The 72,089-nt window shown below is 36.5% G+C and overlaps 2 protein-coding genes across 2 annotated transcripts; both read left to right on the top strand.

Annotated features, from left to right (window-relative positions):
- The first annotated feature begins 12,472 nt into the window (after positions 1-12,472).
- Positions 12,473-14,633, top strand: LOC121425414 (ileal sodium/bile acid cotransporter-like). Its single transcript, XM_041621459.1, has one exon. It carries the CDS (start codon positions 12,764-12,766, stop codon positions 14,216-14,218), a length of 1,455 nt encoding a protein of 484 aa, XP_041477393.1. The 5' UTR covers positions 12,473-12,763; the 3' UTR covers positions 14,219-14,633.
- A 10,531-nt stretch (positions 14,634-25,164) lies between these two features.
- On the top strand, positions 25,165-61,952 carry LOC121424855 (condensin complex subunit 3-like). Its single transcript, XM_041620680.1, has 22 exons — positions 25,165-25,242; positions 33,904-34,056; positions 34,964-35,167; positions 35,815-36,043; positions 36,936-37,081; positions 38,494-38,578; positions 41,560-41,752; positions 43,134-43,277; positions 44,705-44,833; positions 46,861-47,074; positions 47,917-48,099; positions 48,644-48,751; positions 49,859-49,978; positions 51,119-51,370; positions 51,888-52,069; positions 53,300-53,468; positions 54,731-54,901; positions 55,607-55,780; positions 56,635-56,743; positions 57,669-57,759; positions 60,347-60,472; positions 61,169-61,952. Exons 2-22 carry the CDS (start codon positions 33,949-33,951, stop codon positions 61,227-61,229), a joined length of 3,198 nt encoding a protein of 1,065 aa, XP_041476614.1. The 5' UTR covers positions 25,165-25,242; positions 33,904-33,948; the 3' UTR covers positions 61,230-61,952.
- Positions 61,953-72,089: the final 10,137 nt, after the last annotated feature.

Raw genomic sequence — 72,089 nt, 5'->3', positions numbered from 1 at the left:
TTGGTAGTTTGCCATCCATCACTTGATGGGTGAAAGACACCACCTGCATCATACCAACAATCCTGAAAGGATGATGTTTCCTTCATCATGATGACCTCTCCAACAAGGGCCTGACTGGAACCAATGCCATTGCATGGGATTACATCCCATGACGCCACCCGCTTTTGCATCTGCTCAACTTCTTTTGACGTCACTCTGATCATTTTCATCTTGGCTTCTTGGCTCGCAAGAACATTCACAAACTCATCCACGTTTGTGATGGTTTCCCCGCGCTTAACAGAGATATCAGCAAGCTTCTGTATCGCGCCACCTACACCGTCGCATGGGCCCTTTCTCCAACGAAGCTGGTGTGTTGGAGGTTTCCTTCCCCATCACGATAGTGAACCACCATGGGATGTAGAGTTATTAAGTTCTGGTCATAAAAGACGGCCGATATCTCGTCTTGATAACTGCATTTCCAATATTCGGCATAATCGCACTGCACTGTTGCCTCTTTCAGTGGCTTGAGCTTTTGTTTCAGAACTCGTAACATGGCGTACTGGGTCTCCACTCGACTACAGTGATCCTTGTAATCGTGAAGAGTTTCCATGAATCCCTTGATGAATTGTGACTTTGTCTGGGTACTCTGGATCCTGTTGACCTTTTTTATTTTCTTTTCGTTGAAGTCGATTTCAACTTTGCTCCATTCCTTGAAGGTGATTCTTGATGGAATATCCTCTAGTTTAGATACCACTTCTGTATCAATCATAGCTGAGACTGCTCTCCCAGATTTTGGCAAGACTTTGGCTGTAGCGATTTTCAGTGCCATATTAGCACATGTTTGGCACAGGCACTGCCTTCGGTTGGTCCACTGGACCAGTTTAGTGTCCTTTGGACGGGCTGCGAAGAATGCGGCCTTTGACATCTGAATTTCAACATATTCAGATCTAAACTTCAGGAACAGATTCTGCATAGTATCTGTTAACCCATACTTGGTCTGTCCTTTCACCTGGTCTTTGATCCCTGGCAGTTGGTTACTATTGTCAGGTCGTTTCAGAAAAGCAATCACTAGGTTTCGTCGTGAGTTGGAAATCAGCTTTCTTGTACTGTGGGACTTGAATAGGCTCTTCGTAAACACATATCGACGCGGCGTTTTTGTTGCCTTGGCAACACCAGCAGCGTATATTCCACGCTTTTTACGCGACTTCGGGCTTGCAGAATCTAATAACTTCCTCTTTATTGGAAGACTTGATTTTCTCACAGCATTTGTGGTCGCAATATATGGTACCATCTTTCTTACTGCTGATTGCGTTGGTGTTTTCCAAAATATCTGCTAAAATCTTCTTGGCTTCTGCAACTGGGGTACTGGGTGCATTTTCTTGTGCATAGATCTTTTTCTTCAGTTTTCCCATGTTTCTTTTAAGGCATGCATTTGCCACCTCTGTTTTCTCCAACTTCCGCTTTAAAGCGCGGCACTTGTTGACAACTGCAGGTAGCTTGACGGTGCAACTGTCAAAGAATACAAGAGATATAACAAAATACAACTGATTAGAAATATCAGATTAGAAACGCTTTATAGATTTTATCCTATGATATTAAATATTTTTTTTTTAGTTTAAGGTTATGTTACATAACTGCGTAATAAATAATTAAGAGGTGTACAGAATTAAAGAAGAATCCAAATAATAATTACTATATAGTCATGAATAATTTTTTACCTATAGGATGTAGATGATGTAGATGGTGTTTCGCTAAGCAGGCTTAGAGTGTCATCATCAGTGGTGGGTGTTTCAGTTGGATTGGTATTGTCAGTGGCAGGTGCTGAAGAAAGCCTCTTCCTTCTGATACGAGCCGGTAGCTCTCGGAACTCCTCTGGCAGTGTCCTGACTGTAGATCTGCCACGCCGCGAGGGCACTGATGCTTGGAGTGATGCTTGGAGTGATGCTTCTTTTTTCTTTGCTCGATACCTGGCCATACCTTCTCTCTTTGCTTTCTTGTACGCTTTCCATTTTTCTTTGTTGCATTAGCTCTTGGGAACGTACAGTTTCTGAAAATACAACAAAAGGTTGGTATTTATAATTATAACATTATGTACGATATAGACACTTACGCATTTATGAAAGTAATCCCCAAATGAAATTTCAACTGTAGCCATCGGGGTTTTTGTCTCACCTGCGAAGCAAAGTGAGACTATAGGCGCCGCTTTTCCGACGGCGGCGGCGGCGGCGGCGGCGTCAACATCAAATCTTAACCTGAGGTTAAGTTTTTGAAATGACATCATAACTTAGAAAGTATATGGACCTAGTTCATGAAACTTGGCCATAAGGTTAATCAAGTATTACTGAACATCCTATTAGAGTTTCATGTCACATGACCAAGGTCAAAGGTCATTTAGGGTCAATGAACTTAGACCATGTTGGAGGAATCAACATCGAAATCTTAACCTGTGGTTAAGTTTTTGAAATGTCATCATAACTTAGAAAATATATGGACCTAGTTCATGAAACTTGGACATAAGGTTAATCAAGTATCACTGAACATCCTGCATGAGTTTCACGTCACATGACCAAGGTCAAAGGTCATTTAGGGTCAATGAACTTTGGCCGAATTGGGGATATCTGTTGAATTCCCATCATAACTTTGAAAGTTTATGGATCTGATTCATGAAACTTGGACATAATAGTAATCAAGCATCACTGAAAATTTTGTGCAAGTTTCAGGTCTCATGATTAAGGTCAAAGGTCATTTAGGGTCAATGAACTTTGGCCGAATCAGGGGTATCTGTTGAATTACCATCATAACTTTGATAGTTTATTGGTCTAGTTCATTAAACTTGGACATTAGAGTAATCAAGTATCACTGAACATCCTGTGCACGTTTCAGGTCACATGACCAAGGTCAAAGGTCAATGAACTTTGGCCGAATTGGGTGTATCTGTTGAATTACCATCATAACTTTGAAAGTTTATGGATCTGATTCATGAAACTTGTACATAAGAGTAATCAAGTATCACTGAATATCCTGTTTGAGTTTCAGGTCACATGATCAAGGTCAAAGGTCATGTAAGGTCAATGAACTTTGGCCATGTTGGGGTTTTTTGGTGAATCTCTGTAAGTTTATTGGTCTAGTTCATAAAAAGTGGACATAAGAGTAACCATGTATCACTGAACATCTTGTGCGAGTTAGAGTAGTATTCAAAGTCAGCACTGCTGCTATATTGAACCGCGTGATGCAGGTGAGACGGCCAGAGGCATTCCACTTGTTTATATAAGCTTTTATTATTCAATCATTTTACATGTCAAATATTTTGGTACAATTATCAAAAATAAGCTTTAAAACTTACTGCGATTCTTGCTGCTTCCTTTTCATGCCAAAGTGGATCAGACTCATTTCTCTTCTTTCGAAATTCACGGCTTGTTTGCCTACGCTTCACTTTCTCTTGTTCGGTCAAAACACGTTTCTTGGCCATCGTGATATTCTGAAACATCAGTGGAAAAACATATCTAATCTAATCTGTTTGTTTTAAAATTCCTATAAACACAATTTAAGCGCCAATAACGCAACTTATATTAAGGTAAAATGATTTATATATTCAGATTTTACCAGTGCGATGACAAGTTTACTGCACGATCATATTCATAGCAACAACGCTAACACCAATCCGTATAATAGATACCACATTTTTTCAATTTGACTATCATCAAAGGTCTGAATTTGTATTTTGGTTACCTACGAATACATACTATTACAATGGAAAAAACGGTGAAACACAAATATTCAAAGACACTATAGCGATTAGAATAAGTATAATATGGATATCCAATGACATAACTTAAAACATAGTGTAAGAAGAACACCATCACATTTTAAGTAAAAGAAATTTTCCCAATTATGGAAATCTGAAATTGTCAACAATGTATTTACAATTATCATGAATTAGTTTTCAAGTGTGAAAATGTTGCATATTTAGCTCTAAATATTAACACACTTATGTACTTTCACATATTACATAGCATAATATTTATTTCAACTGAGAAGGTACATTGTCAAAGGATTATAAACAGTGCACATTCCCAAATGTTGCCTACGAATACATGTTGCCTACGAATACATTCCAGTATCAATCACGGGCTCAGTCTAGTGAGTTCAACTGTGGTACGCATTGTGCCCAAAGACAATGCTATATTATAGAAAGAGAATGTCTTCACACAAATAGCCTAAAAATGTCCACTGTTACTAAGAAAATGTGATGAACAGGGCGATCCAACTTTATATACTTTTAATTGAACAGTCAAAGTATTATGTATATTTTAAAACCGTTAATATAAAAGTTAAAACATACTCACATAAATACGAAACCGGCATAAAACTGTTGTATCAACTCCGATGTTCGTACAACGTAGTGCAAACGTTCTGTTCTGCCACGTGGTGAATACAAGTGTCAACAGAGGGCAGCAACTATATTTGTATTCGTAGGTAACACGTTGCATCATAAGAATTACCTACGAATACAGCCTTTATTGCTAAAAATTTCCAAAAATACCTAGTTCTATATCATGAAATTTTCGTAACAGTAACAATAGTCATTTTTCTGTTTAATAATATGAGAATTCTTTACTAATATACTAACCTGTTCACAAAATAGTGTTTTATAAAATTATTCGTAGGTAACATATTTTGTTGACCAAATGGTCATTTTTGGGATTCGACGTGTATATGGAGTTTATCATAGAAAGTGGGAGAATAAATACAATGCATTTTGTATGTGAACATACATGTATTAGGCTATGCGTTAAGCACAAATCCGTCTAAAATTTACTACAACATGACATTTGGAAAAGCTAATAGAAATTGACATTCGTAGGTAACGCCCAATTTTACCACTGGGAAAAAAAATCATAAAAAATTGAGGGATAATCAAATAAAGGTGAGATTTTCAGAACACAATCGTGACATATGTATCAATCTTATGCTCAAAACCACTATTTAATTTCTACCATAATGGAATTTGAAAATTCATTAAGAATTTTTTCCAAAAACGTGCAATTTTGACAGTTTTTCGCTCATAAAAACTTAAAAAATGCACAAAAGTACATTGAATTATATATGGCGCAAAAGGTCTCATCGCCGTCCATCTGGATAACATAAAATCAATGCAAATTACCGTAAGTCTTCGTTCAAAAATGACACCTATGGACATCATTTGTACACTTTTCATTGGAATTGACCATATGCAAGTGTTCTTCTCATGACGAGTGCAATTTGATTAATATTATTTGCACCATTGAAGTATAATCATTTGGAATAAGTTATAAATCATAACTTTACTGTAATTTTAAATGTCATATTTACTGGGGTATTGCATATATATTTTATAGTCTCGCTAAAAAACAAGAGGAGGTAACCTGAGGCATCATATATTATTAATTCTTGGTTTTTCATATGTTCTGATTTCTTTCTTGTTTGATTACAAAGAACATGTTATAATGCCATCCCCACCATTGGCCGGTTCCAAGAAATTACCTAATCAAATTTGTTGTTTTTATGTTATTTACTTAACGGTGATAAACGATATACAAAATTGCATATTTGTTTGGCAATGTATATTTAACTGAAATGCAACTGTAACCAGAACAATGCTACTGTACATGTCTGTAATTTGAACATATTTTAAATATTTTTGTTAGTTTCAAAAATATTTTTTTTAATCTGAATAATGAAGGTTTTTTATATACATCTCAGACTGTATAATTAAGCTGTGGTCTAATTTTAAATATATTTGAATATTCTTTCCTATGTTTTTATACTAACCAGTGATTTTCAATATTTTATGTATACTGCATTGCTTGCATATTGTCGGATTGTTCATTGTTGGAGGAAATTTGACACAACTCTCAAATCACAACTCGGCACACTTGCTTGCAAGTCTTTTATTATTTGTTTTTAAGCAAAGTTTGAGTTATGATGTAGAAATCTAATTCCTATAGGAAAAGGTTGGAAGCAATCCTTTATCATACGCCAGAGTGATAATTTATAACAAAAAAGTTTCACTAAACTAATTCAGGCTTGTTTGATTTTATATTCATTTCATTACCATATTCTTTTCCTGGTGTAGCTAACAGGAAACAAAATGTGGGACCAAACTATGGATGGATGGGCATTTATCAGTAATTTGTCTGATATGTATGTGCTCATTTTCTTGAAAAATTGTTCAGTAGATATCATTATATATATATATATATATATATATATATATATATATATATATATATATACATGTATATATAAATGTGTGAAATTTTACATGTACAACATCTTTTGGCAACTCTTTTATTTAAATTTTTTGTGAAAGAAATGGATGAATAGAACAATGGTAAGCATAGCTTAAATCAAGGTTCCCCAGAGCTATCTACCTTTTGGAAAAATTGGTGATGCCCATAAAATGTCTCTGCCGGGAGGCCCGGGTTTGATTCCCGACAGAGACATTTTTTCGGCATCACCAATTTTTCCAAAGGGTATTTAGCTCTGGGGAACCTTGATTTAAGCTACACCTACCATTGTTCTCTTCATCCATTTCTTTCACAATATATATATAGATATATTATAATTCTGTGTAGGTTTTTTTAATTTCTGCAAACATTTTATTTCTCCTGTTGCCATTACCAAAATTAAAATTTGTTTGTTTTACAACGAATTACTGGTAGTTGTCACAAATAAGCCATGTTGTAATTAGCTTTAGAGCAACTTTTTTTGCAAATACCCTTTTTATCAATTGGATAGGTGCCTATAATTTTTTTTTCAAAGAAGATGTTATCATGAAAGCTTACTTGGTATATCGATCTGCGGTATTCAACTCTACTAAAGGAACCAATGCATAGACCAGGGGCCTGTAACACAAGGCTTAGCATTTTTTTATTGCATTGACTACAATGTACAATCAATCGTGAAAACCAAGCGTACGATTAATCCCTAACCTTTGTGTTACTGGACTTGGATGATGCAACTCGTAGGTTACATTATTTAGAATTAGGAAAGCTTTTATTTCATTGTCCACTTTAAACTTATTAGCTATCATTTGACCCATTTCTGAATGCCAAAAATGACTGGAAGCTTTGTTGTTATTCTTTAAAATGAGATTTCAAGCATATTTCAGAATGGTGTAAATAATCATGCTCATCTCTGTGATTTAACAAGCGCTATTCCATTTAATATCCAATGGTCTTCATCTGCTTATGCCCAAATTGTATGTACCAAATGGTTTACTCTATGGTTTACATTTTGTGTAAATTAAATATTATTATTATTATTTATTATTATTTTATTCGGCAATTAAAAATACATAAATTATAATACCATACAATTCACATAAACAATAGGACATAAGTGACATAGTACAAAGGACCTGGAATTGAGATGAAGGGGCTGCCTGGGTTTGGAAAAGGTTAACTAAATTACCATGACCCACAGGTCTTCCTTCCCACACCCCTTCACCTCAATCCAGGTCAGTTAAGAATATAAAAAAAGAAACATATAAACTGAAACTGGCAACAGTTAATTTGAGGGAAACAAGCGTACCATGGATCAATCAGCAATCATCATTTCAATCGATTCATTGCAATATAAATGATTAAAGAAAAGAAAAGAAAAAAAAATAATAATGCAGTAATTTGACTTGACTATGTACATAAAAAATTATCTATCTATCTATACTGGCTACTAGTGTGAGTTATATCTCTATATCTACCATTTGACATTGTTTATGGTAAGCATTGTATTAAAATATGCAAAATGTTGTTATTGGTATGGGCTTAATCAGTTTGTAACACAAATACAACTTAATTGTTACTTTTTGCTGGATGCCTTACTTGAGATTGGGGAGGGGGGCATTCCATCAACCAATAATCCTTTATTATTATTATTACTTATTTGTACTGCGCTTTTCCCATTAGGCCCAAAGCGCTTACAATGAATAAGATGTACTATTACAAAAACTACTTAATATTACAAAAAATCCTTGATTTTGATTGGCTGAGAAGCAATGCTACTATGGTAATTGTTGGATGAATCAGAGTTTGTCTATAATATAATAATATAGGATTTGTATAGCGCACATATCCACCTTGCTAGGACCTGCTGAAGGGGCTCCTATATTACCCCGGCTAAGCTAGTCTACCGATTCTGGTGCGCACAGCTTTTTGAGGAATTGCTTCCTGTCGGTACCCATTTACCTCACCTGTCACCAGTCTACTGTAATGTTCTGACAAGTCCTTTGATGAAACGCTCCTCTGCTATTTGTTCTGATAAAATATGTGTGGTTTTTTTTTTTTAATTTAAGATGATAATTACAAAGTGTTTTTGGTTTCAGACAGATTTGGAGTTGCAGACGTTTTTTTGTACAATTCATGGTCATCGAGGCACATGTAAATTCAAATAAGCAAGAATTTTAAGGTTTAATTTGAAAAAGATTATCAGATTATTTTAGAGCGACTGATGCCCGTGTTCTTTGGTCGAGTTGAGATTCCGTGGGAAGGCACCTTAGTTAAGAAAAAAAAGATTTTTCCATGTACAATGACCATGCTGCTTGGCCTCTTATGTGCAGGGCTTTTCCCCCTCTTCACATAGGATTAACGAAGAAGAGATGCTTTTGAGATAAGTGTAAAAAGATGCAGCTCTCTTGACTTTTCTCAAGGTGCCAGAGATTAAAAATGCAAAGGTCCTTGGGTCAAGCTGACAGTTTGGAATACTATCAAGGTTGCAAAGGTCAATTATTAAGGGGCTGATTTGAACATTAGAGGCAGAGTGTGACAGGACAGACATCCCTCCCTTATGATTTTTTTTTAAGTTTTGAAAAAAACCCAAATAGAATAGGAGATTAGGGAAGGTAAACGAAGAGGGAAGAAAAAAAGGCATGGGTTGCATAACTATATTTCACCTGTATTAGTTCAATTAAGAAAAAAGGTCATCTTGGTACCCTTTCTATCAAAATACTGTGGTGCCTCACCCCCCCCCATCTGTTGAACATATATGAAATCATATTCAAGGATTCCACGATCTCTAAGGTTTAAAATCATATTCATGTTTTCATTGGAGGTTGGTCATACTGTTTCCAGTATTGATCAATTTGATTTTACAGATGTATTATCAATACATTATTTTTGCTCTGTTGAATACAACATTTTATATTTATTTAAGAGAGGAAATAAAAGAACATGTATTTTCTTAATTTATGATGCAAATATTAAATGTGCAATCAGACGTATATATTGCTTACAAGTATATATTGAAAAGCAGCCCTTTGTGACGGCGTTTTCTTTCTGTGTGTGTTGAATGAATATGAAATAAATCGCGTACTGCCATTTGAGCTAGGAGAAAGAATTTACAAATGATAGGCCAAAGAAAACCTGAAGCATGGTTATTATAATTGAGAGAGAAGGCGCATAAAACCTTGTACAGAAAAAAATGGAAAAAAAATGAAATGAAAGAGAGATAGAAATCTTGCATAAAAGGGAATGAAAGGAGGGGGAGAGAGAGAGAAAAAAAAAGAAGGAAGGAAGGAAGTAATGAAGAAAGAAGGGAGGGAGGGAGGAAAGAAAGAAAGAAATAGATTGTGATGTTGGAAAGAGAAAGAAAAAAGAGGAACAGGGCAGTTACATAATGAGTAAAAATAGTCAGCGGGGGCAAAGTTCCTCAAAAGTCGCTCTCAAGCAATTGTTTTTTGTTACCTGACTTTGTGATAGATTTTGGCATGGCATTCTTAGATTCTTAGATTTTTAATTAATATGTACACAAATCAGGCACTACAGGTAAAGTGGGGAAGTCAAAAGTCTACTAAGTTTTCGGTAAGTAACGGAGTAAAACAAGGAGGAGTATTATTTCCAATTCTGTTTTCTGTTTATGTGAATGATCTTCTTGTAAAACTTGAAGAAGAAGGAATTGGTTGTAGGATTGGTAATTATTTTGCAGGATGTTTGGCATATGCTGATGATAACACTCTTATGTCACCAACAAAGAAAGGTTTACAAACCGTGATAAAAATATGTGAGAACTTTGCCACAGCTTTTGATATTACATTCAATGGATCTAAAAGTCAATTTCTTGTCTTTCCAACTGGTGGCGACAACAGTTCAAATTAATAATATGACTCATTGTGATCTGGTAGCTTTACTGTCTGATTGTCAACCTCTTGAGAATGCTTTCAGAAATAGATTTCAAAAGTTTAATAACATAACTGTGAAAACTGGTTCGGGATTCATAAGAATGGTTCTGAAATATGCCAAAAGGAACCCTTTTTCAACTTTTTGTGATACTTTAAATGAGGTGCAATATTTTCTCAGTGAATGTAATAAGAGTAAGGACTGTGGTGTCCGGGCATGTAAAGAACTAGATGTGAATGTTCTGAAAGAACTTATAGCAGTATAAGAGATCAGGAATATATCTGTAACACATTAACAAGGGAAGAAGTGGATCAGTTGATTGAATTCCTGTGTATTTCTTAGCTTCAATTTAATCTATCTTCTCTCCCTATATTTTATTAATTGTGATTTATTGTGTACAATTTGTTTTGTTTTGTTCTCTCTTTTTTTTTATAGAAGTGCCACATAAATATGTTACATGTATATTTTTTGGCGAATAAAGATGATATATATATCACAACCACGTAAACCTTTTTCTTTCCTTCATTTCACCCCATCTATAGACCCAAGAAATTGTGGAATTAACCATCGAACAAATTAAAAACACTGCAAACAGAATCTACTGAAATATGATCTTTAAAAAAAAGAACAAAAAAGAAACGTCTCTTGAAGTGTGAACTTCTGTCTGGTCTGGTGCATAGTTCAACATGAATCCAGACCCACTCGACGTCATATTGACGAAAACTATACAAGTTCAAATTTGTTCATCACATTTACACAGCACAATTTCCAATTTAATTTCAATATTATTCACAGAGTACCTCCCCTTACATCAAATAATAATGACAACAAGAGGTATTTTCGTCGATGACACTTGTGCATGGGCACGTGTTCCGTACGATACAGGGGATTGTAGTTCTGCATAGATTGCATGAGCTGGAATACTGACTAACATGTTTTTACAAAACTTCAAACTAATATTTTGAACATTAAATTACATTAAACTTTTCATGTTCCTTTGGGAACTAATCACGTATACATGCAATAGAATAGCATACGCACACAAATATCCATCGTAAATTGAGATTACGAAGTTGCTGAATCAGTAGTTTATGAAACATCGGTTGATTCTAGGAAGATAAAAAATGGAGTTGAATAAGAATTATGTACGAAAAACTGAAGAAAAAAAGTTTGTCTATCGTACATCATTTTTGTAATTTATGAAATGAACGCTTTAAAAAAAAAAGGTCAAAGCATTTATCATGGACAAAGTCGATGGGGCCTCTTCTACAGTAAGTCTTGAGCTGATTAGATAAAGTCTTTGGAATATAAAAATGAATCGAAGTTTCACTCAGGAGCATATTCTCAGTTTTATGAAGTATTTATTTAATATCTTTTTTTGAGGGAGGAAGGGGTTCATGGATATCCGATTCATAATTATATATATTCATATATTTCTGCTGGAAATGAATGAATACGGTTTTTAATTCGAATATCTTCTGTTGGTTTGAATTATTTCAAACTCCAAGTATACTTGTCTACTACTTAAATTTTTCTCTTTCTTGTTCAAAATACCCCTGGATTTTTGTCTTAATTATTATAGGCTTACTCGAGAATCTGATTGGCATTTTAACAATGGTGCCGTCAGCAGATAGATCTACCTGGCGTGTCTCAGCAGGGCAAATCCAAGTACTATTGTTGGTCGAAGTTTTCATACGCAATTATATTGTTTGTCCACCACTTTCCCACGCATTGTTACCACCGATGCTTGCAGAATCATGCTGATAGGAACCATAGCTCTATGTTTTGTTACCCCCGCCAATGACAATGGAGGAACACAATACGGCTCATTCTGTTCGCTTATTTACTCTTTATGAAATTTCAATATTTGCCAGTCTATCATTGGGTAAAAAAAGCCATTTCATTCTGCAAGGTCTTGAAATTTTCTCAAATTGTATGTTTATGTTCTTGGTTCAAAATGCTTTACAGACTTGTCAGGATTCGTTGTCAAACTTTCCGACGATTACTGCAGAAGATATGATTTTGGTATTTCTTATTCTTTTCTCGTATTAGGTAAGCTGGAATTTTGTTTGAAATAAATCTTAAATCTTTTCATTACACTTTTGTGTTCCCCTGCAGAAGTAAAACAAAATCTCAATGGAAATTAATATCTATTTTTTCGTTTGTCTATTTTTTTGAGTGAACATAACATCTAATAATTTGTTTCAATATCAGGATAATACAGGTAAATTTCAGAAATCCGTAAGAATTTGGAGTTTTTTTTATAAGCGCACATGACATAAGTTGGTCTTCAACGTGCAGCATCAGCTTGAGCGAATAAATTATATTCGACTTTTGTAAAAATGTTTTCAGCGGCCTCTGTTTACGAAATCCACACTACACTTGATAATGTGTGTTGCGGTGATGATCATATCAAAATCTTATCCAAAATCATATGAGAAATCAAATCTTGACCTTAAACAATTTGCTTTAGGTTATTTTTTCAGACATAAATTGTACAAAGTCATCCCGTAATTGGAGATGAAAATATTGTTGAACTCATGTCATGGAAATTAATTGAATCATATAGAGAATCTACAGTTTTAAACAATCCTAGGTAGTAAACCCGTTTCATTCGTACAGGTGCCATCATGTTTTACAAACCAATCTTTCGGTCATTGCTGGCATTGGCATTTGGAATTCAACATGTTTGCATCGCGAGTAGCGTCAACATCGCCTTCGACAACCACACCGATGTGTACGTAACAGAGGGGGAACAAGTGGGAGTAAATGTGACCCTGGTTGCTTATGATGGTCCAGAGAGTACGGTGACCTTTCAAAGCGCCAACGAAGATGCCTTTGAGATAATTAATGCTTCGTCGTACATAGTTTCCAACGGAACAGTGTTACCTCAGGTCTTTCATGTGACAATCCGAGGAATCAATTACAGAGTCTCGAGTATGGAAATAATGGTGGCAGGACTGGGATCAAGCGAGAAGACACGCGTCGGTGAAATACCCATCAAGATTTTACGACCGATCAATTACTTTTTTCTGAACGTTCTGAACTATATTTTCTTCATCCCAATATCTATCACGTACTTCTTGATGGGTTACACCATAGATATGGCAATGGTTTGGAAGAACTTGAAACGTCCGTTTGCTGTTTGCATCGGGTTCGCCTGCCAGTTTGTCGCCATGCCGGCTTTGGCGTTTGGGATCGGGAAGGTGATGCAGCTAGAGCCACTTACAGCTATTGGTTTGCTTCTGGTTGGATGCTGCCCTGGAGGGAAACTCAGCAATGACCTTTGCGTCCTTGTAGATGCAGACTTCACCTTGAGCGTCACCATGACGACTTGCTCAACGATCCTGGCCCTTGCAACCATGCCACTGAACATATTCATCTACACGCCTCTTATCACCGACTCCTCACTCGAGACACCCTATGACCGAGTGGCTATCCAGTTAGTCGCCATGCTTATTCCCGTCATAGCCGGAATTCTAGCACGATACAGATGGCCACACTATGAGAAGAAGGTTCTAAAGATCTTCAAACCAGTCGTTGCAGTGATCATGATAGTGGTTATATGCGCTTCAATTCCGTTTCAGCTCTACATCTTCTTTTCGCCCTGGCAGGTATACGTTTCTTCCCTGATTCTACCGTGTCTCGGGGCCACCTTGGGTGCCATCTTTGCCAAGCTTGGCCGGCTGAAGAATGACCAAGTAGCGGCGATTGCCTTCGAAACTGGCGTGCAGAACGCGATCATAGCCTACATCATTCTGAGCAACGCTTACCCCCAACCTGAAGCAGATCTCGCCGGACGGGTCACCTTCATCACCATGATGCTACAGTTCTTCCTAGGAATGGCAGTTTTCGGGACCTACACCTTCCTCAAGCGATTCGTCTTTGAGGAAGACGAAGAACCCGTGAAAGACAAAGGGGAATTGGCCAACGATATTTCAAAGGACGGTTCGATCAACACTGGTGTATACCGACCTACTACTTTAGATTCCCCTGTCTCAAAGGAAGATGAGGACGACGAAACACAGGGCCCAGCCAGTCAGTCCTCAGACATTAATTTTGCTTGCGGTGATACTGAACTTTAAATAAACTCTTCAAAATGTATGGACCTATAATTAAGATTTATTATTTATGCACATTTATTTCTGGAGCAGAAGCACATCTAATCTTTTATAAAGGTAGGGTTTATCGTCTCTATTGTTCAATCTTGATTTTCCGTAATTAAGCTCCAATAAATAGTTTTGTTATGATAAATAGAAAGTTCCTACGTCTTTAACGGGAGAAATTGTCTGGAAAAAGATACTTTAAATAATATGCATAATTATTTGTAAGCAAAGATGTGGAGTCCAATTAATACCTCTTGTGCCCCCTTCCCTATGGTTTTGCGCCTGTAGATCTGCTTGAGTCTTGAAAAAATGTCATTTCATTTTGTTTCAAGAGAAATTTGATAAAGGATCTTCCAAATAAAATCATGATAGATGTTCCTCATTTTGTCCAGTTCTTATCTGGTCTAACTTTCCTCCTCATATTTTTAGGGGGGGGATAGTCCCCGTTTATATTCTACCTTTAGATGATTTCTATATCGTATTGATACTGACTTTTAATCTATATGGTTGCATGTCCCGGGGCATTTTCATGGTCAGTTAGATACCATTGCTGGGCTATTAAAATCTATTACGTTAAAATGTAAACCTTTAGAAGGCAGCTCAATCAGAATGGAAATGTTAGCAATCTTTGGTCAAAAACTTTAAAAAGGATAATTTTAAAGATGGTTACGAACGTACGAATCCCTCGTCCATGAACATTTACTAGACTTTTACTGAAATTCTACTGAGTATTAAATTAATCAAAGTTTAAGATAATAGGAATTCCATACACCGACCCTTTTCTTCTCGACAAATAGCAAGGATCTGTTGCCCCATTTTATTAAAAATTGCTGTAATAGTATCTCATGTTGAAATATCACCTTTTAATAGAAGAGCTCTCGAAAAGCAGAATTTTTACTATTGTCGTTGCAATTAACACAACATGAAATGGGGGCCCTGGGCAGAGTTTTCAGAAAGAACTGTTTCATGCAGCTATACCATACTGTGAAGGATGGAAAGAGCGATTCCATACGTGTCGTACGGGACATTTTGTCAACAATTTCTAGTCTCTTATAGCTGATTGCTTGAGCAATAAACAATTCTTTTTAGTCAACAATAATAAAGTTATAGTGGATAGCCATGTGAAGAACTGATTACCAACAAAAAATATTTGATTATGGCGAATTAAGGGACTCAGAAATGTCTCGTACGACACGCAACATTTTCACCCATGGACAGCATATTTTTGTTGGTTGTCATTTTTTGTACGTCTACCCACTAGTACTCTATTATTGACACAAAACAAATTGAAGTTCTTCGTTTGTTTGGAAAATAGGTTGAAAAATGGTGCGAAAAGTAGAATCGCCCTATACATGTATATGCTTCCCAGACAATTAGAATGATAAAAAAATTGTCATCAGATCGAAACCTTGTTAGAAGTTGGTGAAATGCTCCCCATGGTGCAACTTTTGTATTGATCTACCAGGGGAGCGTTTCGTCAACATTTGCGCCCGACGGTTACCATAGTAACATTGCTTCTTATCCAATCAAAATCAGGAAAAATTGTCAGATCTGACAACTTGTCGCAGACGAAAATGTTGATGAAACGCTCCCCGGGACTTGTGGGATAAAATGTCAGACAAGTCCTGTCATAAAGCACTCCCCAGGGGATTGTTTCATGAAAGGGCAAGTCAGACGTTTAGTCATCCGAGTAGACTGTTTTATCCGACAGTTATTATGGTAACAGTGAGCCAATCATTATCAAGGAAAGTTATCAGACTTGACAACTTGTCGGACGAAAATGTTAATGATACGCTCCCAAGAACTTGTGGGATAAAATCACAAAAATGTCTGACAAGTCCTATATCATAAAACGCTCCCAGAGGTTTGTCAAGCATTTCTCCTGGAGAAACTAAAGCCATCATTCATGCACAGTTTTCTTTTTGAAAAGTGAATTGACTTTATATTCAGCAAGTCTGCTAATATTTTAACAGAATAAAAAACGTATAAAGGGATAATATGTGCATAGATCGAGGCAGTAGCTATATGTGCACAATTTTGCATCTATCTTGTATAGTGTCTGTCACGGTGCTATATTCCTGCTGTATGAAAATGTTTTCAAAAGTTCTTACATGCTTTGATTGCTATATAGCGTGAGCAGGATTCTTTTTAAGGGGGTGGTTCAAGCTGAATGAAAATTTGACAAGCTAAAAAAAAGAAAGAAAGAAAAGGGTTTTCACCAAAAACATGAGGTAAATTTATATTCCAAAAATATGACAAGTAAAAACAAAATAATAAAAAAAGTTTAAAACAAATTTTAGGGAGGATTTAAACCCCTGCAATCACCTTGCGTACAAAAGGATTATTAAAAATGGGGGAGGGGGTAGAACCCCTAGCTGTACCCCCCCCCCGCGCGTACGCTACTTGCTGGCTGTGTATATACTAGTTGGGAACTGGCTACGGCTAATGTTCAGCTGAGCCCATTTATTTTCTCAGCAATTTATTGTAGTGTATGATGGGGTGTGTAAAAACTGAATACTTCCAAATTGTGCTTTAATTACAACATTTAATTGCTCACCACTAAATATAGCTCTTATGTCTTCATACAATTGGAAATCTATTCAGCTCTGTTTAGCATATATGCCATAAATGTTACTCTATATAGTTGCAAAACAGTTCCAAAGTGTTTAAATCTTAAATAACAAAGATTAATTTTCAACATTCAGTCTCCAATAAATTAAGCTTGGATGTTTGAACTAACCAACAACGCATACATTCGTAATTCCGAAGGTTCGGTTATTCCGAAAGTTCGTATTTCCGAAGGTTCGTAATTCCGAAGGTTCGTCAATCCGAAAACGAAATAAGGTTCGTAATTCCGAAGGTTCGTCAATCCGAAAGTGAAATAAGGTTCATAATTCCGAAGGTTCGTTAATCCGAAAACAAAATGAGGTTCGTAATTCCGAAGGTTCGTCAATCCGAAAACGAAATAAGGTTCGTAATTCCGAAAACGAAATAAGGTTCGTTAATCCGAAAACGAAATAAGGTTCGTTAATCCGAAAACAAAATAAGGTTCGTTAATCCGAAAAATGAAAACCGGGAAAGCAGAGGCAGAGGCAAGGGAGGGGGGCGGGAGACACTGTTGCCGTTCAATTATCATATGAGGATGGGAAGGCAAGGGCGGCCGAACGAACGAAATGGGCACTTTGGTGCAGTGGCGTAGACAGGTCCTTAGACCTGGGGGGGATGATCCCTAGCTGGGTCATACTTTATATATATATATATATATATATATATATATATATATATATATATATATATATATATATATATATGAAATTTTTCAATATTCCAGCCTGAAAACTTAACTTAACTTGTATACTTTAAAAAGAGTATTTTATTTCGAAAAAATCATGAAAAACGGCATATTTATTTTTGAAAAAGGAACTTTCCCATTTTGGAAAATATTAATTCCCCTGTTTTTAATTCCATTTTTGATGCCCCCTGCCTCCCTCCCGGTGGATCCAACTTTCGTCAAATAGAGGGGGGGGGCAATTTTTTTTAAGCCATATTTTCCTTGATCGGCAGTTTAAAGTTGATTTTTGTTTGTTTCTTTGAAAGGGTAGTCCTAACAGTCAATAATTAGCTTTATCCTTATAAAATAAAGTAAATATGTAATAACATGATAAACCCTTTTTAAATAATGCGAGCGCGAGCTATATATTTTTGTTAATATGATGGGCAATATGTTTGTGATCTTCAAAGCGAGATGCCTATGTAACTAAAATTAGACAATAACTGCTAGCAAGAAGCGCGAAGAGAATTTTTAAATATATAAGCTCTGACCTGATCTAAAGGGGACATTTTAAGAACTTTTTGCAGTTAGCCATGAAGACGATGCGTGTTTTAGCCAATGGCGGCGGAACGTTTTTTTTTGGGGGGGGGGGCAAAGCAAAAAAAGGGGCCGATAGGGGCAATTTGGTGCAAACGGATATTTTCACCATTAGATTATCAGCTGTGTAAAGAGGTTGTGTGTTTTGTAGTAACTAATTTGAGCACAATTTTTTAAGTGATCACTAAAGTTATATATTTACGTTTCATTTCTGCGAGCGTAGAGAGCAAGCGGTTTGGGGGAAAAAGTCAAATCTGAAGATGTAAAATTCACCTTTTTGGTCAATACTGTTAAAAGGGCATCCTTGTGAGATGTTGCGAGCGAATCACGTGCTCAAACTTTTGGAAATTTCATGTGGGCCTAGAATGATAATATTGATATAGATATCATTTACCCAGGGAAGCCACTTCAGTTCTGAAAACTATTCTCCCAGCTATTATTATTTTTTTTACAAGAATGCTTAGAATGTCCAGTTTTCAGGTTGGAAAATCGGAAAAATTTGGCTCACGTTTCTCGCTCGCATCAAGTATTGTTTATTGAGGAACTCATTCTATTCCTGGGTTACAAAAAAGAAGTATGAAATGTCAGGCGCGCCGGAAGACTTTCAGTTTTGGGGGGGGGGGCAAAATCCCGAAGGGGGCACAATATTTTGACAGCGTGAGATACCGAAGCGATCGAGCGGGAGAGGCTATGGGACCCCCCCCCCCGGTAAGGATTTTGTGTAAAATGGAGTATAAAAGTTGCGTTTCTAAGTGCATTCAAAAATAAATTTCTTGAGAATTAAACAGTCTTGGAGTTCTTTTTGCTCCTTCTGTTTCCTCCCTTTTGACCCAGCCTGGTGTTTCTTCATGACCAGGGTCGCAGTTCCAGCAAATTACGAGCCTTATTGCAAACGAAATTGTTTCAAACCAGTGTAATATAGGCCTTATAAAGACTTTAAGATGACAAACATGACCGTACGCAGCCGGGGGCCGCCGATCGAGAGTGCACGAAATCCTTCAATTTCATTCTAGAAATGCAAAAGCTCCCCCATCACAAATCTCCTCGCTCTTACGTTTCTTCGAAAATTTAGGTCTTGCAGCCCCACCCACTCCCGGGTTGTTTTTTTTTTATTTTTTCAAATGTCCATGAATAACAAAAGCTGGGATGAACCAGAGAACATAGCTGCCATCTCAATCTGATTAGTAACAGGTAATGGGAAGAAGTTTTGGAATCTAAAATACATACGTGCTATATATGAGCTGAAATAGTATCAGACAAAACGCCTTCCAATCATGCCAATGAAAAGGAATAGAGGAAATACGGGGCTGTGAAAATATCTTAAGATTTTTTTTATAGTAGAGCACTACTGTAACGCTTATTTTTTTCTTTTATATTCTTTACATTTTTATTCATATCTCGGATAATATCTTCCGGTCAAGAAGACACTTTCACAGATGATTTAATTTTTTTCATATCTAAACATTATCTCTAAGTTGCTTTCGGGTGGGATTTACCATTTTTACAAATTATAAATTATAATCCTCTACACATGATTATTCTGATATAATTTTCTGATAACATGTCTATATTAAGTTGAAATGACCTTGGTATTTTCTTTAGGGAACTGAATTGTTATTATTATTTGTTTGGCGTCACCTGTGCCTGGGAGGCGAAAAGCGAACTGAATCACATGATCCACAGGTCTCTCCTCCCGATATAACTGATTGGGGGGGGGGGGATGCAGGTCGACCTCGACACCGGGGTTTCCCCCTACTCTTATACGAATAGTGCAGTGGGTTCTTAACGTGCAAAGGTGGTGACTCTCCTCTACACGGGGCCTCCATTTAACGTCCTATCCGAGGGACGGAGTGTTTTCCATTGTAGCATAGCCTGCATCTATGAAACATGGGAGAGACGTTAATACACACAACGCACTGACTTCAGTCATCCGCCCAGGGTGGACTCGAACCTACGATCTTTGGTTCGACTTCGACGGGCAGACGCGTTACCGACTCTGAGCCAACACCGCTCTCTTGTTATCACTGTATTAAATCAATTTATATTTAGTTGAAAATGAAATAATTGAAACAAGTTTCTCGAGATGTTATGGTTTCTGGGCTTGACAGCTATGACATAGAATCCATATCTTGCTCGAGTAACTAGTGTTCACGCGCGTTAGTTATATCGGGTCCGGTCTGAGCGTTTCTGGGCGACCGCGCGTTTGTTAGATGACACAGCCAGCATCATAGAATTATAAACCTAATCATTGGTGGACCACTATCAATTTGCCATTCGCTTTTATTTTGAAATGTATTCATGAAAAGGTTAAACGTTATCACACTGTAATGAGATGGAAAAGGGGCTTATCAAAGCTATGTTTCACAGAGGAACTGTTCGTCAAAAGACGCGAGGCTTACTATGATAATGTATTTGCCCCGTCAGGGGAATTTTTTTTTCATTTTTGACAATGGAAATGACAATTTTCAGGCAGAAACGTGCCTTCATTTACTTTTGTCCTTGAATAATTTATCATTTTTCATCTTTCAGGGGGGCACGTTGGGGGGCAAAATCTCGTTTTGCCCCCCCCCCAAATTTTATTTGGGGGGCAAGTGCCCCCCCTCCCCCCCCCCCCCGCTTCCGGCGCCCTTGTGAAATGTCCAGTTTTCAGGTTGGAATATCGCAAATTTAAGCTTGCGGTTCGCGCTCTCATTATTTAGTTCGTGAGATATATATTCTATTCATGAGTCACTAAATGCAGTCCTTAAAAGATTACTTTCTGAAGCCTGTTGCGTAAAACTTTTTACCTGAGAAAACTCTGGTAAAAACTGAAAACTAAGGTTAGTCTGATTTCCGCCAATGACTTTAGTGCAGGGCAAAAACTCCTGTAAAAACAACCTGAGTTTTCTCAGGTAAAACGTTTCATGCAACGGGCCCCAGGTCAGTATATAAACAAATTACAGCTCGCCCTCGCATTAATTCTTTAGAAAGATACACATCTTTCTCACGATTACAAAAAATGCTCCGAATGCTCACTTCACGTCTTGTTACATGAAATGTCTACTAGTTTCAGCTTGCGATTCGCGCTTTCAACCTTTCACAAGGATCATTATTTTTATTTCTATTACCAGCAGAAGCTGTTATTTAAAATGACATCCCCTCCAATACAAATCCTATTATCTAGAGGTTGCTCGCACGCTTCCAACACACTTGATCTCCTGCATCTTTAATTAAATCATTTGCTTATAGGCAGCAATTACTCAGATAAAATCGAAATTAGCCTATGCTTGATCAGGGCGCCATTCTTAATGAAATACATGCTTTGGCCCCAACACACACATGTATCATCGATCGTTATTACTATCATTGCATAATATCGTGTAATCTTGTAATGACAACATCGTTTTTGTTACCATAATGAATTATTTTCATTTTCGGAAATACGAACCTTATTTAATTTTCGGATTAACGAACCTTATTTCGTTTTCGGATTAACGAACCTTATTTCGTTTTCGGATTAACGAACCTTCGGAATTACGAACCTTATTTCGTTTTCGGATTAACGAACCTTCGGAATTACGAACCTTATTTTGTTTTCGGATTAACGAACCTTCGGAATTACGAACCTTATTTTGTTTTCGGATTAACGAACCTTCGGAATTACGAACCTTCGGAAATACGAACCTTCGGAAATACGAACCTTCGGAATAACCGAACCTTCGGAATTACGAAGCTTCGGAATTACGAATGTATGCGGCAGTAAATAATGGGTGTTATAAATAAATGGGGATTGTATTATAGTGATACTGTGTCTCCACAGGTTGTTTGTACACTACATACAACTATGCGAAATGAGAACGTGAAGTATGTTCAAACCAGAACATTCAGTTCATAACTTGGCCATCATAGAATATAATGAATTATGATGTATAAGCCTTTATTTTGCACCTAGTTGCAAATTGAGATTGGTCATGCATGAATGATTAAAGGACAAGTCCACCCCAATAAAAAGTTGATTTGAATAAAAAGAGGAAAAATCAACCAAGCATGACACTGAAAAGTTCATCAAAATCGGATGTAAAATAAGAAAGTTATGACATTTAAAGTTTTGCTTAAAGGACTAGTCCACCCCAACAAAAACTTGATTTGAATAAAAACAGAAAAATTCAACAAGCATAACACTGAAAATTTCATCAAAATTGGATGTAAAATAAGAAAGTTATGACATTTTAAAGTTTTGCTTCATTTCACAAAACAGTTATATCCACATCTTGGTCGGTATGCAAATGAGGGAGTGATGACATCACTCACTATTTCTTTTGTATTTTATTATATGAAATATGGAATATTTTGACTTTCTCGTCATTGTCATGTGATATGAAGCTTCATTCCTCCGTGAACAAGTGGAATTCCATTATTTTAACATTTTGTGCTTTAGGCAAGGATGTCCTAATCATCAAATTAGTAAAAATTGAAATATTGTATAATTCAAACAATAAAAAAACAAAAGAAATAGTGAGTGAGTGACATCAATGACTCTCTCATTTGGATGTAACTGGCTCGTTCATATAACTATTTTGTTGAAAATAAGCAAAATTTTGAAATGTCATAACTTTCTTATTTTTCATTGTGCTTGTCTGATTTTTCTCAATTGATTCAAATCAACATTTTTCTGAGGTGGATTTGACCTTTAAAAATTTCACAAAACGGTTATATGCACATCCTGGTGGGTATGCAAATGGAGACTGATGACATCATTCACTTATTATTTCTTTTGTATCTTATTATATGAAATAGGGAATATTCTATTTTCTCCTCATTGTCAAGTGAAACAATGATTAATTCCTCCCTGAACATTTGGAATGATCACTGTTCAATACTATATGATTCAGTCAAGTTGGTTATTGTAAAATCGATAAAAATGAAATATTTTGTAATTCAAACAGTAAAAAACAAAAGAAATAGTGAGGGATATCATTGACTGTCTCATTTGATTTGTGCATATCAATGTTTTTGGTGAAAAATAAGCAAAAGTTTACAGTGTCATAACTTTCTTATTTTACATCAAATATTGATGAAGTTTTCAGCGTTTTACTAGTTTGATTTTTCTCTTTCAAATCAACATCTTTAAGGGGTGGACTTGACCTTTAGGAATCATAATTATATTCAGACCTTGCTGTGATCAGTGAAGCAATAACATGTCATGTTTTGATGATCACAACTCATTTCCTATTGATAATATGCTTTCATTTGATATTCAATTCAAATATGCTTCAGTCAATATTATGCATTTTGCAAATGATTTTAAATGTATAGATATCTGCCTGATGTTGCCTCGGGTACAACTAGATATTTCATTTACCGTCAAAATGAATGAAACGGAAGAAAAGGATCAGAACTTAATATTAAATTTATGCATATCATTTAAACTCTCAGAATTATTTAAATAAGAAATAAGCTATGATCAATGATGCATTGCAAGTTACGTTTCAATGGTCCCAGAAATGTATGAAAATATGCATTATAATCATTCATGCATGACTGAATATACTAGGTGAAAAGGCGTGAAAACAAAGCTCAAACGTCAAGTCCACCACAGGAAAATGTTGATTTGAATAAATAGAGAAAAATCAAACCAGCACAACGCTAAAAATTTCATCGAAATTCTTTTGTAAAATAAGAAAGTTGACATTTTAAAGTTTCACTTATTTAAAAAGAAACAGTGATATGCACAACTAGGTGACATACAAATGAGACAGTCAATGATGTCTCTCACTCACTATATCTTTTTTTATTGTTTGAATTATATTTCATTTTTTACAAATTTGACGATATGGACCAACTGACTGAACCATATAGTATTAATGCAAATTCCATATGTTCAGGGAGGAATTATTGTTGTTTCACTTGAAAATGAGAAAATTAGAAAAAATATCATAATACAAAAGAAATAGTGAGTGGATGATGTCATTAGTCTTCTCATCTTCATGCCGACCAGGCTGTCAATATAAAGGTTTTGTGAAAATTGAGCGAAATTTTGGCATGTCATAACTTTCTTATTTTACATCCGATCTTGATGAAATTTTCATTGTTATGTTTGTTGGATATTTCTCTTTTTATTCAAATCAACTTTTTGTTGGGGGGACTTGTCCTTTTAGGATATACTTTTCTCATTCATGTCATATATAGTTCATTACAGTTATGAAAGATAATTAACTGGGTTATGAGTTTTTGTCTTCCAGCATAAAAAAAAGACATAACATATAGGACCTACCAATAATATGTGTTACTCTTGATATTTAACTGACTGGAAATTATGAAAAAAAAATCTTTAAAAGAAGCAAAAAGCAAAAAAATTATCTGCAGGGGTATATGTGTGTGTATGGCCGATATCTAATTTTAGAGTGTGTACCTGAGCAGATCGAGGAACACCTTTTGGCTCATATATACCCATATTTTTGATTGGCTGATTATATTTTTCAAGTTGTTTGATGGATTGGATCAATAGTAACTTTTTAATTGTAAAACGGGGCTCTGAGGGGATCTAGTGGTGGCTATTTTGAATATGAAAATACAGCAATGTTCCTATAAATGACATAATAAATGACGATCTCATTAATCAAGATTTGTATACAGTACTTCGTTCATAGATTACAATATCTTGCAGTTTACTGGTCATTTTTTTGAAAATCAGTTTTCCCTATTCATATTGTACATTATAGAGTATACAGGGTCATTTGGTGGCCATTTTGAATATCCAGAAAATTAATATCATTTGTAAAAAAAAATCAGAGTATTTCACTCCTGCCACACAATTTCATGCATTTTATAGCCGATGTGCGGACAGTTTTATGATTTTGATATTTTGGCGTCCATACTGGATTTTACCAATTTGCTGAAAATGCTCAAGGTTACAAGAGTGACATCATTCAGATTCGTAATCAGCACCCTCGAATTGACAAGAAACCATTAAAAAAATATTGTATATAACAAAAATGAAAAAACAAGGTTATGACTCATAATTCCGGACTACCCGGTTTGCTGCCCTCAACGTTTTACTGCGATATCGCGGGTACTTTTGAAAATTAGAGCTGATCCTGAGGCTGAGCTGTTGACTTTCGTGTGTCTGAGCAGAGGAAAACACAAAAATTTTCAGGTATAGAATGTTTAGATTTATCCTTATGTCATTTACTTCATTCCGTGTATTAAGACAATGGTAATTTGTACGTATAATTGAAAAACAAATTGATTTTTACAGCGGTGCTGCACTGGTGGTAAAGTGTCCTGCTTGCCAGACAGCTACCGGTACTGCTAACGTTAGCTGCTGCGTAACCCAAGGAGCGCCAGCCCGCTTCGCGGGCCGGCGCCCAGGCCAGGTCCAGGAGCTCACCGTGTATTTACCATACAGGATTAGGGTAGATAATGGTCAAAATATCTCGCAAAATAAATTGGGAAAACAGAAATTATGCAGGCCAAATCGTGGTTTTGGGAACCACTCGTAGATTTGTGTACGCGCACACGGCACAGCGGCGCACTTGTGTACAAAGTGAATGTCGGTGGAAATAGGGAACCGTGCATGTGACTGAATAAAGCGCTGCTGTACGAAGTGAATGGTGGTTCCCTATATCACGATAATGCCATTATGCATTTACCACGATTATAATTATGGCAGTGTATACAGCCACACGCGTGTGTCTTTACCATCCAGCCACACGCGTGTGGTTATATCCAGAACACCTATCTGTGGATACCGCCACACGCCGCCAGTTATAACAGTAAAACACGTATGTAGGTCTGACCGTCTATATCACGATCAAAATAACTTCATTTCTTCATAAATTCTTACATTCTAAACCCCTTTGATTTCTTTAAATCGTTTCAATTCATTCTCACCGTCTTCTTTCCTTGCTTTTCTTGTCTTGTTACAAAAGGCCGCCTGTTAAATAGCAAATTTCCACACTTTTTCTACTTGTGTCGATTCTCTACTGACTCTAGGCTATGTGCGCGTACGTGCGTACGTACGAAACCCAAACTGTATTTCGCTGCGCTAACGCTGTATGGGTCTGCCACCGCGAAGGAAGCCAGAATTGACACAAGTAGAAAAAGAGAATTTGCTGTTAAACAGACGACCGTTTGTAACAAGACAAGAAAAGCAAGGAGAGAAGACGGTGAGAATGGAATTGAAACGATCTAAGGATATCAAAGGGGTTTAAAATGTAAGAATTTAATGAAGAAATGAGGTTATTTTTAAGCTTTTTCGATATACCGGTATTAGTAATACCGTTCGGTATGAAAGTCATACCGGTATGGATACCGCCGTTGATATTTCAATACCGAAATACCGTCATACCAAAAGTTGAAAATATCATACCGGTATTTTCTTCTGTATTGTCGTTTATGGGTATTTTTACAGTAAAATTAAGTCAAAACAATAAGTTCTTTGGCTCTCTCAACGTATTTAATGAAATCAGAATCCAATAATCTAACCTCGCTGGCCGCTGCATAGGGCCTCGGCCCCACCGCTACTGATACTGGGGTGCATGTCGGCTCAGCTCCATGCACTCGTGTACACAGCTACAGTAAACAACGAAGTCGACCGAGAGCATTTCATGAAGAGTTTTTTTCAGTGGTTTCAACAACAGATTGCTTTCCGCCAATCACATGCGAGGGTTTGCTAGCTTGTAACATCCCTCTACACAAACAAAATCACTGACAAAACTCTTTTTGAAACACTCCCTAGCCTGCCTTTTGACCACGTGGTGTATTGTGGGCTTCGACAAACTATCAACATTGGCTTGGGGCGTTGACAGACAAACCACAGGGATTAACAATTGTTTTTTTCTTTATGCAAGTTTTTTTTTTCTCGGACTGCTCTTAACTTGTATCAATGGGAATGACCACTGAGTTTTTTTTGTTTTTTTTTTGGGGGGGGGATGCTGTGCATTGACAAACCACAGGGATTAACACTTTTTTTCTTTATGCAATGTTTTTTTCTGGACTGCTCTTGACTTGTTTCAATTATGACAAGTTTACTTTTATACTATAAGCCTGCTACAAAAATCGTCTGACCCCCCCCAAAAAAAAATAGATACATAAAGAAAAAAATAATACATTAATGAATAAATAAATTAAATATGAAAATAAAAAAAGACAGAAAATGTTGATAACATTAACAGGAAAAAAATGTTACGCCATCCCTCTGTTTATTTTGATCTGTGAAGTGATCGTAAATGGAAGAAAGTGGCTGAGAATATTTGTGTGATTTGTGATGGGTGTTGTATCCGTTTTGTGCATGTGCGGTCATGAATAAAATAAAAATAAACTATTGGATTGATTGTATGATGGTCTCGTGGCGTGATAAGATGTTGATCAACTAAAATTTGGTATGTGTGAAAGATGAAATTGACAAAAAAAGAGGGGAAGATTGAGATTCAGAGAAGAGGAGGATGTTGATTGTTCGTGGTAAGAGAGGGGTGGTGACGGGGAGAGAATGGGCCGATGGGAAAGAGAGAGTGAAGAATTAAGGGGCTGGGGAGATGAAGAAAAACAAAAGCAAGAAAAAATGAGTGAGGAAGAGGCAGCTGGGGGATAAGAAGTTTAGGGGGGGGGGTTACTTTTAGACAACGTGGAGATTCACAAGAGGGGGGGGGGGTTCAACACAATGGACATTTATAAGAAAAGTTATGTACGAGACGTCAAAATTTGAGGTCAACAAACTTTGAACCTTCGACGAACACGTGTTGATGTGAGTGGTAAACAAAAGGGGCGAATCTGAATGTGAATGAGTGGGGCCAGATCGGTGAAGGGAAAATCACGCATATATCCTTGACAGTTTTAGCAGGGAATTTTGGTGCTTGGAAGTTAGGGCATGTACACACGTTTAGCAAAGTCAGTAGCAGTGAGTTTGTGCGGTGTAGCATTTGGCAACTTGACTTATTGATTTCGTACCATGTGCTTGCTGAGATAATTTGCACCCATGCACAGGTAATTCATAGCTCTCGTTGGGGAGAGAGCATGATCGTATAACTTTTGGTAAAGAAAGAGAAAGTTTTTGTCAATGAGAACGGACCATGCTGAGCATTCCTCAGCTGACCACAAGCATCCCCTCTTTATCCGAGGCCATATCAGGGCTAAATAAACATTGGACACTGTTTGCACAATAAATTGGGAATTTACTCGGTATTAGTCGGTATACCGGTATTGAAGCTATTAGTAATACCGGTATTGAAAATATCAATACCGAAAAAGCGTAGTTATTTTTATCGTGATATAGACGGTCAGACCTACATACCGTACGTGTTTTACTGTTATTACTGGCGGCGTGTGGCGGTATCCACAGATAGGTGTTCTGGATATAACCACACGCGTGTGGCTGGATGGTAAAGACACACGCGTGTGGCTGTATACACTGCCTATAATTATATGGATGAAAGGGCCAAATCGTGGTATTGGGAACCACTCGTAGATTTGTGTACGCGCACTTGTGAGTTGTGTACAAAGTCAAAGACAGTGAATGGAGGTGGAAATTGGGAACCGTGTGTGTGACTGAATAAAGCGCTGCTTTATTAAGTGAACGGTGGTTCCCAATATCACGATAATGCCGATGAAAGTCTAACTAGTGCCTTAGTCATTAGTGGCAGTGCCGTGGCAGAATCCTGACATCGAATCGAGGCACAGACCAGACTGGAACCTCAAATTAGTCAAAAAACAAAACTTTCTGTTGCAATACCTCTCCTAATTCTTTCAAAATTCATCATAACAATACATCTGTACATGGCCGATCGAGACTGGGGTAGAAGGAGAGAACTTTTTGTTTTTTGAGGTTCCAGTCCCTGCATCATAAGGTACATTGTGACTGTAATACCTTGGCTTGGGTGACCCAAAGGCCTGTTGCCAGTAGAGGCGCACGGCCAATATTGGAGACTGTCTCCCATGAGAGAGATTATCTCCAATATCACAGACTTTCATAAAGAATTTTGGTATCCAATTTCAGAGACTGTCTCTAGTTTTGGAGACCAATTTTCTTTGTTTACATTTGCTGAAAAAGGATTACCTTGGCGGCAAATAAAAATGTGATAAGCAGATTCCTCATGTCGTGAAATATTACACCTTTTCACCGTCTACTTTAAAAATTCACCGTCTACTTCTGTTTTTATAAGGATTTTTGTTGTCATCCACACACAGAACAAATGGGCTTCTGACCTCGGTGGGACCAAAGTTTGGGTGGAAAAAATCATACTTTTGTTGGTGTTGTTTCTTTTGATCTTTTGCAAAGCAAGTCTCCAATATGGGAGATTGTCTCCCCTATTGGAGAGAGTCTCCCATATTGGCCGTGCGCCTCTACTGGTTGCACGACGAGATGAGCGATACGTAGGAACGTCCTAGGACCATTCTTCCGAGATAGGAAGATTGGCGACAAATCAGCGTTTTCCGTTTCACGAAGGCAATCTTGTCTTCCAAGTCCGCGACATCGTTTGATATCGATAGTATTGGAAAAATATTTAGTCTTCATCGTCACCTGAAACTTTTGTTTTGTTATGACGACTTTTCATAAAATAATTTATTTCAATAAAAGGAGATCAAATTGTCTTTTATTAATTACTGATTGTAGAATTGATGTAAGGAGCTTACTTAATTAGGTAAAAAAGAAAAAAACTTTAAAGATTCACAACGTAACTGAATAAAATCGAAATTTTCATTATTTCCCTTGTTTAGAACACGGTGTCCTTTTAGAGACAACTTTCATTGATATTTCAACGAAAGAGACCCTTGTCCGATATAAAAATTGATTTAACTAAGTAATTTCGACATTTTATTAGTTCAATATTCTGTATTTTTATAGAATACTTGTATACAATGATAATTTTGAAAATTTTGCGATAATATGTTATTTGTAGAGGTAAAAATAGGGTTTGAATGGAGTAAACAAAATTGACAGTGTCTGATTGTATGAGACTAAAAAAGAAAATATGAGAGGCTGCGTATGAAAAATCTAATTTATTTATTTTATTTGTCAGATAACGCACTAACACAATAACGCAAGAAATACAAATGTGAGTGTTTAGAGTATAAACCATAGAGATATATACTTAATAATGCATGACGAGTAACCAAAGACAAGGAAAATATAAGCATTGCTGCAAACATGTCCAAATGAGTGCTTTGCAATAATAATTAAAACAGAAAAGGTTGTGCAATCCGCAATGGAAAAAATACTATCAACAGAAATAATGCTAAAAATTACAACGATCATAAACGTTGGTCATATTTGAAGTTGATCACTTAATTTATGGAAGTTTATATAATATAAGGTTTAAGAATATAAAAAATATATGTTCAACATTTTAAACTTAAGAGACTACCGTGATTGCTTTAACATGACATATGAGCTGAAAGGGGCCTACTCTACGATTTATAATGCGCCTCTTCATATGGACTTTCCATAATCTTTTCTCACTGATGAAGTTATCTTCATTTGACATGATTGTGATGGATTCGTAAGCTATAGGCCTTATCTGTATCTTAAATTCAATTAGCTATTTTGTTACTGCAGATTTTTGTTTTGTTCTAGCCGTTTCACTCATCTCAAGTTTTACCAAATCCAAAATTTAATTTTCATTGATTAAAATTAATCTTATCATAAAATAATAATCATAATGAAAATGAAATAAAAATAAATAAATTATTTAGCATGTTTTAACAGTTTATCATTTTAGATTTTCTTTTTTTTTCTTTTTTTTTTTGCTGAGCGTTATAAATACGTTTTTTTTACCTTACATAATTTCTTTTCAAGAATTTGTTTTCATGTTGTTTAATTATCTATAATGAGAAAGCATGAGGGGTCAGAGAGATATTGCCGCTCATTTCTATAGTTCAAGTTTATTTCTTTTTAATGGAAAAGGGGTGGGGATAGAGGGAGAATAAAAGAAAACATACTTAACAAAATATTTGGGCCTACATTACCCCCAGAGAAGTTAAAATGATATCTGTTTTTGGTCATCTTGTCGACCTGAAATTGATGACAACTAGCCCCCATATAAAAAATAACTTGGGACCATCCCAGATAAAATACATCATCAATCCCCCCCAAAAATATGTTTGAAGGTGATATGTCAGTGTGGCTTGCCGTAAACGCATTTTCTCTCAGTGCCGACGGGGGCGGGCGGTGTGCAAAGAAGATCATGCCTACGTAGGACATGTCTGGAGGTGTCTTTCCAAGGACCATTCTTCGTATCGCCCAAATCGGCTTTGTGAAACAGTTGAGCGATATCTCGTTCTTTAGTAGAACGGTTCTACGAAAGACCATTTCATGCAACAGGCCCCAGCTCTACCATTACTACCATACCACTACCAGTAACAGGTCTGTCATCAAATCACTCTTGACAACAAATTGATATAATCTGTCGAGATTTGCTGAACCATCAAATCATGCAGGTATGAGATAAAAATCGTTTCTCTTGCCAGTCTTGGGACTCATTTGGGCAGCCACTTAGGTGATCAAAATATGAGCCATGCGAGCAATTGCTTTGGGTGGTGATGGAAATTTCATTGATTTCTTTTTTTTTTTCAATCAGCGACTTGACAAATAAAAAAAAATGATACAAATTCTAATGACTTTCAAAGCCTTTGATGGATTGTCCTCAAACTTTCATCAATACTTATCATTATTTTTCTGCTATCTGTACAATAATTTTTTTGTCAGGGTGAATTCATGCTTTAATGTTTGGTCCGTAAGTTTCAGTAAGTTAATTTTCAGTTGGGAAAATTTGGAAATATACAAAATCACTTATTTATTTATTTTTAGATTATTGAGACTTCAAAAATGTGTTGACCATTTTCATCATTTTACGATTCAAATTCCATTTAGAAAGATGTTGCAAAGTCTTAATTTCTGTTCTGTACAATGTCAATGCAGGATCTAGGGGCGGGAGTAATTGGCATGACATATTGATTAGAAATTTATACCTAAAATATTATTTTGCGGTCTCATGCCGGCCCTCCCCCCCCCCCCCCCCCCCCCCGCCCCTACATGTAGAACATCAGTTAATAGAAGAAACTGTACACACATGAAAAACAATACAAGAAATTATAGTCTGTATTAGATGAAAGAATGAAATATAAACATTGAAAACCAGCAATTACCCGTCACACAAATAACGTTAAATGTAGATCTCGCTTTTATCTCGCTTTTCTCCTTTCACAAAATCATGCACACACGTATGGCAAGCTGTTTATCATTCACATTTTCTAATATCAAGATATATTGATAAAAAGAATTAATTTCTTGAAACAGGAATTCATTTCTTGATATCAAGAAATCAATTCTTGATATAAAAAAATGGTTTTACATGTATGTGGTTAATAAATGGAAATTCTTGATATCAAGATATATATCCATGTTTTTTGGGCAAGAGTTCAAATAGGCTGATAAATCGGCTGTTTCAGAGGAGTTTTTCAACATTTTCTGAATTTTGGTCCTCCCCCTCCACCAACGCCTTAACTACAGCATCTATGGAGTAAAGGGTGCGCTGGCGCACCCTTCTAGATAAGCTACTTCTAAATTTGCTTTTTTATGTGGAAAAAAAGAAGAAATAATAATAAATTTATCTTTGATACAATCAGCTTACCACCTTTCCGAAAAATATGCTGGAAAAAAGCGAATTACATTGACGAACGGGAGCGTTTCATGAAAGGACTTGTCGGACGTTTTATCCGACAAGTCCCATTTTATCTGACAGTTACTATAGTAACTGCCTCTCAGCCAATCAGAATCAAGGAAAGATGTCAGATCTCACAACTTGTCAAACGAAAATGTTGATGAAACGGTCCCCAGATCAGGATCAGCCAGGTTCTTCAATAGCCGTCAGCTATAACTGAACATAGGACGCGATACTGGATTGGTATGCTCAGCTGTAGCTGTGCATGTGCTGACAGCGATCAAAGAAGAACCTGGGAGATCCTGACCTGTCTGTCATTAAAATTTGCTATTTTCCAGTTCCAGTATATTTTTTCAGAAAGGTGGTAAGCTGAATGTATTTTTGTATCAAAACCACTTTCAGAGATTTTCATGAAAGCGGTTGTATTCATTTTCTGCTCCCCCCCCATAAAAAGGGGAGGAATTTTTAAAGACTAGTTATATACATACATGTAGACTAATGTAGACTCTAAATACAGGTTACAACATACATTGTTGGTCAGTTTGCCCTCCTTTAGAGGGGAAGTTCACCCTGACAAAGTTTATCGTAAAAATAGCAGAAAAAATAATGAAAAATATTGCCAAAGGTTTGAGAAAAATTCATCAAATAATTAAAAAGTTATTAGAATTTCAATGATTTGATTTGTGACGTCATATGCTAGCAGCATTCCTACATAGTGAATGTTAAAAAATCAATGAAATGCCATTTTCTCAGAAAATTGAAAATGGTTTTCACTGTACCTTTTGTATATCAATAGACAAATCATTTCACATCCGATAATGAATAGAAAACAAAATTAATTCATCAGGAACCATACAAAATTTGAAATTCATGCATTTTATATTACATAACAAATGGTGCAGCTGCTCGTTTATGATGTCACAAATTCAAAACTTTGAACTCTAATAACTTTCTTAATCTTCAATGGATTTTCCTCAAACCTTCACCAATAATTTTTACTATATTTTCTGCTATTTTACAACTTTTTACAAGTTTTCTTCATGGTGAACTTCCCCTTTAAGAGATTGTTGTGTTAATTTCAATTTCATCCCCTTGTTGATGTTTACATAACATCCCAAATAAATTGCAAGTACATCTATGTGTTGTTAATTTCTTTCCAGACCATTTCTATGTTGAAAGTAAAGTATAAGTAAAGTAAAAGCAGGATGGCTCCAAAGCGGCAATACACCATGAAGGAGGTCTTTGAAGAGTGTCAACAAGGTCTTCATACACACAGCAAGTTGACGACAGCACTGCTAAAGAATTATCAGCAGGTAAAATATTTGAAAATATATCTTTTGAAAAAAAATGTTCAAGTAAGTAATTGTTTCCAAGCAAAGCCAAACATGTCCCCATCAACATCTACTGGTTGGTTCAGTTGACAATTCACAAAATACACACAAACTTAAACCCCATTCCACAGAGAGCAAGACCTGAAAAACTGCTGTAAGACTATGAAACTTGCTTGATCTTTCAAAGATCTTTCCATGAATTTTCTAATATCTCTGAGGTCTTTCACAAATCCTGATGGATCTTTCAGTGGTCTTTGTGGTTCTCATGATTCCCAAAACTTTTTAAATTTTAAACGGTTCAAAACAGTCTTTCAGGAGAATGGTCTTTTAGTGGTCTTTCAGCGGTCTTCCAATGAAGGTCTTATTAGTCTTTCGACAGTCTCTCTCAAGATTTTTGCGGAGATCAATTTAAGACTCCTGAGAGATCATTCAAAGGTCAGGTAATGTCCATGGAAAGAATTCTGAAAGATCACTTATTGCATAAAAGATCTCTGAGAGACAATTGAAAGATATCTATAGGACTAGTCTAAGTCCAGTACAAGAAGTATCAATTAGTCTTTCAGAGTTCCCTGAGGGGTCTTTCTGAGCCATGTCACAGAGATGAGAAATTTCAGTGATATTGGAGACTGCTGTATTTGTAAGACCTTGCCAATTTTTTGTCTTTCAAAGGTCCTTCAAAGGTCTCCCCGCTGTGGAATGGGGGCCTTACATGTATGCATTGAGTGAGGCCATGAGCTACAATATTTGAAACCATGTTTCTTATTCTCAAATACATCCCATTTTTATTTCAGCTGCTTCAAAGTTGACGTATGATAAGCTTACTTTCAAGTAAATTCGTTCTAAAATGAATTGAAATGATTTATCAGTTTATTTGTCGTTTTCTTTTCAGGCCGAGGATAAAGCAGCATTCAATGATGAATTTGCTGGATACCTGAAGTATTCGATGATCATCTTCAAGCGGGAACCTGCGGTTGAACGGACCCTGGACTTTGCTGCAAAGTTTGCTGCGTCATTTGGCGTTGAAGAAGGAAAGGAGAATCAATCAGAGGACGAAGCAACTTTTCTCACGTTCCTTTTTGATTTTCTCTTGAAGGTAATACTTGCCCACCCAAGTGACTCACCTTAAAAACTTGAAACCCACAATATGTGGCAGGAATTTTTCTCTGTAATAAGCCACTAGGTCATGAATATCTGTTATTTGATCAATCAAGCGATGGTAATAAATTCTTTCTCCTTTTCATGGTAAACCTGAATCGTTAGAATCACCCAAAAAATGTAGAGTGCAAAGTGCAAAATTGGGAAATGAAAGAGAAACCTGTCCTGATACCAGAGCTTATTTTGTTTCTAGGTTCCATATCTGTCAGAAATAGTCTATTTTGGTTTCTGTAAGGAGTAAAGTTGTGCTGATTCTCATACACATTGGTAATATTTGATCTGATGTATTCAAAATTACTACTCTTTGATTTGAATGTGATATTTCGTATTTCAGGATTTTGAAAATTTTAATGGTGCAAGGCCACTTTTTCCATTAGTGCACTTTTCTACGTAAAAGCACAAATATGTATGAAACTTAAAAAAAACAATATCCATGCCCAATGAGAGGGACATCTGGGGCAAACAATCACCCAAAGCCATGGCCTTTGGTGGCTTTAGATTAATATGAGCCCTGCTTTATCTGAAGACACATTGTCATTGCAGATGTAATAACACCAAATCATGTATGTTTTCATCCCGGCATAGTCTCACAATGGGCGTGACCGTGCAGTGCGTTTCCGTGCTTGCCAGATGATCAACAAACTCCTGTCCAACCTAGGGGAGGAGGCCCAGATCGATGACGACCTCTACGACCGCATCTATCGCTGCATGCTGGCCAGGGTCCAAGACAAGTTTCCTGCCGTGCGAGTCCAGGCGGTCATGGCACTTGCTCGTCTCCAGGATCCTTCTGATCCTGACTGCCCAGTGATTAAAGGTTAGTTTTCTTCAATTTTTCAATCCAATCATCCCTAACAAAAAATATTGACCTTTTCACATGACCTGCGTGGGGTCTCACAACATGAGCTTGCTGACTCAGTCGAGTGTCCCAGTACAGCACCTACGACATGCACGGTCGCCAGTGTGGACATCATTATTGTGCCCTGAATGAATTACATTGTTGAAATTCATTGAATATTTTACAATAAATTTCACTTATCTTGTTTTTTGTTGTCAAATGACGGACTATAACCATGTTTTTTTTAATACTGAATGTCTCGAATCAGTAATCAACAACATGCGATCAGTGTAAAAAGAAGTATTCAGTTGCCTAAAGTCAGTACTTTGATTGAATGCATCATCTGTTTGAGTTCTGCTCCTAGGCCTACCTAGAACCTCTGTCAGCAGAATTTTGAGGGCAGCATGGCATACGATTGCTAGCGCCTAGGCTTGTATACATGCCATGCTCAGACCTCTTGGCTACACAGCAGCCAGCAAGTATTATGAGTGGGGCTCTCTACAAACCATGTTACACCTCCTTTAAATATGCCCTATTTACCACGGAGCAGTAAGATCCAGGCCAGGTCAATACAATGGCCTAGGCTCAGGCCAAATGTTTGCTATTCACTTTGAGATGATATTCAGAAGAACCGAACCTCGTAACTATTGCTTCATGTGTTGGTTGAATTTCTGAAGCATCGTACATTCTGCCAAATGAATGGACACAAATATGCCATGAGAATATGAAAGAATAACCGAAATAGTATTAGTTATGATTGACAAGAATAGATAAATTCATAAAGACCATTAATGGCCACATTAATATTATCAGAGGCATTATCACGCAACGTTGATTTGCCCCTTCTCCTTGGTTACTCACTGCGCTATAGCATACCTTTATCTGATGGAGAAGGATGTGAACTTTGAGGTGAGGAGAACAGTCCTGTCCTGTATCGCTCCTGCATCCCAGACCCTTCCAGCCATCCTGGAGCGAACCAGGGACATCAAAGATACTGTCCGTAAGATGGCTTATCAGGTAATTACAGGGAATTATTTTTCTTACCAAATATTATTGACATTTTTGGTTTTAAGAGAAAATTTAATTTCTGTATAATCTTAAGTAAAAAATCTGCTACACAACAGACTTTTTGTCTTTTAAAAAATCTGGAGCAAATTGTGATGCGATACCTAAGCCCTGTTCTGTAAAAAGTTATTTCTATGGTAACTTTGCATTCCAATCGTAACTATCATTGTAACTTGACCCAACAGCCAATCAAAATCAATAATGAATGAAAGTTACTATTAGATGGCAAAGTTCCTATACTATTAACAGTATCTTTTATGCAACTTTTCCCTCAAAAAGTCATTCCCTGGGTAAATGCATTGTTCAATGTTAATAGTTGTAGTCTGGTTTTAGAAAACGTTAGGCTATTATTGCAGACTGGTTTGACTTAAACTATATTCTGTGTATAATTGCAAATAAAGCTTAGCAAGCCCAAAATATCAAACATTAAAGGACAAGTCCACCCCAACAAAAACTTGATTTCAATGAACAGAGATAAATTCAACAAGCACAACACTGAAAATTTCATCAAAATCGGATGTAAAATAAGAAAGTTATGACATTTTAAGTTTCACTCATTTTTAACAAAATAGTTATATGCACATCTTAGTCGGTATGCAAATTAGGAACTGATGACATCACTCACTATTTCTTTTGTATTTTATTATATGAAATATATCTATTTTCTCGTCATTGTCATGTGAAATGAAGTTTCATTCCTCCCTGAACACGTGGAATTCCATTATTTTAACATTTTTTGCTTCAGGCAAGGAGGTCCTAATCGTCTAATTTGTAGAATTGTATTGTATAATTCAAACAATAAAAAAACAAAAAGAAATAGTGTGTGACATCATCGACTCTCTCTTTTGGATGTAACTGGCTTGTTCACATAACTATTTTGTTGAAAATAAGCGAAACTTTGAAATGTCATACCTTTCTTATCTTACATCCGATTTTGATGAAATTTTCAGCATTGTGCTTGTCTGATTTTTCTCAATTGATTCAAATCAACATTTTTCTGAGGTGGACTTGACCTTAAAATTTTTTTTTTACTATCTCCATTATATGTTTACTTATGTTTATTGGTTTTTTTTTACTTTAATGTTGACAAAAAAATCCTCAATCCTGGGCAGGTTTGAATGTGGTATGTGGTAATTCCATAAAATATATATGTCTGACCTCAGACTATATACGTGTATGTTTGTGAAACCTTCTTGAACTCTGTCTCTCTTTTCTGCACGTAGTTTATGATTTGAAAAGTTGTTATTCCTTCAAATCATCAAGAATGGAAAAACAGGGGGGGGGGCATAGACATTTAAAAATGTTGATAGTTTATGGAATTGCCCATTGATAGTTGAATCTGTTTGACTCTGTATTTTGTTTAGGTTCTATCAGAGAAGGTTCATGTCAGATCCCTCACCATTTCACAGAGGATCAAAGTCTTACAGTCTGGACTCAATGATCACTCAGGTATGAAAGTGTTTTGAGTAATAACATGTTGTGATTAAAGACAAATTCCAGTTGTGGGACGATCTCAAAATGACTTTTTACAGAATTTAATGTAATGACCACCCCAGTGTATGTTTGTATGAATAAAAATATGTGCCAAAGGATTCTGGAAGAAATTGTGTAATTGCTGAGAAATAAGCAAAATAAGCGCGGATTCTGTCGGGTCTTTTATTCCAACAATTGTAATCTACTGTCCCACATGTGCCTATATGTGTTGGCGATCTTTAGTGTGATCGTTTTTGTCTCACCTGCGAAGCAAGTGAGACTATAGGCGCCGCTTTTCCGACGGCGACGGCGGCGGCGGCGGCGGCGTCAACATCAAATCTTAACCTGAGGTTAAGTTTTTGAAATGACATCATAACTTAGAAAGTATATGGACCTAGTTAATAAAACTTGGCCATAAGGTTAATCAAGTATTACTGAACATCCTATTAGAGTTTCATGTCACATGACCAAGGTCAAAGGTCATTTAGGGTCAATGAACTTAGACCATGTTGGAGGAATCAACATCGCAATCTTAACCTGAGGTTAAGTTTTTGAAATGTCATCATAACTTAGAAAATATATGGACCTAGTTCATGAAACTTGGACATAAGGTTAATCAAGTATCACTGAACATCCTGCATGAGTTTCACGTCACATGACCAAGGTCAAAGGTCATTTAGGGTCAATGAACTTTGGACGAATTGGGGATATCTGTTGAATTCCCATCATAACTTTGAAAGTTTATGGATCTGATTCATGAAACTTGGACATAATAGTAATCAAGCATCACTGAACATTTTGTGCAAGTTTCAGGTCACATGATCAAGGTCAAAGGTCATTTAGGGTCAATGAACTTTGGCCGAATTGGGGATATCTGTTGAATTCCCATCATAACTTTGAAAGTTTATGGATCTGATTCATGAAACTTGGACATAATAGTAATCAAGCATCACTGAACATTTTGTGCAAGTTTCAGGTCTCATGATTAAGGTCAAAGGTCATTTAGGGTCAATGAACTTTGGCCGAATCGGGGATATCTGTTGAATTACCATCATAACTTTGAAAGTTTATTGGTCTAGTTCGTTAAACTTAGACATTAGAGTAATCAAGTATCACTGAACATCCTGTGCGTGTTTCAGGTCACATGTCCAAGGTCAAAGGTCAATGAACTTTAGCCGAATTGGGTGTATCTGTTGAATTACCATCATAACTTTGAAAGTTTATGGATCTGATTCATGAAACTTGTACATAAGAGTAATCAAGTATCACTGAACATCCTGTTCCAGTTTCAGGTCACATGATCAAGGTCAAAGGTCATGTAAGGTCAATGAACTTTGGCCATGTTGGGGTTTTTTGTTGAATAACCATCATATCTCTGTAAGTTTATTGGTCTAGTTCATAAAAAGAGGACATAAGAGTAACCATGTATCACTGAACATCTTGTGCGAGTCAGAGTAGTATGCAAAGTCAGCACTGCTGCTATATTGAACCGCGTGATGCAGGTGAGACGGCCAGAGGCATTCCACTTGTTTAGCTTAGATATTATGATTTCACAAAGTTCAGTTTATGTAACTGTACCAGATCTAGATCCATGATGATATAGTAATACTTAACCTTGGTTTTACAGACTTTCCCATGAAATCAGTATTTTACTGCATCTACTGTTATTTAGCTTTAAAGATGAAGGAAAGTAAACCTGTTAGTAGTTAACACTGATTACATGAGGAAGTCTGTAAAAACCAAGAGTAATTGTCACTATATCATCATGATCTAGACCTTTAGGGTGTTTCGCAAAGAGTTTAGTATGACTTAGAGTCGCACTTAAATGCCTAGATGCGTGCAGTAAAAATCAGATCATGCTGAAAGGGCGCGCACTACTGGGTATTGATCAATACATTTCATTTACGCGTCAGCATTTAAGTGCGACTCTAAGTCATGCTTAAATCTTTGTGAAACACCTTCTGGTACATTTACAGAGACTTATTTTTTTGAGAAATCATGAAATCTATGGTGAAAAAGATCATACTGGAGATCGCCAACACAAATAAGCGCATGAGGGAAAGTGTATTTTCAATTCGCGCAAAATGACCCGACAAATTGCTAAAATGTCTTGCACAATTTCTTGTCAAATTCTTTGGCACATCTTTTTTATTTATACATACATGTACATTTACATACATCTGGGTTGTCATTTTATTAGATTCTGTAAAAACATTGGTACCATAATTGGCATTATGAACCCCATCTTTCCTTTGGCAAGGTGTTAACCCTAATTCTCAAAATGTTTTTTAGATATTCATCGTTCTCTTGAAAATTCAGTGTGCTGCTCTTTGTTTATAATAAAGGACATTCGGGAAGTTTTTTGTAGAAAAACATTATGACATTGATGGATTTTTATACAGCTGAGGTTCATTGGATCAATGGTAACTCGTGGGAAGGGGGCCCAGGTCTGCGGCAAGCTATTGGAGACTACTGGCTTTCAAGTGTGTTTAGACAGATGGGTCTTGGAAACCCTCAACTAGACTAGGGTTGGCCAGATTGGGAAATAGCGATGGTGAATACCGGCAAACTCCGGTAAATACTGCCTTTGCTGGTCTTTGAGGAAAATGGAAAATAGTTGGAAATGCAGGGAAATACAACAAAATATACTTCTGGAATATTTTCAGGTATTGCCCAGTTGTTTCTCATGCATATTCTAGCATTTCCCTGTGCATGTGCCTCCCTGTACGTTTGAAACATTTCCCAGTATTTCCAACCTGATCGAGAAATACAGAAATTTCCCCAGGAATTGAACTGGTTCATGCATGCAATAATGGAATCCATTAGGACTTGCATGACCACAAACAAAATCTTTTGTTTATACATGTAGTTAATTGATTAAAAGCCCTCATAAGAAGTGGATATTGCAGAATATTGTTTTAAACTTCATCGTCAACCATGTTATCTTTGTAACCTAGACATTGTCAAGGACATCTGCTCTGGTAAGATGCTTCAGAGCTGGCTGAGAGCCTTTGATGGTAATGCCATTGATCTTCTCAAGCGCTTGGATGTTGAGAACTCCTGCACCACCGCAGAGCTCGCCCTGAAGACCATTTTCGAGAAGGTTCCCATCTCAGGATTGGTGGAGGACTTTGATCTACTGAATGAAGAGTAAGTCATACCAGGGGAGCGTTTCATGAATGGACTTGTCGGACGTTTTATCCGACAAGTCCCATTTAATCCAACAGTTACCATAGGAACAGTGCCTCTCAGCCAATCAAAATCATGGAAAGATGTTAGATCTGACAACTTGTCTGATGAAAATATTGATGAAATGCTCCCCAGGAATCCTTCTTAAAGAGTTGCTATCCAACCAACCGCAACTATGGAAGGCCAGCAACACCCACATATTTGTTCAAAATATTTTCTACATACATATATGTTTACTCATACATTCATCGTTGTCTTGACATCTTAGTGTCCCTCCACTTTGTTACAAAAGGACATTGTGCGAATTTCTGGAAGGAAAAGTTATGACATTTCTGGATTGCCATATGATTCAGGGTGATTGGATCAATCAGAACCCATGGACCCAGATTAGGTCACCAGGATATGCTTGTTATTTATTTATTTATATCCTTTCATAAACAAGGTTACAATTGCAACATTACATTAAAGGGTTGTTTGTATCATCTTTAATCCATTACCTCATTTATGATGATGCAGTAGTATACAGCCTTTATAATCTGATCGATTCCACATGCTACTATGACTTGAAACCATTCGATTTATTAAAATTATGATCGTGAGGATGTGAGTCCGAATCCCTCTTTCTTGTGCTTCAACTTCAACAAAAAATGGCGCAATAGTAATTTCTGTTGACTATACTGCTTTACCACATGTATGGCAAAAGGAAGCAAGTTCCAAAAGTATCATTTGTTGTAAATGAGCAATATGTGCTCGTCATTTACATAGGCGTCAGTGCAATTTACCCGCATATTTCCTTCAATATCTTTCCATAGAATGATCATTTCTTCCCAAAATCTTGCCTGAAAGTGCAACATAAAAAGGGTGTTTCAGAAACGACAATAAAACAAATTTGACTGATGTGTCACTTGCTTCCTTTAGCCAAAATTGGGCAGGATACAGCCAGCCAATTTGACTGAACTTGATGAAAATGTCTCTTATGTAATTGTTCTTACCAGCTTAAGTAGCGTTATGCATCAGAAAGCTGTCCTGCTGAGTGAGGTTCTGCAGGAGTTATTGTAACAGAAACAGAAGTCACACTTCTCTGTGAAATACCCCCTGGTGGTTATTTCATAAAGCTGTTCATAAGTTAAGAGTGAATTTAAGAATTACTGGTAAATTTTCTTACATGCTAAATAATCACCAGTGAACATTTAATGGTGAATATAATTTACCACAAGAAAGAATCACCAGTCATTCTTAAAGTCGCTGTTAACTTACAAACAGCTTTATGAAACCTCCCCCAGAACAATATTTGATACACCCCCTTCTTCATGTATCTCCTCATCTTGTATCTTTTACACAGTCTTATAATACCAGTTGAGGAGCTGTCTTGTGAGGGTGTCTTATACTGGCGCTGTCTTGTTGAACATGTTCGATCCAAGGGAGACGATGTTCTGATGGACAAGCTCCTCCCAACCGCCTCGGCTTTCTGCGACTATGTCCTCAAGTAAGATATTAAACTTAGGATTGATCTGAAGCCCGTCTCACAGTGTGCGATCCGATGCAACGCGATTTTTTAAAGAAATTGCATTTTGCATTAAATATGAAGTTCCAAGAAGTATATTTATTTCATTTAAAGTTTGGCATATTGTTAGGAAAACTGAAATCATATTTTTACTTTGCGGCAAGCCCTATGGTCGGAGTAAAGTCCAAATCTGCTTCAAGACGCAGCTGATGATGACGTCATTACGATTTGGAAATTTTGAATTTGTTTTTATTCATTCAGGGAGGCTCTATTAAACTGGACTGAATTTCCATTTTCAGTAGTCCTGCCACTGTTCTGAACTCTGATCCATGATATTTTATAATTTGGAATATCCATATCAAATGTTATCACAATTAATTTGAAATTCAGATCGCATATGATGAGACAGACTTTAGGTGGGTGTTTCATGAAAGTGATTGGTTAACATTTGTTTGACTTTTAAAAAATCTGAGCTAGAAGGTCACACTTGTCACCTGTGTCTGTGATATGTTACAAAAATGAAGCCCAGAAAGAATTGCATTCGAAAATAATTATTTAGTGCTTCAAAAATTGAAATATAAAGTGACCGGAAACACCATCTTAATTTCATCTCATAGACTTATGTGTACTATTTAGGTGTCTATAAGACGCCTATTTACAAAATTGGGGTTTGCCTTGTAGTTTTCGCTTTTCATTCTCAGTAATGGTTATTTTCAGGGTTTATGAGTTCTAATACATGCACTTGTACACATGTTTCTTCTTGGTTTGAGAATTTTTTTAATCGGCTGCTCACAAAGTTAAACAATACCTTTAAGCCGCTTGAATGCTAAGAGCGACTTTGTAAATAACGGGGACCCGTTACACAGACCCGTTACACAAAGCTTAGCAATCATCGTTTTTACGATTGATTGCATTGACTGCAATGTACAATTCAAGCTTATGATTAATCGTAAACCTTTGTGATTGCTTGACCCTGCTGACCCTTTCTTCGGAGCTAAATCAACAGCAATGAAATTTTGGTGTATGACATTTACTACAAAAAAGGTGTCGCCAGTCATTCACAAAGTCGTGCATGACTTACAAACAGCTCTATGAACCAGATCCCTGGGCATTTTCATAGGAATAAAATGATCAACTCATCATATATATTATAGGAACTTTGAAATAAGAATAATCATGTTGATATTTCTGAATACTCAGTCTTTGATTAAATTGCTCTAAAAATCAATTTCTTTAAAAATGCCTTCCAGTAGTCTCCTCTCCTCTCATTGTCCAGATCGTGTTTCTTTTATTCTTTGTCTTGTACCTGCTCCCTGTAATCTTATTTCCTTTCCTCAGCGCCTTGAACACATAATCAATGTGGATTTGGCTCTTTAGAAATACTCTATCATTATTATTATCAATGTTAGAAACTGTAATGAGATAGAGACCAACGTCCATAACATGACGGCCGTGGAGAATTCTTTGAGCAAGGAGTTTGTAGCCGAGCATCTCCTCAAGATGACCGCCAGCCTGGACCAGTCAGATGAAGTTGGACGGTAAGCCATTCCCTCTTTCTTACTGATATTTTTTGAGCCTACATGTATGCTTTATAAATTACAAAGGTTATGCAATAAATACAGACCTGCCAATGCCCAAATTGTATGTTTTAGGCGTATTTAGTACGTTTTTGCAACCAAAATACGGCAGTATGTTTTTCTTTAAAAAATATGTCTTATGAAAAAAAAAAAATTTTTTTTACAAATTTTTTTTACAAATTCATAATTTATTGAGAAAAATCATCTCTATATGTCTCTATTTCATAAAACGTACACAAATATGATTATTAGATCAATGTAATTTCAGGTAATTTTTTTTTCAATCATTTTGCTAAAACCAGGATGAGATATACACATGTTTTAATGTTTTTTTTTTTAATCTGCAAGAGCATTGCGCATTTTAGCTTGAATGCAGCTTGAGCCCCACGATGAGCGAGTGCGCCAAGCATTTTATTATGAAATACACTTTTTTGGGGAAAAATACATTTTTTTAATCACTGAATACAGTTTTTCATTCCTAGAGGTTGGCAGGTCTGTAAATATGCAGTTCATTGCAAGCATCGATATCAATAGGTGGATAGAGCTTCCAACCGTTCTTTTGAGACCCACTGAAAACAAAAAAGGTACACCAAAAGGTCAAGCGCGCACTAAGTTCCATACTTTTCTATCACATGTACATGTACACACGGGGAGTATTTACGCATTGGTATGGGCCCATATACTGTTTATTGCGTCATGGAGTACATGTACTTTTCCTTCGGCCTCAAAAGTCATGCGTGCAAGCGTGCATACAAGCTCCATCCAGCTATGAATATTGATGATTGCGAGAGACATAATTTAGATGATACACAACGGTGTGGGCACCAAGGAGAATTGCTCTTTCCAATACTTGTAGAAAATTTTTAATGCCCAAGGCTATAGCTGATTTTTGTGTGTGTGTCTTTTTTTAATGTGTTTTGAATATATGTGGATGAAATGTATGATACCCTCACTGATGTCTATTATCTCAGTGAACTCCTTAAGTTAAAATCACCCACCCAGTCATACAGGCTTCCTAGTTCCCATGACACAATGCTCCTCAGTCTCCCACCAGGTAAAACAAAGATTACAATAGGTGACCGCGCCTTTATCATTGCTGCACCCAAACTCTGGAATAGTCTCCCTTCCTCAATAAGAAATGCATCCTCTGTCAACTTATTTAAAACTAAACTGAAATCCCACCTCTTTCAAGAGAGTTTTTAATAAATAAGTCACTTTTTTTGTTATGTATTTTATAGAAATAATTGGTCATTACTTATTTTTCTTTGATTAATTTAGCAAAATTAATTTTACTTCTAAAATTTTTAAAATTTTTGCATATTCTGTTAATAATTGTTTTTCTGCTTTTCTGTTATGTATTGTAATGCGCAGTTGAGTATATCCAAATAGAAATTGCGCAATATGAATTTGCAATTATTATCATTTTTTAATAATATTTACCATATTAACAGCTTCTCTGCTAAAGCCAGGTTTATCGTGCTGCATTACTTTAGAGCGCTCAGATACTTTTGATAAAGGGGAAGTTCACCCTGACGAAATGTTTATTGTAAAATAACAGGAAAAATAACAAAATGTATTGGTGGAGGTTAGAATGTAGTCCTTTAAAGATTTAAAAAGTTATAAGGATTTAAGTTTTTGATTTGTGACATCATATTAAGGGTTCATGGTGACTGAAATTGCTGTCAAATTATCAAACCTGATACCAAGCGGGTAATTTACTGATATCTAAAATCAATTCTAAAATGAGGTAAAGTCTATTTTATGAGATCTGAGGCCCTGTAACACAAGGCTTAGCAATCATAGAACATTTTTTTAGAATTGATTACATTGATAACAATGTATGATTAATCATAAAAATCAAATGTATGATTGATTGTTGACCTTTGCTTTACCTGACCCGGTTGGCCCACTGGTGTTTGAAATCGATTTGGGTTTTCAGTGAATCATCTCCAGGCTAAATTAATGCCCACTTTTTTTTAACTTTGCAGGAAGAAGCTTGACGGCCTTGTCCAAGACCTCCTGATCGCCCCTCACGTGCCCCCGTCCCTCGTAGCTATCCTCGTAACCCGTCTTAAAGATTTCCATAGCGAAGATGAGGAACGGATTGAGTTGATGGCTCAGATTATATCAGACATCAGGGAACCGATTACTACCGTGGAGAAGCCTGTAGCACCCGAGTTGATTCGTCAGAGGGAACTCAAGGTTAGCCTTTACTTATGGAATGACCGCGCCACTCGCTGACTTTATTTATGTTAACAAAATGTTGCTTCTCGGGCATCAGTTTATGTTTACATGCATTTATTCAAACAATTTTAGTCCATTTTTCTAGTCAAGAAATGGAATGCATTACCTCTGGAGCATACGGTTAATTAAACTACTAATAAAAGATAGAAATTTGTTATTATATTTGATGATACTGGTAATACTTTGTTAATGAAATAGCCATTGATAAATACAAGTAAGAAACAGATTTATTGAAATTTGGATTTGCACAATCGATACAAACATCACCTGTTGAATTTGATTCCATGTTTCAATGATTTGTTTTCATATCAAATACCATTATGAGATGGGTGTTAGGTACATGCAGGTTAGAGTGAATTATTTATAAGCAAATGATCAGACAAATTTCTTGTCTTGATCTAACAATGACGGAGGTATAATCTGGACTATATGCATGAGAATTCATCTAGATTTACATGAAGATGTTTTCTTTTGCACCCCAATAGCAACTTACATCTCATGAATGTCAGTAGTCTTTTGTCATTCTGGTGAAGAATTGATGTTACGGCACAGTCACATCCTTCCGTGCAAGTTTTGGGGGTGAGTTGCGGATGTTTGGCTGCAATTCACCCGCAACAAAGTTTTGAGTATGTTCAAAACTTTGTTGTGTGTGCTCTTGCAGGCAACTGCACTGTATAAAATGTGGGCAACCTGCGGGTAGCAAAAAAGTCATCTGTAAGTCCTACGCAAGGCTTGCACGGAACGATCATCTTTCCAATGTGACAGGCCCTTTGATTTAAACTGTATGTTCACCCGCTCAGCTTGCTAGCGTTCGGCTGGACCTTACCCAGGCCAGGGACGCTCTTGAAGATTCCGTAGCCAACCAGGACTTTGGCCAGGCTGCTGAGATGAAGAAGAGGGTCGAGGAACTGGAATGCACCAAGAACTCCCTTCTTGAGGAATCCCTGGTTATGAACACCACACAAGAGATTCGCACAGAGAAGGTGAGCAAACTTGAAGAGTGATTGTCGTCTTGTATTCACGGAGAATTCAACACCAAGCAGATATAAATAACAATTGATAGAACCACGGTAGAACAAGATTTAAGACGAGCAGACCGAGTTTGCTTATCCCTAAAGATGTCTCTTTAACTAGTATTTCCATTGATTTTCACAAAGTCTGGGCTCAGCATATAAGAATCCATTCCCCCCAAAAGTTGATGTCCAACTGACATTAGGACAGTGTTGTATGCACAGCCAGAAAGCCAAGGTCAGTGCCAGTGTCAAGGACAATGCCAAGGACTTCAAGACTTCCAAGCCCAGTTGTTAAACGCAAAAGGCAAGGACTCTTTCTAGTTTCTCGGCCTATCGGAAATTATTCAACTGTTTACAGTAAGTGTAATAGCCTAAAAAACTCTGCTTATTATTAGCTATGGGTTTCCCATTGATACATAAATCATAAAGTGATGCAAATGTGAAATTGTGTTTTCATTTATAATTTTTACTTTTCAAAGTAAGAAATTTTCCTGATTTGTACCCTGTGATATAGAGTGATCCAGAAACATTGTTAAAGTGCCTGACGATTGCAGCAGAGCTCATGCAGCATGTATCGATGAAGGAGCTTAACCCGACACTGCAGACTCTCTTCACTGTTCTGGTAAGTAGACAAATAATTAGTGTTGGTGGGGGTGATGGGCCGTTTGGATGTATGTATGTAGGTTTCTTAAAGCAAACTGAGAGAGAAAATATTGTCTACATTCAAATTGCGGTCGGAGGAAGTGATAGTTTGTCAACTGACTTTCATCGAAGACAATTCACGGTGCAATAATCCAGATAGTGATCCCTTTCTATAGATAAGATCCGTTATTTTGAGAGAGAGGAAAGAAAAGCAGAACACGCCCTTGTTTTTGATGGGCAAATCTACAATTGTAATAGGTGCTTAGGAGAAAAACATGAATTCCTTATTATTCAGTATGACAAATTGGAGAGTTGTCCCAAACTTTTGCCACAATCTACCTTCTTAGTTGTCACTTTTGAGGTGGACATACCGGTAGTTGTTGTGATTTATTGTTTGTTTTTTATTTACCATAATTTCTTAATTCTGGTCCAATTTAGGTCAGACTCATTTATTTTCTTGATTTTCTCCTTTTATAATTTTTTTTCATCAGGATTAGATTCCCCTTTGATCATTCAAAGTGATTGTAATCTGGCAGATTAGTCGCTACCATTTTGGTTTTAAGCCTGTTTTAAACCCATTCAGTCTATAAAAGTTTTGTAATATGTTTTGAAAAGAAAGTGTAAAATCAGGCTACAAAACACTTCCACACATGCCTTCATGAAGTAATGAGCAAACTGACGATGTTATATTCCCATATTATATTCTTTTGTATCTTATCATGTTGTCCACGAATAATAAAAAAAAATGAATCGAAAACTGATATAATGCATAATATAATCATATTTGCAACCTGTTTTGTTACATGGGAGTTACAATATTGTATAAACATATACATGACGATATCAACTAATTATGATTTTATGTAATAAAAGGAAAGCAGGGACATGACATTGTCAGCCCACCTAGTGAATATTCATTTTCACAAAATGTTACTTAAATATGAATAAATTCGTTATTTCAGATTTTGATGAAATTTTCAGTATTTTGTTCGATGAATCTTGCTCAGTATATTTAGGTTTAATTATTTTCAGCCCGGAGTATCCGTCTAATGTCATTATTCATTCCTGTTTGTGTGATTGTTACTAGGTTCTCCCCGGTATAACCAACGAGGATGCATCTGTCCGTAACATGGCTGTGAAGTGTCTTGGTCTAGGTGCCCAGATCAGCAGGGTTTTCGCTATGCAGCAACTCCTGCTCCTCATGCAGGTAGGGAACCATTCAAACCAGCTTAATCAGAGTCCAGTTTCACAAAGACTTGTTATGATAACAAATACATCATTTCTATAAACAGTTCACTATCAGCCAATCAGATTGAAGGATTTCAGTAGCTTTTAACTGTTATTGCATATTTGTTATTATAACAAGTTATGTGAAATGGGCCCCTGGTCTGACAGATTGCTTTGATGTGGGCAAATATTCAATTCATTGAAGATTAAGTTGTGTAAGTTTACCTGTATAGACTACATGATTGATCCCGGAAGCCAAGATAAGTGGAATTGAAAAAACAAACAAACCTTCATTTGATTTTAAAATAACCAGCTTCAAACATTTTTAAAATGTGTGAGTTGGATGGCCAGATGCACCCCCCCTCCTGGCATCATAGAATGCTTAATTGTAGATGAGAGTGTCACAGAACCATATCCTAAAAGCCACTATTCATTCAAAAATATCTTAATGAATATACCATTCACTCCACTGGTTCTATATGAATATGATCTGAATATGATCATATGCCACAAACCCCATCACTTAGCTTCATGTTACAGGGGCCCAGGTGATTGCTCTCCAAACAATCTTTGACACTAACCCCTACATCTTTCACTTCTAATCTTCAAGATATTCCAAGAAGATTGGGGGACAGTCCAGGTGACTGCTCTCGAACAGTTTTTTTTTACTATAACCCTTAGGCCCGTATTCTGAAGTAGGGCAAACTTAGACCATGGTCTAACTGCTAAAATTATGGGAACCCAAAAGTGTCAAAATTTTTATTAAGTTGCATGTTTCTTATGTTTACTGTGCTCTTTCCTGATTTATCGATTGTGAAGACAATCATCTATTTATACTTCCTAAACAATTATGAATGATTTGATAGCCAAATGAGCTGAAATGTGATATCTCTGCTGTAGTGATTTATGTAACAATTGGCTATTCTTACTTAAACCACAACTTTAAACTTGAGTTTAAGTTTAACCCAACTTCAGAATATATGGGCCTATATAAAGTTTTCTTTTATTTTGTTTGATCTTCCAGATATCCCTGGTACATGTAGATTAGGAATCTGTCCAGATGAGAGTTTTCCAAGTAAGCTTTGACTATGACCTCTGTCTTTGTTTCTTAAACTTCAAGATATCCCAGGTAGATCAGGAAACAGTCCAGGTAACGGCTCTCCAAGCGATCTTTGACATCGCCCAGACGTACGGCCTTGACATCTTCACATTGCCAGAGACCAGCTCCGAGAAACCTGAGGAAGGGAAGGACGATGAAGAGGAAAAAGAGGAGGAGGAAGAAGGGGAAGGTACAACTAAAGACAAGGAGCAGTCTGCCCAGAGTGCAGCGAACAGCGCCCTCTCCATTCTTACCAAGTTATTGGATTCGGAGGTATGAATCTCGACAATTTCCCACAGGAAGCTTTTCGTCAGCATCAATTTTGAAGCATTTTTCTGTGTTTTTTTTTCTCACATTGTTTCCAAACTTCTACTTGTGTACTTCAGCAATGTAGAAACATGTATGTAGAAAGATCCAAGCATATTTTGATGGTTTCGTCAAGAATTGATTATCATGAGAGTGAATTGTTTTCAGCTTGTAGTAGATGTACGTTCCCTGCTTCCTGGGAGAAATACATGTACAAGACAATGCATTTTCATGTGGAAAGTGGTCACAGAAACATTGTTTATGAAGACATAAAAGTCTTTACAACAAGTAGGTACATAATGAAAAGTGTCATACGCAAGTGGATGTGATTTTTCCAAGACAAATATTCTATTTATTTATGTTTTTTTATAACATTAAACTCTCCCCGTATATTTTTTTCCCTTGGACACTACATGAATGAGGGGTATGACTCTCATGCATGGACCTGTACATTATTCTTTACCTTCACGTTGTTTCAAAACAGAGCAATGAGCTGCGCACCGTGTCTGCCGAAGGCCTGGCTAAGCTCCTTCTCTCTGGACGCATCACCAGCCCCAAGCTGCTCTCCCGTCTCCTGCTGCTGTGGTACAACCCGACCACCGAGGAAGATCAGCATCTCAGGTCCTGCCTGGGTGCTTTCTTCCCAATATACTCGTTTGCAGGAAGGTAAGAGTAGTAATCGCAATAAGGATACACAAATCTTGTTTAGCGCCTGTCACATGATATAACATCTCTTTATGCTTCCAAAGGATGTGAAGATTATTACCCCAGTAAACAAAGAATAAGAAAGTTTGATTGAGGATTATTCCTTCAGGAATGAGGCAGAGCTGCCAACCAGTATGTTTTTGGTGTATGTTTTGCAACCAAATACGACAGTTTTTTCTTTCTTTAAAAAATACAATTTTGTAAAACTACAAAAAAATATGTCTCTATTTCATAAAACTTACACAAATATGGTTATTGGATAAATATGATTTCAGGAAACTTTTTTTTCAATTATTTTGTTAAAACCAGGCTGAGATATACACATGTTTCAATGTTTTGTTTTTTTATCTGCAAGAGCAGTGCACATTTTAGCTTGCGTGCATCTTGAGCGCTGCAATGAGCGTGTGCGCCACACATTTTATTAAGAAATACAGGGGTTTTTTTTTTGGAAAAATACATTTTTTTTTAATCACAGAATACAATTTTTCATTCCCAGAGGTTGGCAGGTCTGATGAGGAGTAATGGATGAGTACATCACTTAGTAGGAGAGGCATGTCTATAGGCATTTTTCCTTGCACACTAATTTGCTGAGAAGTAGGAATAATAACAAATAAAGGAGAAATAGGAACTTTAACTAAGATGGGGATTGATTTGGGATTTGATGATTTAGGTCAAATGAGTGATAAAAATAGGAGTTTGGTCAAATGCAAATTTTAACTTTTGAGTGCAGCAAATGCTAGCAGTAGGATCTTGTTTGGTGGGGAGGAGGGGGGGGTAGGATTCTTTATCATTCGTATGAATTTGTTGGAAAGTAAGAATAAAAAGAAAAATATTCTTTGAAATTAAATTGAAGTTAAATTGAAGTTAAAATGTCTGATGTTCTAATGTTAATAGGGAATTATGCTCCTTCTCTCTTAAAAACATTTAGTTGATTATCTTGGTTTCTTCATATCATGGTCCACCGGGAGTGTTGGAGGAAGCTTTCCTGCTGACCCTAAAGACACTCTTTAATGACTTAATTATCTCCCCTCTTTCTTCTTTATTAGTTGATTATCTTGTTTTTCTTCATATTAGGGTCCACCATGAGTGTTGCGCAGAGGCTTTCCTGCTGACCCTAAAGACACTCTTCAATGCCCCAACTATCTCCCTTTCTTTCTTATCAGTTGATTATCTTGTTTTTCTCCATCTCAGGGTTCACCAGGAGTGTTGGGAGGAGGCTTTCCTGCTAACCTTGAAGACCCTCTTCAATGCTCCAACCACCTCACCCCTGGCAGAGATCAATCCCAGCAATGTAGCGGAGTTCATGGTTCACCTCACAGATCACACTATGCTCAACGATAAACAGGCCTCAGATATACAGGTAAACATAATATTGATAATGATATATAGCATTCATGAGGCACTGATTATGAAAATGATAATAAAGATGATGATTGTGCTGATGGTGATGATGTTGATGATGATGATAATATTAATAATAATGAAGAATAATGGAAGAGCCATGGTGTAGTGGTTCTGAGTCTCGCCTTGTAAACAGAGGGTCGTGTGTTCGAATCCCACTGCTGTCTAGCGTCCTTTGGCAAGGCAGTAACCCACACTTCGCCACTCTTGACCCGGGTGCTAAATGGGTACCCGGTAGGATGCGAAAGATATTGTATGTTTGATTTTGCCAGCGCCATAATGAGGCTGCGATGAATGCAAGGAATGCCCCCCAGGGAGTGGAAATTGTGCACTTTTTGTGCGGGATTGAAATGAATCCAATGACCGGGGTAATAATATGCTGTAACGCACTTTGAGTCATTCTAGGAAAAGCGCTGTATAAAAATTGGCTATTGTTATTAATGAAGAAGAAGAAAAAGGAGGAGGAGGGGAAAAAGAAGTGTAGTAGAAGTATTTGTATAGTCAACATATCTACCTTGTTAGGTGCTCAAGGCACTCCTTTAATACCCTGACTAAGCTAGGAATTACTTCCTGCCTGTAACCATTCATGTCACATGGGTTGAGTGCTGATTAATTTCTTCCTGAAAGAAATTACGCCTCTGGCAGTCTGGCTGGGATTTGAATCCACAATCCTCTGTTTTAAAATCTAAACAGACAGACCCATCTTTCATAAAAAGTTGTTAGGATAACAAGTCTTGCTGGAATGTTAACTTCCATGAAAACAGTGTAAATTCTGCTATTTGATTGAAAGATCCATGGAAAGATAATGTTCTTAGTTTGCAACTTTTTATGAAATACACCTTTCTATTTTTGGCTTAATCATGCTTTGTAGCGTTTGGCACATATGGGGCTTTAATATTTTCTAGCTTCTTATCTGGACCAGGAAGTAAATCTTACTGTGATCCCTGTAGATCTTCTAATAATGATAATGACAATGTGTGACATTCATATCAGGCGTTATCATGCTATCACCCCGACTTGTCAATTGCTGGAGTATTTAAGGAATTCCTTCCTCCTAGGTACCCACCCATTTACTAACCTTGGTTGAGAGTAGCAACTAGATAAACGCCTTTCCAAATGATGCAAGTGTCATGATGGGATCTGAACCCTGGATCTTGTGATTCAAAGTCGAGACTTTTCCAGTGAGCCATGACGCCTCCACCTCTCTTTTTATTTATTCAGGAGACAACTGTCCATGACAATCTAGCCTTGAAGCTGTGTAATGCCATCCTGAAGGACCCTTCTGCCCCAGGTACCCGGGTCTTGGCTAAGACACTCACCATGCTGACTATCAACGTGCATAACAAGGTTCACCTTGCAGACATCAAGGTCCTAGCTGATATGCTTCTAGACGTAAGTAGATGGATCTTTCATAACAATACCTCTTGACTTAGATTGATAGGCAGTTCCGTGAAATAACATTTTACAGTGTTACATGTACTTCACTACATGAAGAGCTCAAGTCAGTATGATTTAAAACCATTGTCTTTCAAGTCAACTAAAAAAAGTACCAATCACTTCAAGAAGGTTTTTTTTTAATTAATCATAGGTTAAGTTGGCACATGAAATGAACTTGGCAGGGGTGAAGAAGGGGCATTTACTAGAATGGTAGATTGATCTGTTTGAATAAAAAATTGGGTTTGTATTGAGTTTCAAATGAGGTTTGTATCTTAGCTCCAAAGGGGTGCTTTTCAGAAAGAGAAGATGACACTTACAAGGAAGATGTGGAAGGTGTAGGTCTTTAAAAAAGTACAAATTGGCACTTATTAACGTTTTATGAAAGGGAGTGTTTACTGTAAGCAGAAAGTACATTGTTGAAAACTGGGGCTTCCCAGAATTTGACTTGGCACTCTGTGATTGAGAAAGGGCTGTTGCAAGCACTTCAGGGTTAAAAAATAATCTGATGGTGTTAATGAATTTAATTACTGTAATCATTTTCAATAATTAAGATGATACAAATTTATCAGATGTTTGGTTTTATTCTGGAATGAGTTGAATAGTGAATATGTTATCTTGAATAAATGTGTCGGAACAAAAAAAAAACCCTCTTGTTTACAGCATGTTGATGAGAAAGTTGCCCTGAGGCAAGTGGAGAAGTTCTCTGACAGCATCGACAGCTTGTTAGGTGTGGAGAATGTGGATGAGGGAGAAAAGACAGAGGATAGAACAGCTGCTGAGGGGGCAGACATGTTGGATAAGGAAAATGAGGCTGGAGAGAAGGCTGATGGAAAGGTAGGTACTTGCATAGATTACACAAGTTTGTATAAGGTTTGGGTGGGTGTCATGAAGACAATGTCGGAAGAGACACTGACTGCAATTTCTAGAATAGAGCACTGGTGTGAATTCAAGCAGCAAACCTATTATTCAGGTGGGGAGGGGGGGTGGGATGAGCCATTGATCCACCCCCCCCCCTTGAATTGAACAGTATGAAGCCATGTATTTACTCCCATGGTGTAGAAATCATTCAATATGATTTTAGAGACTCTCTTTAGATAATGTGAAGTTTGCACCAGTGTCACATTTCTAAAATAAAGCTTTTTTTTAGCTGCACTAAATTTTGAAAATAATATTTTGATAAAATTTTTTGACACACTTGCTGATGATAAATACATGTACACATTGCAATTATAATTAAGGAGTGGTGGATGACAGGAATGTGGTCATGGCCGGTGTTAAGGCCACATTTTGCCGGCCTTTTGTGAGAAGTACCTTTTGGCCTTTTGTTGGAAGTACCGACCCTGGCCCGGTCTTAGAAAGAGTTGCGATTGATCCAATCAGTCGTAACTCTATGGAAATCCATTAGTGCCATAATTTTTTGCTACAGGAAATGTGCAAAATGTCCTGTGTAAACAAAAGAGAACACACCAAATTGTCAAGAAATCAATGAATTTATGGATATAAACATTCATATCTAGAATTTTGAACAAACATGCATTTTATATGTTGACTCTGCTGGCTTTCCATAGTTGTAAGGCGGGCCCCTGGATTGCATCCCTTGTAGATGATCAGTCTTACTTGATTAATTGACATCTGTCATCTTCTACATCCTACATTGGTTTGTTGATTATTTATATCCTTTTCTCCAGATGAACGAGACGGCTCGTAGTGTTGCCGCAGCTCAAGAGCTCTCTGAGGATTGCAAGAAGGAGCTCGCTGCACAAGAACTGACGGGCAAGAAGAAGACCAGGGCTAGAGGTTAGTTGGGATATAAATTACCATTGTTGAAGGGGATGGGCAAAGTGTCCATGGTGAGCTGGATGAACGGGCCATCTTTCCCCAACTTCACTTTGGAAAGATAGCATTTACATCCATCTCACAGAAATCAGGATGTGATGAGTTGCTTTATATTCCACATCTGAAACCATGTAACTGTATACCTATATTGAACTGGAATTTTAACAAAATCTCACTGTCAGGTAAAATTATATGGAATAGTACATCACATATGAACAAAACATTTGGTAGACGCTGATCAGGCTCAGCCCCAAATAATGTCATTATCCTAGTTATAATCATTTTAAATAAATCGCAATATTGTACATGAAATTCAGTATGAATTCTACTTATTACTGGTACAGATGATTGCGGTCATTTTTAGTGAACATATTTACACTATTTACAGGAAAAAAATATCTTAACTATTCACAAAAATCTTCATACAGAAATTATTTTGTTTTCAGGCAGTATATACCATACCAAATTAATTCTAATCTTCCAGTAGCTTAAAAAAGAAGAGAGTTTTGTTATAAGGAATAAAAATTTAAACATGTTAATCACTTGAAGACCTAGATAAAGATATTAGTTGTTATCTGTTGTAGAGGTGTTGTGGCCCAGTAGATAAGTCTTCGGACTTTGAACCACAAGGTCCTGGGTTCAAGTCCACAGCAGCACTAGCGTCCTTTGGCAAGGCGTTTATCTACATTTGCCACTCTCGACCCAGGTGTAGTAAATGGGTACCAGGTAGGAAGGAATTCCTGGAATGCTCAATGCGCCCGATCAGATTAGCCATGCTTAAGCAGGCGTAATGGTATGCCGCGCTTGGAAACATTTGTAATAAGCACTGTATAAATGTTGCATATTATTATTATTATCTTGCCAATGTTTTCTGACATATTTTCAGGCAAATCAACCAAGACCCCTGCTGCTAAGAAGCCACTCAAGACTCCCAGTACTAGAGGCAGGAAGAAGGTAGTCAAAGAAGAAATCACGAGGTAATGACCTAGATTTCTGGAATATCACAAGCAGACATTTTTTTTTTCATGCTGATGGCTAACAAAGAGAAACTTTATCAAATTTTATAGAATTTTACCAAAACTAGCATTAAACAATCACTCCTCAAACGAGAAGTTCACCCTGACAAAAAGTTTGCTGTAAAAATAGCAGAAAAAATTACAATATTGCTTGAGGTTTGAGAAAAATCCATCAAAGAGTTAAAAAGTTATTAGAATTGCAATCATTTGACTTGTGATGTCATATACGAACAGCATTTTTACATAGCGAATGGTAAAAACTCAATGAAATGTCATTCTACACCCGATCATGAATAGAAAACAGAGTCATCAGGAACCATTGAAAAAATGAAATTCATGTATTTATATTACATAAATAACATCACAAATCCAAAACTTAAAGTTCTAATACCGTAATAGACAGGAATAACCGTCGTTTCTGGGGATTTATTCAACAATTTCTGACATTTTACTGTAATCCCCATTCACCGACGGTAAAGTGTCCGTGTGGGCTCGAATTTGTTATAACACCCGCACTTTTGTCAATCCAGAGTCCAAACTTGGGTGTAATATTACACATCGAAGTTACACTCTAAGGATATATAAACTACAAACTAAAAATGTTTAATTATTCAATTTTAAAATACTTTGAACGATATAGATGAAAATGCATGAAAATTATACTTTACTGATGTTTAGTTGAGAAGAACACAGCAAAAACGATCAAAATGGCAGCCAGACTATGAAATATTTACAAACGAACGGAGAGGGCGTCAACAATTTTACGAATGTGATATCGATATTGCATTCCACCAGCACACCTACAAGGAAATATACGAATACAATAATACGATACGCTACACTACACGAAGACAAACGATACTAGTTATAATCGCGATGTATCGAGACATTAATTAAGTTAATAACGATAATGACATCATTGAAGATGGCAACTTGCAAGAAAAACCGTCAGGTCAGGAGAAAATGTCTTAGATGACAGATTTCTCAATCATCCAGTGGATATTTTTTCAATAACTCCGGTCCAAGGTATGCAATTACTTAAGTTATTTATATTTCCCTGATATGGAAACCATGAAACTGTAAATTTCGCTAAAAAAACAGTTTTAAATCGCGATCTATAAAACGCTAGTTCACTATACGTTGTCTGTAGCCACGGGCCCCTAAGCTCTTCAGTCTATGTATGGTGAGTGGAGCCAACGTAGTTCAGTGGAACAACCAAAATACAGAGACTGAAGCTTTTGGTCTAATACCGTAATAACGGACTATACCGCACCTGTGGATCAACCGCACCCCCAACTTTGGACTAAAAAAAAAATAGATAACCTCACATTTACATGCATATTTGAGGCACAAAGAAACAAAAACTATTAAAGTTAAAGATTTCAAAGTATCCAAAGAGATTACCGGTAGAAATCTGCTGTTCATGATCAATTCATCTACAAATGTAAGCAAGAAAGAAAGGTCCCGACAATATTGGCCACATACATAATCACTCACCTCACAGTCATAGTGTACATACACACAGCACTGCCGTTCTTGTGCATTGCAAACTACGATACGGTACCAGTACATCTTATCAAATTATGATCTGTGTCTTTCCTGGCGTAGGAGGAAGAAACATTCACATTTCTTGCATCACAATCTCACAATCACTTCAGAATTTGTCTAGCATTCGATGTCTTAGCATGAATTTTGGATACGGGATTACATGAAGGTTCAAGAAACAAAGAAATTAGCATTTTTTCCAGTTGTATTTACGGCTTTGTGCTGTCTCTCGTGCGCGGTGTACATGGTATCTTATGAAAAGAAAACGGGAAAGAAAAAATAAGCTAGTGCGAAACAGGACTTTGGAGGGGAGGGGTTAAAATGAATAGTGACAGCTTAAGCCGCACTTCGGTATAACCACAATACAACGCAAGCTCTCGGCTAGCTCTCTCAACTCTCGCTCAGCTGTGACAAAATATTACCGAGTATGCTTGGCGTCTCTTTGAACTTAGCCAGGGAACTTCACTGCTTTGAATCGAGAATAAAGTCGAAATTATTGTCATGAAAGTGGGTACGTTTGTTATGGACAATATTTGATTAAGATGGTAATAATCGCTTCCCATTACCCGTGGCTCATACCCCTCTAAACGACATTGCCCTGGGCGGCTACGCCCGGCCACTCGATGTGTTGTGAACTGGCAGACATCTCACATGTTCGGGAAGGGTTACGACACGTTGGCTAAGACCCGTCACCGTGGATAAACCGCACCCCCGACTTTTGCTTCTATCCTGCCGAGAAAAAAGTGCGGTTAACAGACCGTTAATTACGGTAACTTTCTTTATCTTTAACAGATTTTCCTCAAACCTTCACCAATATAATTTTTTTTTGCAGTAAAATAAAACCCCTTTTCTTTGGGGTTCACTTCCCCTTCAAAACAAATCTTCAAATTCTAATACATTTCGGCAGTGCAGAGTAGTAGTCTTCCAACCTTATGACACTGATTGAAATTAAGTCTTTAGTGGTTAATATTTGTTCAATGTTTTTCTGCATGTTTTACTCTAGTGACCATGAGAATGAAAGTGACTTGACAAGGTCAAAGGTGAATGGTCGTGTCAGGAATATGTCTAAGCTTGCTGAATTAGTAATGTCTAGTGATGACAGCGATGCCGAGTTCCAAGGAAGAACGAGGTGGGTATCGGGACTTTTGTTTCCTTATTATTATTTGGTTACATTTATTATAATCCATGGGATATTTGACCTTTCATAAGTTTATTTTCATTTTTTTTTATACTTTCTAAATTTTCATTATTTTTTTTAGGGGAGCATTATGTTTCCCCTGAAAAGGTTTAAGTAAAAAATCATACCATTTTAATTTTCTGTAGTTCTATTATCTTTATTCATGTCTTGAAATACTCTAGTATTAAGTAAATAATCTAGAATAAAACTGCCACCACCCCCCCTGGCTTGCAATCCTATTGGTGTTAATCCTTGCTGTACTTGATTATTTTTGCACCATGAAAATAAGGGGGGGGGGTCTGGTAGCCTTTTTTTAGTCAATTTCTGGAGAAAAGAATATGATGTCAACTGACCTTACTTTCAATCATTTTTCTCCATTTTGTTTTTATTTAAGTAAAAATAAATTTGGTAAAAATTTACCATAGGAATGTTGTCCATATTGTGAGCAGAAGACAATTGTGCTCCAACCCCCGATCTCTGGATGAAAATAGATCTCAGAGCTGTTTCATATTATACCTGTTGAAAAAAAAGAATATTGACCAACCTAACTACCTAATGACCCTAATTTGTTTTCCTCCATACAGCAAACAGACAAGTTTGTTTTAGGAATAACTTAATCTAATTTCCCTTCTTTATTGTAACTTGCAGACATTCCAAGAGAGACCAGGTTCTAAAGGTTCTCAACTTTGCTGATGATGACAGCTGTTAGACCACCATCGCTCTCAACATTTATCATGAGGGCAATTTGATATTTGTAATTATCCTATTTGTTATCGTACAAAAAAATCCTCGAGAGACATTTGTATAAAATATTTTTTCATGCGCAGTCGGTATTGCATTCATAATTCAATCTCTTGGGTTAATTGATATTGAAAACGCTTTGATATTACCCCTTTCATATTGAGTAAAGTCATTCGCATGACTCTAGGATACTCTTGAGTGTGAAAGGGCATCTACGGCCGTTCTATGCTGCTTTTGAGGCAAAAGCCTTTATATTCCATCGACTTTGTACAGAAAATATTGCAAATCTTTGTTGCTTGATATCTAAACAAGGCATAACAGATAAGATGCAGCATTGTGGTAGAAAATGAACTTTGAGATTGTAAGAAAAGTGATCATGATCCTCATTACATTTATTACGTTTGAAGTGAGTGTACAGGTGTGGATACTGTGACATACACGCTTTTTATGTAATCATTGTATTGGTACATCTAAGTGGTGTATTTATGTATTAATGTAACAGAAATGTACTGCAAGAATGTTCATGATGAAATGTATGTCAAGTGAATTTCAACCATCTATTTTGATGCAAATTATTGATCTTACTTTGGTATTTGATACAGATAATCGGTCTTAAAGTTGCTGCTAATGGTTGTCTATACAGTCCTGTCTGTAATTTATATTGATTCAATTCATTTCTTCTGCTTTCCACCTGTTGAAAAAAAATATTTATAATAGGGCCCTCAGCTATTTTCTTTGGTATTCTTCATATTTGCTAATTTACCTGAATTTATTTGTTTATTTATTTTATTTGGTTCATTTCCTAATATGCCATTCACTTCTTCATATATTGTTCACTTTTATTAGATTTATTCATCCATCCATCTACAATTCATTTATTCATCATTGCACTCATACAACCATTCACTAATTCATCCATTCATTCTTTCTTTCTTTCATCCATTCTTCATTCATTCATCCATTATTCATTCTTCTTTTCATTCATCATTTCATAAATTCATTCATCCATCCACTTATTTATTCATCCTTTCATACATTCCATCAATCATTGATATCAATATTTCCATTCATACATCTATCCATCCCTTCCTTTATTCTTCCATTCATTCATTTCAATTCAATTACTAAGGAGGGGGTACCAATGAATTGTCTGTTGATGATGCTTATGAAGCACAGAATGTGATTGCATATTTTGATGACAAATGACGTCGCATCTTAAATTTAGGAAAAGTCACTTAATTTTATGACAAGATTACTATTTTAGACTGCATAAGTCAAAAATGCTGTCAGTCTCCGGCTTTTGTCTGATATTAGGTCCATTCCGTGCTTTTAGTGCTTTGTATTGTACGGCATATATATATTCTGGCTTCTTATCAGGCCAAGTGAGTAGATGTGCCTAGTATCCTTATAAATCATTTTACGGCTATTTATATGACCATTTTCCCCTTGTTGCAAGACAGGAACAAATGTATAAAGAGTGCCCTTGGTGTGAAAATCTGAAGTGGATAAAATACCAGTGACTGTAAGTGAGTTGTAATGTAAATAATATAACAGTAAAACTACTTCCAACAGAAGGCCAATTTCAAGTTTCCTTCTTTTCTCAAACTGTACTCCAACCTCTAATATCAGTTGGGTGTTTCATGAAGCTGTTCGTAAGTTAAGAGCGACTTTAAGAACGACTGGTGATATTTTCTTGTGGTAAATGGTATATTCATCGATGATGGTTAGCGTGTATGAAAGGATCACTAGTCATTCTTCAAGTGGCTCGTAACTTACGAACAGCTTAATGAAACAGCCCCCAGGGATGTAGTTGAAATGGAACTTCCGAGAATACCTACTCCCAATATAGACTTTGAATCTGTGACTTGGGCTGAGGCCAAGGCCGGCAAAATTTAACTCGAGCCCGGCCTTGACTTCATCCTTACATGTTGTTCGGGAACAATTGATGAAAAGGGTGAGTGAACTGTAAAGAGATGAAATGGAAAAGAAGAAAAGTGTGTGAACAAAAGTGAATGTACAGAATTACATCTTGTATATGAGGAAGTTATTGATATGGTTTGTTTGAAATCAGGAAAAGTAAAACGGATTTAACGGTAAATTTTTCAAGAAAACTGACAAGGAGAAATCAAGCTTACGGCTGTTTGTAGAATGAGATCACTAGACAATATTGTGCTCTAAATTAATTGATTGATTAATTAATTAATTAGGCATTGATATTGATACAGCATCTGATATAAAGAACTGTGGAAAGTTCGGGCTTTGAAGAAAATATTTGCAAATGACAGAGGCGTGGTTTGAAATGGATGGCCCACGTGTTGAAGAGAGATTTTTATTTTCATTTTTTTTTTAATCTAGTAAAAAAAATGCCAAATTGATGGATGGCCCATATTCAGTTTTGTCAACATGACACTACTGTTCTTCCATGGGGTCCATGTACAATAAAAAGTAAACGTTTATGAAATGGAGCATATATAAAGTAAATCAAACAAGATGGTATAATTTAGCCTGTTCCTAAAAAGGAATTCAATAACTTGGCAAGTATTTCCACGAAATATGAGGCTGCTATCATGATATAGAAATAAGAGAAGATGATAAACGTGTGAAAAGAGAATGTGGCATTTTCCTGGATGGCATGAGAAGAAAGGGAAGACGAAAGATTAAAGGTCAAGTCCACCTCAGAAAAATGTTGATTTGAATCAATAGAGAAACATCAGACAAGCACAATGCTGAAAATTTCATCAAAATCGGATGTAAAATAAGAAAGTTATGACATTTCAAAGTTTCGCTTATTTTTAACAAAATAGTTATATGAACGAGCCAGTTCGAAATGAGAAAGCCGATGACGTCACTATTTCTTTTGTCTTTTATTGTTTGAATTATACAATATTTCAATTTTTACGAGTACGACGATTAGGACCTCCTAGCCTGAAGCACAAAATGTTAAACTAATGGAATTCCACGTGTTCAGGGAGGAATGAAACTTCATTTCACATAACAATGACGAGAAAATAAAATATTTCAGATTTCATATAATAAAATACAAAAGAAATAATGAGGGAGTGATGTTATCAGTTCCTCATTTGCATACCGACCGAGATGTGCATATAACTGTTTTGTAAAATGAAGCGAGACTTTAAAATGCCATAACTTTCTTATTTTTACATCCGATTGATTTTGATGACATTTTCACTGTTATGCTTGTTGAATTTTCTCTTTTTATTCAAATCAACTTTTTGTCGGGGTGAACTTGTCCTTTAAATGGGAAGATGGCGAAGAGGGGAAGCAGTAAGTAATGTTGGTCTGGACGAGGATGGTTATCAAGAAAGAATTGGAAGGAAATAGTGTTGTCCTGGCAACACTTGACTGACTGAATCAGATGATGATCATAGGCAGAGGTGACACCAGGATATTTAGATGCGGAAAGGCAAGATGACCTAAAAATGACGTAGTATTTATACTCTCTTCATCTTTCTTTCCTTTTTTCTCACTCTTTTTTTTTCTTTTTCTCCCTTTGGTTTTCACTACTTGAATAATTACTACTTGGCCCTCTCCTGCGGCGACAACCCTGATAAAAGTGTATTATTGTGTGTCCTGTTGAAAGAAAATGTATCAGTAGATATTTGATGAAATTGACTTTTAAGGTGTTTTTTTTTTTACTTGAGCATAAATGAAGAACTTACATCACGATGAAATTTGAAAATACACCTATTATGCGACCAGTATGAAATTCCTATAATTTTCGCAGCTTTAAAAGATCACAATTTCTTGTTTTTATGATTTTTTAAAATCTTTCTTGCGCATTTTCGATACAAAGTTAGTTTTTCTAGATGACTTTCTTCGACAATTAAACTACCCAACCATTAAGTTAACAATTTTTTTGTCTTGTTTTTGTTAGAAAATGGTACGGGGCAGATGCCCCGACCCCACCGAAATTTAATGACTATTTTTCTTTTAAATATCTAAGGGGGGTGGGTGTCTTGAAAGTGCGTGAGGAAATATTTTTGTGCGAGTATGTGTGTGTGTGTGTTTTATTTATTGTTTGTTAATTTGCATTTTTTGTGGGGTTCCGAAAATTTTGCCCCTTCGTACAACGTTTCGAGATACGCCACTGCTGGGAGATGTAATATCATGGTTCAGAAACTCATCATCGACGATAACATTTAGAGGGAGATCGTCTCTCATCCATCCGTTCGTCAATTAGGAAAATCGGGAGAGAACGCTCTCTTTAAAGGACGGACGGGGTATCTTTTTTTCTTTACTGCACTCATCATGATGCAAACAGAATTTTAACGGGTAAGGGCTGTTGGAAATTTATCAAGTTTTAATCAGCACTGATTAGATTATGAACATTGATGTAGTTTTACATATTATTCGAGACAATCGATTGAGTCGCCCCTCCTTGTTTCCTAATGCACCTCGATCCTCCCACTCTCTTCGATTGAAAGGGCTCCCATATTTCTCCTTATAAAACAACATCAAGCGTGCGCATCATCTCGGTTTTCAATCACTCCCTCGTTTGGAACTTCTTTTTCCTATTCATCTGGAAGTAATTGAGCAATGATCAGTAACCATGTGACTCGTAACATGAGAAAACACATGAAAACCTGGAATCGATTCATCGACCTCGAGCACTGTTCCCAAAATCACTTTAATTTGGCGGTGTGTGGGTGGCGTTCAGGCTAGCCCGCCATGACGAAATTCGTTTCATGTTATTGAACGTAGGATAATACATGGTATGCGAGCAACATAAACATAAAACACACAGTCATGTCAGACTCGGATGATCATAATCATCTAGTATAATGATGGAAAAGAGCGTTTTTATCAGACCGTTATGTAAAATGATAACTATTTCAAGGAAATGTATTTGTACATAGACCTATAAAAAATAAAATTTACCAATGAGGGTCAAATTCATCTTTTTTGTTGTTGCTTTTTTTCTTTGCTGCAATGGATGGAGAGCTTTCTCAAATTGGGGAGGGGCGGATATTTTCATCCACATTTTCCCCGATCGGCCGCCAAAAGCTTTTTTTTCTAAGGCTATAGTCCTAACTTAAGACTAAAGTTTAAAGTACACGTACGTCTTATCTTTGTTCGTACATTCATCTTTGTTCGTACATTCGAGATAAGGCATCAATATCAATCCTCAGTAAATAATTTGAGCTCTAAGCGCGAGATCGAATTTAAAAAAAGAAGGTATTTTGACTTTAACATTTAAACGTTCTGAACAATTTTTTTTTAATAATGAAGATGCATATTTAGCTTAACAAAACATGTGAGCGCGAAGCGCGAGATAAGATGTCTATTGTATGCCCCTGCTTACCTTAAGAGGAACCTGTTAAGGACTCTTTAACAGTGACTCACAAAAATGGTACATTATGTCACCAAACAAATAATGTGAGCGGAAAGCATGATTTCTTTTTGACATTCCGACCTGGATAGTTTAATCTCGTTCTTAATTAAGGTTTAGAATACGTTTAAATGATGGGAGTTCCTGCTACCCTGTTTGGCGTTCAATGATTTAAGGGATAGAGCCTCGTCGATCAATTGGGAATTGTGCTTATAATGCGCATATAGCTGTTTTCACAAAATAATGCTAAACTTTAAAACTATAACCTCGTTATTTGTTATCCGATTTTGATGAAATTTTCATCATTTTACTCTGTGAATTTTACTCTATTTATTTAGATATAAATATTTTCAGCCCGGACCATGCCTTTGAGAGTAAATACAGAAAAAATTATGTTTATTCCTTCACGTTATGCTTGTTTATCCCTTCACGCTGGGGAAAGGAAAGCGTAATTGTTTGAAGATTCCCAGCATGATCGTATTGATGCACTAATAAAACAAGTCAAATTAATGTTTGACCTTCTCTTTCGTTCGCACTATGTCTTTGTGGCAATTTCTCTTTTCACGTCAAGTTCTCCGTAAGAGAATGAGGCGGAGACAAATGACAGGAGCACGGGGGGGGGGGGGCTTTGGTATACAAATAAATAATGAATATTTGATTGGATACTGGGTCCTATCAGGACCAGGATGTGAGATGTCTTGTCCTAGAGGAATACCTCCATGTCCATGCTGTTTGTCTACAATGCTCTTGTATTCATGAATGTTTCAGATTACATATGTATATTTATTTTTTGCGTACTCATGTATTTATTTATTTAATCATTTCATTTATCTCTCTATCTCTCTCTCTCTATCTATCTATCTACATTCTATCTATCTATCTAACTAACTAACTAACTAACTAACTAACTATCTGTCTGTCTGTCTGTCTCTCTATTTATAAGACACCTATTAATATTAATGGGGAAAACATGTCCTTGATTTGCAATTCAAAGTGTCATGGGATTACTGCTGAGTAAATCGTTCAGATTAGAGAAATGACTTAATTAGGCCAAAAATAAAACACCTTAAGACTTAAATTTTGGATACGTTGTTCTATTTTAGTAAATTTGCGAGAATGAAGTGTGAGTGAGTCCAAGAACAGCGATTTTGGAATTATTTTAATTCGACGTATTAAGAGCAGCAACGAAACAGCAGCTTTGACTAGCGCCACCTCAAGCGTGCCATTAATAGAACATTCTGAGCTTTCATTCTCATACATGCTCATATCTTATTTTACAATGTTTACATCTGATTTTGAAATTTTCAATGTTATGCTTGTTGGATTTTCTCCTTTTATTCAAACCAACTTTTTGTTGGGGTGGACTTGTCGTTTAAGTATATATCAACAAATAATTTCACAACCGCTCTTTAAATGATATGACCCCATCAAAAATTTGAAATTCTAATAAATCTTTGAATCTTTGGATTTTCTTCAAACCTTCACCAAAATGTTTTATTATTTTTGTCTGGTTATTTTGCAAAAAAAACTTCTTCAGGGTGAACTTCCCCTTTCAAGTGTTGGCAATATCGAGTAATCTTATTTTCAAGGTTTACTTGAAAACTCGCAAAAGACGCTTTCTCAATTTTTTTTACAATATCACATTCTACATCTGACCTCTCCGTGATAAAAAGAAGATATTTAAGATATGGAATTGGAGCAAGTTAATGTTTGTGTCAGGCAAGTTGAAGATTCATGACAGGCGATCAGGGTGGCACGTGCTTCCAATTTCTAAACGAAAGTATTCTTGTCATTTGACGTGCTATCAGTGCTATAAATCATTAAAGCGATACGGAGAGGGGTGATGAATCTCTAAAGGTGGGAGATGGATAGAGTGCAGGGGGGGGGGTAAAGAAAGAAGGGAGGGGTGTGAGAGGGAAAGACGAGAGGGAAAAGGAAGAATCAAAGGGAGAGGAGCTAAAGGGAGAAACAAGGAGAGAGAGAGTGAAATTTAAATTCTATTCGGTATTTAAAAAAAGTAAAGAAAGAAGGGACATAGAGAGAGAGGGAGAGAGGGGGGGGGGGGTGGAGAGAACGATCGTGTGGGTCAAGGGGAGAAAGGAAATGGGTAGAAGAGAGGGACATGAAAGAGCTCGAAAGGCAGAAGGGTTGATAAACCGAATAGAGAGACTTGAGAAAGAGAAGGGGGTACTGAAAAAAACCCACCACGGTGCACTGTAGAAACTGTGGTGTTAAAACTGAAACCACTTGGTGTTAATAGAGGACCACACCCTGAGGTGTTAAAATTACACCCTAGAGATTGAAGATAATACGAGAGAGCGTAAATTTAGCCAAAGGTGTTCTATTGTATTGTATGCCCGGGGGGCACTCAGTATATAATGCATAGTGGTATGTGCCGCGGAGGGGACCCCCATTTTTACACTAAAATTTCCGTTCCAAGGCATAGCATTTTCTTCTTATCGAGAAAAAAGAAGAGAGAAATCCGCTCCAAAGGTTCGCATATTTTCGTTACGCCGCTCCGAATTCGTTGAATGAGCTGCAATTTTGGTGAAAAGCGGCCTCAGAGCTCCCCGGCGGAGGCCGCGCTAGCTGCATCATGCACGCATGACCGTTCCGTAGGGATGCATACGCGCTCACACGCTGGCGATCCGTTCCAAGGACCCCCGTTTTCACAAACATTTGTCGTTCCGAAGCCCGTTCCGAGGACCCTCCTTTTTACAATAAGCCCGCTCCAAGGCCCCCGTTTTTTGTCTCGCCCGCGGCACACCCCCACCACTTTTTTTGGTCGAGTGCCCCCCCCCCGGGATTGTATGGTATTTATTGTATCATGCATCGCAGTTACAAAGACTGAATTGCACATGGATATACAATATTAAAAGTGTCTTAAAACAGTGTAATTATTTACATAATTGAAAAGTACACATATATCACACACTGAATGCAATAAATAACATATTACTGCGTATTTAACCATACATATTATTTACAATAAAAATGGTAATGTAAAACATACCTAATGTAACAAGTTTTATGCTAATTTATGCGAAATCAATTTATGCATATTTTTAAAAATTCACATAAAATGCTTTTTCTTCTTTAATTGTTGACCGATTTTTATTTTTTTTCTTCTTCCATCTTGTAGAACTTTATAAGGTTCACCAAACTTCTACACAGATTTTTGAAATTTTCAGTAGAAAATTACTTATGCTAATTTAAGCGAAATTTATTCAGAAATCACAGAAAATGCCTCTTCTTCTTTATTTGTTGACAGATTTTGATATTTTTTCTTCCATGCGGTAGAACTTCATGAGGCCCACCAAACTTTTACACAGAATTTTGAAAATTTTCAGTAGAAAATCATTTATGCTAATTTATGCGAAATTTATTCATAAATCACAGAAAATTCCCTTTTCTTCTTTATTTGTTGACAGATTTTGATTTTTTTTCTTCCATCTGGTAAAGCTGCATGAGGTTTCACCAAACTTGTACACAAAATTTTGTCTGGAAAATTATTTATTCTAATTTATGCAAAATTTATTCATAAATCACAAAAAATGTTTTTTCTTCTTCATTTGTTGATCAATTTAAATTTTGTTTGCTTTATATGATAGCTCGAGGTGGTGATACAAAATTTAAACATAGAATTTTGAAACTCATTGAATCTGCTATTTATTCATATATTTTAAAACCCACAAAAATTACTTACTCATTTGATGATTGATTTTGGTTAATTTTGTTCCATCTGAGAGCTACATTAGGTTCACCAAGGTTCTACACAGAGTTAAGAATCTTTGACTAGATAATAATTCATACTTAATTCATATGAAATTTATTCATAGATCACAAAATATGCTTCTATGTCATTTCTTCATCAATTTCAATTCTATATCCTCAATTTATGTCACCAATGTAATTCACTACAGTGTCGACTGGGCTGAAATTAAAATTGTGTTAAATTGTGTTGCGAGATGCCAGATGAGCTCCACATCATTGATGTGCTAGTTTATGTGTGCCTTCTTAACAATCTTACTGCCCCCGGTATAAATGTCAGGTTATAGTGAATCACTGCCACGCATGTCTTCACGCAGTAGGGGCAATCACCCCCAGAATATAACTACCCCCCCCCCTCCACCCCCATGTTTTTTTTTATTAAAAAAAAAGTCAACGTGAAATACGCAGGGCCTTCTCTTTAATCGTTAACATTTACGAACTCTTAGCTTCTGTGGTATGCTGGAGCTAGGGCGCCCATGGCAACGTGTAAAATCATCCATGATTTATAAAATGTTTAAAGGATTTTAGAATATTCATATTCATTCATTCTGTTAAGGACGTTCACCCTAACGGAAACTTTGTTTTGAAAAAAAACTTTGTTTTAAAAATAGCAGAGAAAATGCAAAAAATATTATTGAAGGCTTGAGGAAAATTCATTAAAGATTAAGTTTTTAGAATTTCAAGGTTTTGATTTGACATATATATATTTTTTTTCATTTCTGACATATACGAGCAGCTGTCCGATATGTTATGCAATATAAAAAAAAACACAAATTTAATTTTTCAATGGATCGTGATGTCCTATTTGATATTCTCTTCTTAGGAGCGAGTGTAAAATAATTTGTTTATTGATATACTGAAGGCACAATAAAAAACATTGTCAATTTTCTGAAAAAATGAAATTTCTTTCATTCTTTTTACCATACGATATGTAGGAAAGCTGCTCGATTATGACGTCACAAAATAAAGAAAATACTAATAACCTTATTATTCTTTGATGGATTTTCCTCACACCTTCGCCAATATTTTTTTATATTTTCTGCTATTTTTACAATAAACTTTTTTTTGTCAGGGTGAACTTTCCCTTTAATTTCTCTCTATTCCGACTGAGTATATACAACTTCTACCGTGCAACCTAAAGCCCAGAACCTTTGCATGCATCTCGTGTGGCGCCTATCGAAAGTTTATTTTCATCTCGAACGATTCTCAGCGTTCATTTCATCAAGGTCTGCTCCAGACCGTGACCTCTTACAAAACCAGTTTCTCGGTGGCATCTCCTTTCCTACACGCAGCGTTTTGCCAATAAGTCGAGTAATTGAGCGTGAAAAAATCTATAATTAGCATCTTACTTCTGTTCATTTTTTTTTTGGGGGGGGGGAGATTGACATCATTTTCCGTCAAATTTATAATGATTTTGGAGTTCGTGTAATTTTTATTTTACTCACGTCTAATTGGCCTACGAAATAATATCAAAGGGACCTTAACCACGGGTATACAGATGGGGGGGGGGCATGGAGGCTCAACCCCCCCCCATAGAGCTCCACGATCTAGAGAGAGAGAGAACAAAAATGGAAAGAAAAAAATGAAAGAGAATAGTGTGAAATATGATATCTGATCAATGCTTTGAAAAATCTAGACAAAAAGTGGATTTTTCTTTTGAAAATGTGAAAATTTCATTTGAGTGGATTCCGCTCGCTCGCATCTTTA

Source organism: Lytechinus variegatus, chromosome 12 (genome assembly GCF_018143015.1).
Source record: "Lytechinus variegatus isolate NC3 chromosome 12, Lvar_3.0, whole genome shotgun sequence".
Classification (NCBI taxonomy): Eukaryota; Metazoa; Echinodermata; class Echinoidea; order Temnopleuroida; family Toxopneustidae; genus Lytechinus; species Lytechinus variegatus.
This window is presented reverse-complemented; position numbering and strand designations above follow the sequence as displayed.

What these genes read in the sequence shown, in the direction of transcription:
- LOC121425414 (XM_041621459.1), top strand. Translation starts at nt 12,764, where the DNA reads ATGTTTTACAAACCAATCTTTCGGTCATTGCTGGCATTGGCATTTGGA.
- LOC121424855 (XM_041620680.1), top strand. Translation starts at nt 33,949, where the DNA reads ATGGCTCCAAAGCGGCAATACACCATGAAGGAGGTCTTTGAAGAGTGT. An exon ending in TTCTGCGACTATGTCCTCAA is followed by an intron (nt 43,278 to 44,704) that starts GTAAGATATTAA and finishes TATCAATGTTAG; the next exon opens with AAACTGTAATGAGATAGAGA. An exon ending in TTCGTCAGAGGGAACTCAAG is followed by an intron (nt 47,075 to 47,916) that starts GTTAGCCTTTAC and finishes TCACCCGCTCAG; the next exon opens with CTTGCTAGCGTTCGGCTGGA.